This window comes from Marmota marmota, unplaced genomic scaffold (genome assembly GCF_001458135.2).
Source record: "Marmota marmota marmota unplaced genomic scaffold, marMar, whole genome shotgun sequence".
Lineage (NCBI taxonomy): Eukaryota > Metazoa > Chordata > Mammalia > Rodentia > Sciuridae > Marmota > Marmota marmota.
In genome coordinates this window covers 11,051,737-11,123,825 of record NW_025999983.1, presented here as the reverse complement: position 1 = coordinate 11,123,825, position 72,089 = coordinate 11,051,737, and the positions used below count along the sequence as shown (strand labels likewise).

Here is a 72,089-nt window from a genome sequence, read left to right as displayed (position 1 = left end):
GGTTCCAGAAACCTGGGGATGATAAAAACTTGATTATCTAAAATGGGATCCTGCAGAACCCTTCTGTGTTCTCCAATCTGAACTGTTTCCCCTACATGTGCTCATGCTACTTCCTGCTCTTTGTACCAGGCACCACAGCACATGTGGATGATGAGGAAGGAAGAGGTCACCTGTTTGCATCCCTCCCCTCCACACCTGGTTCCAGGTAGCATATCTTTAGGTTCCAATTTATTTTTCTCCATGTGTGGAACTGGTACCACTAATTCTGGTGGGATCAGCTTGGGGGTTGCCAACTGGGCAATCACCATGGCCATTATTTGTGGTATGCAAAATGGGTACAACCCCAGTGGAGACCAGTTCCAGAGGGCTTGGGAACCTGCCCTCTGGAGGGTTAGGTGGAGTGACAGTGACTCATGGAAATATTTAGAATAATGTTTAGGAATGTATTACCACTTTGGGGTTGGAGATTTTTAGTGAGATAATATATCGATCCTTGGCAGGTCTATTTTGACATTAGCATGCAGGGACCCAAATTGCAGATGATAAATAACTGGAAGAGATAGCTCATCAGTTGGATGGAAGAGTTAAAAATGAAAGAAAATAGTTTCCAGTTTATGATAAAAAGCCAAAACAAAAATGTGAAATTTATCCCAGAATAAATGTTATTCTCTGAATTCTGAAAAATCTATTTTATGAGTGCAGGTTGGAGGAGACAAAATGATTTATGTAAAAGAAGGCTTGTAAAGTTTAATTAATCATGAGCTCAATATCAGCCCGTAATATGACGTGGCTGCTGAGAAAACACAGGTGATGTTTCTTTTCTTTGAAATGCTCTGTCCTTGATGCTTTTCAAATTCCAAAACCAATACGTGCCTTGTTTAAAAAAGTGGAACCGAAATGAAAATTTAAAAGGATATGAAAAGGCCTTTCTCTGCTTCTAGTTTTTGGCTCCTTTTTGTCCCAACAAAGAATTATCCATCCAAAATGTTAACAGGAACAAAATCCCCAAACCTCACCTTATATTTACTTATTCACCCTATTTTTCTATATGCTGTGGTGTCCTGAAAATTATCTCCAAGAAATTTCTTCATACTGAAGTTTTCCCCTCTGTAAAATGGCAATACTAACAGCATCCACCTTGCAGAATCGTTATAACAATAACAAAATCAAACGTGAGGTATCTAGACCAGGGTGGAAGAAAATCAAGAGGGGCTGGGGTTGTGCCTCAGAGGCAAGAGCGCTTGCCTGGCACGTGTGAGGCACTGGATTCGATCCTCAGTTCCACATAAAAATAAGTAAATAAATAAATAAATAAGGTATTGTGCCCATCAACAGCTAAAAAAGGAGAGGGACCTTGGCTAGAGTAAGACTCTGCTAAACACCACAGCAGGAGGGAGCTGGCTGGCCTTCTGTCTTGGTGAGGACAGGAGTTTATGGAGCTTTAGCAAAAAAAGGGTGGCCAAACTTCAGAGAGCTTGGGAGCAGTTGCTCAGAAAGTTTGCCCAATGGGGGAGCAGTGGACTTGCAGACCAGCAGCTGTGAACTGGGCGATTCCTCTTAGCCGAAAGAGGAAGGGGCAGAGCCTAGGGTCGGTGTTACTCCAGGCCTGGGGGGAGTCTTCTTGTCCTTCAGGGCCTCCTGCCAATGTACTCCACAGAACTTGGTTGATGGTGCTCTGTTCTCAATCTCTATCAAAGTGCTTGCCAAAGCCACATGGGAAACAAGGAAAATAAAGAAAGATGACACCAATAAGAAGAGCAGAGCCTGTTTATTCAGAGTTTGCTATGGCAAGGGAGTGGGTCATGTCACTGTCTTCCTGATGAGGCTCCAAGGGAGGCATAGGAGGAGGAGGGCTCTGCAGTGGGACAGGGCAGCTCCAGCTGTGCCCACGTGGGAGGCCTTGGGCGCCAGGAAGCAGGAGGTGCAGGGTAAACTGCAAGCAGAGTGCGCCTGGTAACCGGTTAGGGTGGGTTTTAGCTTTTTCTGGCTGGTCTTCAGTTGGGAGTGGGGACAAAATTAGGGAAGTTGTCAATTGTTAATCAAGTCTTGGACATTGGGGCTGAGTGTTCCAGGTATTATTGTTTAGCTTCTTGGACTGTTGCTGAAGACAGCAGTCCGGTTCTCTGGGTGAATGCTGTTGATGAAGCGTTCCTTTCCTGGGAAGGTTGCTGCAGAGCGAGGCCAACCTTCTGCTGTTATGCATGCGGTGGTCCTTGTCAATTTATTCAGATTCATTCTCTCACTTTGAGGTTCCTCTGATTATCTCTTCCTTTGTAATTTTCTGTTTATTTCATCTGGTCTAGTGCAGAACCACTCCCTCCTTCCCCCCCCCAGAAAAGGCTCAGATTGCTCAGGTTTTCATTCAAGTTGATTGTTTCTAACATAAATTTTATGATGTGAGGGGCTAATGATTCTGATGCTCCAAAGTTCAGGTTCTTGAGTCTTATTAAAATTCAAAAGCTAAGGCTTGCACACTTATGTCTCCTTCTGTTGTCTGATGGTTCCCAGAGGCAATGACAAAGAAAAGGAAAGGGCAATAAGGGTAAGAACATTTAAAAATAAACAGCCCATAGCACATAGTACCTCAGACTCACCACATTTACCCGTGTGACATTGAGTTGCTCTCCCTGGAACCTCCAAACAACTTGGGAATGTTTGGAAGGATTATTGAAGAATAAGCTTTTGGAAATAAGATTTGAGTCAGAATCCAGCATGTGGTCTAGAAACACCTAGGATTAGGTCAAGGCAAAGTATCTTTTATTTATATTATACATTCATTGTGAAAGTAAATTTACCAAACTCAGCTATGAATTCACTTTCTTTTTAGGCAACTTGTCAGTACATACAGCTCAGTTTTCCAGTAGCTTGTGCAATTTGTTATAGATTTTTCAGTGCATAATTAATCAGGTCTAGTGTCTGTATGCTATCACTGAAAGGTAGCTCAAATGAATTTGCTTCAACATTGTACCGCTGTCATTTCTCAGTTTGTCTGAAGTTCACTTCTAGTCGCCATTTCCTTTGACAAGTTCCCTTTTGCATTCAGGTTTGATGTTTTTAATTTATGTTGAGAGGGCCTAAGTATGGTTTTAGCATATCTCCTTGATTTTCTTGTTTCAGAGTATAGCTAAATAAAATACAGAGTTCTTAATAAAATACAGTTCCAATAAGTTGAAACTTTTGTTGTATTTATTGCATATGACTTTGAATTGAACTTTTTTTTTTTTCTGTGCTGAGGATTGAATGCATGCTAGTCAAGTGCTCTACCACTGAGCTAAACCCCCAGCCCTGCAATATTTCTTAAGATATTTATAAATTAACTTTTGGACGATGTAAATTAAAATGTTTCAAGGTAAAAATATTAATATTATAGAACTACCTGATAAAAATAAACCACAGGGAGCAGCTATTAAAATATCCCTATCAAGCCTGCCCCAAGGAGATATTTTTGCAATAAATACATTTTGCATATGACATTTAAAGCAGTTGATTAAGGGAATGGAACGATTGAAAGTTAGCAGGGGTAGAAATAAGATTTTTATCCTGTGCTTTCTCTGCTTTTTCTTTATGATTGCTTAGGAGCTGCTGCACTAAGGTGGTTCATGAAGCTGCGGTTGTAATCCGCTGGGATGCTTGTATTTAAGGATTGCTGAGTTCTGCTTCCTTCATCCTAATGTCTCTTACTTGCAAAACTTGGGGAATATGAGAGATATTTTTATAGGTTTATATGAGTGTGGTTGTTTATGGAAGACTTATAATTTGACTAAAGAGGGTTATCTTGGAAAAAGGCATGGTCAGGTATGTCCTGCCACACTGAATACTAATATGCCTTTGGTAGAGGCACATTACACTTTTATTTCTGACTGTACATTGAATTATTTACACCTTCAAGGCAGCTGATTGAACTGCAGCATCAGTCAATTAGCAAATCAAAAATTTATATGATTCCAATTTAGCATGGAGTCCTTCTCTCTCTCTTTTTTTCTTTTTAGATTTTCACCCTGACAGTGACAAATTACTCCTCTGCTGGCTGAGATTGGAAATTAAAAGCATTTAGAGTTGCTCATGCATTTATGCTAATGAGAATTTCTGATATGATTTGCATGCAAAAGAGGACAATCTGAAAGCTCATCAGTTTTTCATGCTTCCGCATTTTGATGTAGCAGAATTTTTTTTTTCTGTTTTTCCGCGGAGCAAATTTTTTTTTTTTCTCCAGGAAACAATACTGAATGTGAACAAAAAGAGTTCTTTCAAGTCAGAAAGTTCTTCTTTTTACCCTCCAGATTCTTGTCAAATCCTGCGCCTGCACTTTCAGAACTGTAGCCCACGTTCATTAGCATTTTAGATGTTTATCAAAGGAAGGTTCCAGTATCTGCCAAGCAAGATTATAGCTCAGATTCATTTTCAATTCAGCAAGGGAGGGGGTGGAAAAAAGATCTGGGAACCGACAAGAGGAAGGACATGCACTCTGACAATGTTCTTCATTTAGAGCAAATTTGATTAATCACCAAAGGTGGCAGTTTTAACTTTCAAACATGGCTCTGACAAATTTTAGGAAGGGTCTTAGTATAAAAATCTTCCACTGATATTTGTATAAAAGAGAGCATTCAAAATGAACATAGAAAACTTGAGGGGAAAAAATGAGAAGAAACATATTACCTAGAAATTTTGAAAGGAATTTAATAATTTTCATAAATATGCATTTATTGAATCCTTGAGATAGCAAAGGGTGAATTGAAAGGATGAAAATACGTAATTTAAAAAATCATTATTATTAGAAATTCGTCTTCCCTCTTAGGGTTCTTCTCATCCGATTAAAAACTAAAAATTCTTACTATCAAAATGTAGTTGGTGACATGGAAAATTTTATTTAGCCAAAGTAAGTTTGCTTGTATTACTGTGAGTTGTCATTCGATGCAGTTCAGATCTATTTTGTACTAAGTACATGAAGACAATGCAGTGCACACCATAAATATACTATCTATCTACTCACATAAAAAGCCAAGAGTCTTTCAATGCACATAATCTTATTTACCCAAGGTGTTTTAGGGAGCAGTTCTTAGACTTGCCTTTTTATGCTGGAATTTACTCTGATGGTGAAAACCCTGGCATTTGATGTACCTGTTTGCATCTGGTGCTCCAAGCTGCTCTCACATGGAGCAATGTGTGCTAGCTGCTGAGGGCATTGCCTTGAGTCTGGGATCGCTTTGGATCACTTCCTTGTGGATCCCTTAGGACTGTGCTGTTACACCATTTTCTGCCCCACACCTCTTTCAGGAATCTTGGACTCCCATTCTACATTGTCACTGGATTGCAGATGTTTACTTCCAGTGACCCTGGATTTCTGCAAGTATAAAGAACACCTTAAGCCAGAATTCTATTTTGGGTGATGATACTTGGAGCAAAAGCCACTTCACTGCCAATCATATAAAGTATAGCACATAAATTTACAATGAGATTATAGCTATGTATTTTTAATACTATGGTTTTTATTGTTATTTTAGAGTGTAGTCCTACTTGTAACAAACAAATTTGCTGTAACACAGCCTGCTGTGTTATGCTGGCAGCAGCCTCATTAGCCTCACATTTATTGCATCCCTTGATTGCATCAAGAGGCCACATCAAGATTTCTTAATATTTATTAAGAAAAAGCAAATTTCTATACATAAGGTATTGGATTATAATATTTAAAAGTTCAATAGTTGTCAGATTTGCAATTGGGTTTTGTAAAATTCATTAAATTACTTGGTAATTAAAAAAAAAGAGGCCACATCAAGTGTTTGATTCATATATACACACCAATATGTTTGCACAACTGATGACGCATTTGTCAGAATGTATCCCTGATGTTAAGTGACATGTTACTGCACATATAGGAAGAATCAGCAGAGAACTTTCTCGCTGACATGCAGACCAGCAACAAGATGACTGTCTGCAGGACAGGAAGAGGGCCCTCTCCAGAAACCAAATTACCTGGCACCTTGATATTGGACTTCCCAGCCTCCAGAATTATAGGAAATGAATTTAATTTGTCTAACCCACCCAGGATATGGTGATTGTTATGGTAGCTTCAGCAGACTAACATATTAGCAAGGGAGACAAGAAATACAGTGAGCCTCTGTATTCATAGACTCTGCATCCATTGAGGCAACCAACTTCGGATAGAAAATATTCAAAAAGAGATTGAATTTGCACTGAATTTTTACAGACTTTTTTCTTATCATTTTCTAAGCAATGTGTTATAATAAGTATTCATTCACATTGTATTTGGCATTATAAATAATCTATAAATAATTTAAAGCATACAGATGGATGTGTGTAGGTATACCTAAATATTAGGCCCTTCTAGATCAAGGATTTGAACTTCTAAATGTCCTGGAACCCTTCTGCTACAGACACCAAGGGACAATTATGTTTGATTTCTAGACTTGGGTCTTAATGTTATTTGTTGTGATCTATGCTATGCTGCCTGCATATGGTCTAACATGACCATCTTATGAAATAAACTTTTGATCTGTTATCCTCCATGACCATTTGATTTAGTAAATCAATCTATCATTTTGTATGGAATTACATAAATGAATATTCAATGACAGATAATTCGTTTTGCTGTGGATCGGGTCATGTGCAATGTGGGAAGAGCTTGTGAGTTCCTAGGCTGTGTAACCCCCCTCCCACCTGCTCAACACAGATGCAGTATAGCCATTTGTCATCTTGGAGGTGAGCGATACAACATTCTACTCCAGGGCTGCAGGTCTTCACCCAATGGCTAACGGGGCAGAAAAACCGAAGGCAGACTTGGTGGGATAAAGAGGGCGGGCTGCAAAGGCTTGAGTTTTGAGAAACTGCAAAAAGAGACACTGAGAACCCCCTTAGTTAGAACTTCAATCCTGCTATGAAAACTATATTGGAATTTTCTTGGAAAATTCCTTTTTTAGATTATGTGTGCAAAGGCAAGGATTAACATCTTTTTCTTTACACAAAGGTGTGTGTTTTAAGGCTTTCTATGATAATACAATAACATCTGGTGCCATGTCTCCATCCTAGGTGGTTCATTTATCTTTTCATATCTAGGGAAGTGTAAATGGCACCCTGCTGTGAGCTGCGGGGGGGGGGGGGACTGCTGGAATGGAGTGGGAACAACCAGGAGGAGGCAATGGTGGGGACCCCAGGTGGTGCTGCAACTGCAGGAGCACTGTCCTGTCACAGAGGGACAGGAAGCGCTGAAGTTCTTATTCTGCTTTGCTTTGCCTTTGGCTGGCAGAAACTATCTTTTAAGTCCATTTCTGGTATAATTATTTGTTCCTGTGCCTCCTAATATTTGCATTCTTTTAGTTGTATTGCCTATTTGTTTTTCATTATATTTGACTTCTGATTCTTTCAAGGGGTGTCAATAAATCTAACTAATAATCACTAACATTTATTGCAAGCATATTAAATGTAAATGTTTAAGTGTTCAAGGTTGATGTGTTTTACAGTCCTATGAAGCAGAGTATTTTACAGATGAGGGGATACAGGCTTTGAAATCTCTTGCCCAAGGCACAGAGTTTCTGTACGTGGCAGAGCTGTGATTAACACAAGGGCTTGTCTGTCTCTGAAGTTCTCAGTACAGGGTTGGTGGCTGGGACATTCTGAGATATTATGACCTGAGGTATTCATTGTATTTTCAGCTCCAGAGAAGGATCAAGAACCCAGCTTTTGTAAAGAAATCAGTGGGCTGGATTCTATCTCTATGAGTAAATGCACTCAGGGGTGCTCATGGTGCATATTGTGTTGCCTTTTTTAGATGCTTCTTTGAGAGACCTATAACAAATAAAATGTTCAAATTAATGATGCAAACCAGGTTCTTTGACCCTTGCTTTATCAGTGCAGATTCTCATCTGGGCTAAGCCAAGCCCTCGCATCTGCACTAACGTTACTCAGAGAACACGTCTCTTGCATGGGAAAAGTCCCGTCCATCTTCCATTCTAATGGAATCGTCTGCAACAGAACAGCATAAGCTCATATTTACGCAAACCATTACCTGTGTCCAGCGGACTGTTCATTTACTGAAGGGTTTTGAATGTGCTTGTGTTAGAGAACCAGGCACACGATCCTGTTTCTTTAGAACACGTGCTTTGGGGGCGCAATTCTTCTTGCTTTGACAAATTACAATGATGATTTTGCCAGATGGAATATGGACTCCCCAAGGAAACATGGGGACCGCTAAGGACTCTGCAAAGGCAGCAAAACTTGTTCCACTTGGAATCAGAGGTGATAGTCAAAAGTCAAATAGAGGTTGTACCAACACCCTTTACACTTACAAAGCCCCCTTTACAAAGGAGTCCCAAGGCACAGTGCATTTAGACTTGTAAAAATGTCAGCGGTTAAGGACAACACAGAGCAGCAGCAAACATGACCTTTCGTGGAGCCCTGAATACTGACGGGAGAGTGGGAGGTGTGTGCTTTTTATGGGAAGTACATTATACTAGCCGCATTCTCTCGAACCTGCCATTGTTCCAAATGTGAAACTTTTATCCCGTGCCAATGGAGTTTTGTGTTGCTGTGTGATGGCAGGATCTGATCCTAATTCAGCAGCATGTCTGAGATTTTTGCTACATGAAATAAAATTGCTACCAGGCAGCTCTACTATGTGGACACTGTAAATTATGGCCGATCACTTTGCTCTTTTAAAACAAGACACAGCACAAATATTTTCATTCACACTGTAATAATCTTTCTAAAATTTGAGTGTTTTTCTATCTTGATTTTTTTTCTCAAAAAATGTTGTTCTTTAACAACTTTTAAAAAAATTCCACACCAATGATATTGATCATTAACAGTGTTCCTGTGGGTGTCAATGGACTCCTTTTTCTCTGCACTGTGTGTGTGTAAAACGTCGCTGATCTTTTATAGGCACAATGGTCCCGTATATTGGAGAGACCAGTGTTGTTGAGATTCTAATATTTCAGATTTGCAAATTCTAAAATTTCAGATTTTTAAAGCTACTTTATGGTTTTAAAAAATGTTGTAATTTTCTAAACAAGGCAACCCATAAAGTTTTACAATGTGTTGCACAAAATAACTTTATGCTACCTTTTAGATATTTTTCTTGAGTAGTTTTCTAATCTCTCTCGGGCTGAGACAAGGAAATGACATTCTAGGCCTTGGTCAGTAGGCAGTTCTAAGTAAATTATTCATTATTTGATATTGTCAATTTCTTCACCAATCATACCCCACCCCCATTTTTTTTTTTGGTGGCAATGATAGATGACAGAAGAACTCAGAGATGGTTTCTGGGTGACTTCATCCTCAGGTTCCACATTTTGTCTTAGAGGATTTCCTTTGACTCATGTTTATGATTCATGTTTTAGTCTCCAGAATTATGAAAGTAGATTCATTTTATCTCTAAGTATAAATCAGACTAATCGACAGTAGTTTCCAAATTACTCCAAATCCATCATAATCTGACTCTTGAAACATGAATATTCTTTTAATGGATTATAGATCTTCAAATTTTACCATAAAATTCATAAAATTTAGCAGTGGAAAAGATATGCTGAATTATCTATCTCTGTTTCTGATATATCACATGCGATCTTTGTAGCTAAGGACTTAAAATCATAGAAATTCATACTTTCTTTCTCTCAGCTGGCGGGAGACGCTTCTGAGACTGTGGTCTGCAGGTGGGGAGGGTAGTACCATGATGAGCTGACTTTGGATATGCTCCTCCTAAAGCTCAGGCAGAAGGAGCACTGGGTCCCTGGGGTATATACTCATGGCAGATGCCTGAAAGCAAAAGACCAAATGTGTGATCACATTTTAGGTCTCTGCTTATGTCATGTCACTCTTTTGCAGTTCACCAAAACAAGCCAAATGGCCAAGTCCAAAATCATTGGATAGGAAAGTAACACTCCCTATCATAAGACCATGATAAATGTTTGGCTGTATATCACCATCACAGGAGAGTGACAGTTTTGACCAACTAATCCATTTCTGGTTAAATTAGCTCTAGAAGATCATGTTATTTAAAAATGGTAATCTATCACAAACCCCAATGGGGATGTGGTATTATTACCATCATTTTATAAAGAAGGACCCTGGGACAGATAAGTCACTTGCTGAAGATTACCAGCTAAGGCATGGCGGAGCCTGTTGCAAACCATGAGTCGGACTCCAGAGCCCTGATGAACCTCCTACATGGACAGGACAGCTTACAACACCAGTCTGTCATGGAGAGCAAGCAAAAGCAAAAAGTAAGTAATGAGATAAAGTAAGAAAATGAGAATAACAAAAATTCCTCAGACTCCACTCTCATGCAACCTGGAGACAAATATTGCATTTTATTATAATTTATTATTTTCTACTAAAATAGACAGAGTTTATCAAAACTGACCAAAATTCATATACAAATCATAGGAGAGATGTGCTTCTGAAACCATGTTGGAATAAGTGAACTATCAGGTGACACAATGGTGGCAGATCTTAACTTTCAGGAAATACATATTTCCTGTAAATGAGGGAAGCATCACTCCACAACAATCCAATGTCACTCGCATAAAATAAAAAGCTTTACAACCTGGAAAGAACCACTAGGAAATCAGGCAGAAAGTGCATAAGGCAAAAATTCAGAATGTGATGAGATGAAAGATCTAAGAAAATACTAGAATAATTCTGGGCCAAGATTTACAAAAAGGAATTGTCATCCAACTGGTTCGAAGGTTCCTCAGGGGAGTCTGCAGGGGAGGAAGGACAGAGCACTCCTGGGAACACCCACTAGAAAACACTGCTGTGGCCAGATTAAAATGCTGAGATTTCACCATTAACGAAACCTCCTTGAGGGCTGAGAAAGCGCCACAGACTAGAAATACAGGAACTCAACGAAAAGACGATGAGCAAACAGGGAGAGCTGAAATGGGCATCTGGCAGAACCTAGGGGAAAATGCAAGTCACCCAAGGAGAACAGACCCCGTGGCCCTGCAGGCAGGAGCCCAGAGACTGGGGCCAAGGATGATGAGCAAAATGAAATAGGGAATTGGAAATTCCTTCAAAGAGATTAGAGAAGACATTCCAAAGGTCGTATAAGGTTAAGGAGTTGCAACACAGACATACACGGGATTGGAATTTGAAAAAGATAAGCAAGAAGAACGGAATGGAACAAATATTTAGAAATGTAATTCAAACATTTTGAAAAATACAAAAGTATATTATTATACTTTACAAATGTATTATACATATTTAATACATATTATATATAAATTATATAAAATATATAATTTAAACAAATGTATAATAAATATACATATAATAATATATATTTTATATACTACATATTTAAATTTTTTAATAGAGATTATTTATATATAAAATATATATGTAAATATATTGTGTTAAAGACACACCTGGATGGTCAACACTGTACGAAAGCCTAATAGTTATCGGTCTTTTAAAAAGAAAGAAGGAAATCTCTATACAACCAGGTTCCAAGAGGAAAGTGTTCAAGTTTTTCCACAATAACCTTTTATTCTGTACTTGAACAGCAGGAAAGCATCAGTTAGAATGCCTCAGTAATTGAATAATGTAGAGTAGAATTAAAAATGGAATACAATGGACTACACACTCTAGAAATAGATGCCAAATGCATGGGAAGTGAAGGAATTAGGACAGAGTAGCAGCATGAGCCAGTGTGTAAAGGTAGGTAATTCAACATAAGGAACAGTGACCACTGAGTTATCGTGGGAAAAAATGATATTCAACCCATACATCATATTTCTTTCCAGGATAAATTTTAAATGAATTAAATAGTAAAATGTGAAAATAAAACCATGAAAGTTATAGAAGAAAATATGGAATAATCCTTAAAAATGGAGTCAGCCTTTTTCATGATAACTCATAATTCAGAAGCTAAGAAGGGTTGATAATTCTGCATGAAAGCAAAGATACTGTGCATCATTGAAGCGGAGCATAAGGAAAGTCGAAATACAAATAAATAACAGGTAAGCTTTATTTTCAACTATGCAATAAATAAAGATCTTACATTGTATTAAAAAATGCCCAGAAAACAATATGAAAATGGGAAAGAGAGAAGAGCACACGGCACACAAAGCCATATTGATGTTCCTCAAGATGTTCACTCATCTCAATATTGGTAAAGAAACACAAATCAAACTACACCAAAGTGTCCCCACACCTGGGTGATCTAAATGCCTAAAGAGACTTTGAGGACCTGGCCACCTCATTCATTGCTTATTGAGAGTGTACTTTGTACGACTGCACAGGGGAATGATATCTTAAAATATTTACCATGTTACCTGTCTTTCCCCTTCTTCAGACTTCATTTTGGAGTATGGGTTTTCTTTTTATTTCATCATAAGCAGAGTGTTAGATTTTGTCAAATGCTTTTCTCAGCCTCTGTTCAGAATTCTCATGAGTTGCTCTTATACTTGGTTAGCAAATGAACTAAATTAATGAAGGTCAATGGATGGAATCATTCTTTTTGTCTCATTCAGGGGAGGGCCATGAGAATGGATACCCTGCCTGGTGATTTCAAAAATGAGAATTCAACATGGGGAATTGGTGACAATAGGTTAAGAGAGCTGAAAGAGATGGCTGGGGGTGCTAACCTAGTCCAGAAGACTCATGGTCTCTAGGGCTGCAGAGATCAGCAGAAGGGGCCATATTAATAGGCCACAGGACCTAAGAGCCTTGGGGACCAGAACCACAGGAGTTGGGACCCCAGGGGAGAGGCAGCAACTGCTGGAGATACCCTCTGTGGTGGGGAGTTTGGAGAGTCAACCATGAATTTTCTGTAAATTCTACTCTTCAATTTCCTTCTGGTACTTTCCACTGGCCAAACCCTATCAGAAGCTACTATGCCAAGGAGCAAGGAAACCATTTTTAGAGTCCTTCCATATGGAACAGAACAGGAAAGGGCAGACATGGATCTTTAGTCCATTGTTGAATGTATTCTGATTATTTGATTTGGGCTGAGCTGTGGTCTGTAGAGTAGTTTGAGGATCTTGCGTGTCTCTATGATCTGGAACGTGGGGATCATCTTTCTCTTGACCCATACTTATTAAATTTGTTAATTAAATTTTAAGTTTAAAAAAATGGCCCCCATATCCTTAATTAATCTCCTTTCTCCCATTTTTTTCTTGTTTTAAACTCATGTCTCCATTTTTTTCTTTCTGATTAGTTTGGCCAGAAATTGGCTTACTGTGTTATTCTTTTAAATTATAAAATAAAACTTTTAGTTTTATTGGTGAAGTCTGCTCTTTTGTTTGCCTTTCCACATAATTATTTTCTGATTTTATTATTATTTAATTCCTTTGAATTTAAGTTATTTTTTATTTTCCATCATCTTGAATGGAATGTTTATTTCATTTTTATCAGTTTAATTTGAGACCAATTTAATATGCATTAAGGGCTCATTTTGCTCTGAATAATGGTTAGTCAATAGCCCATGGATTCTGATAAGTATGACTTTCATTGTTATTTATTTCTCAGTTAATAAGAATTTTATTTTGCTTTCTTATTTTTATCATGTAAATTCTCAGCTTTTGAAATCTTTTCACATAAAGAAAAATGCTTACCTGCATGCCTACAGCCAAATTAAATATCAATTTGTGATTAAGTACAAAATTTTGCCAAAGTTTCGTTTCATTTTTTTCTTTTATCTTTTTAAAGAAATGAAACAGTAGATAAGGCTAAAACTCATTTTTGTTCACTCATCTTTTGATTCAGAGGATAATTCTATCACTCCATGTATTTTTGAAATAAGTTCATGAATCCAAAATCATGCTATTCTGTGTTTTAAACTTTCATAATTTTGTCATATAGCAAACTTTTTTTTTGCACATTTCACTTAATAGTAAATTGTAAATTTGGATCTGCATCATTCATTTTAACTGCTGTATGGTACTTCACTGGATGAGTAAACCACATATTTTTTTTAAACTTTGAGACAGATTGCTTTAAAATATTTCACAACATGCATAGCAATAAATATGCTTTTATATGTTTTCTTATGTAGCCATAGACATTTTCTAAGATAGTTCTTTAGAAATAAAATTTCTTGACAATAGAATATTTCTAGATTAAACTGTGTTGAATATTTCTAGATTTTCCTTAAAAATATTTATTGTTTTACACTTCCACCAGCAGTTCCTATTTTCTCTCACCAGTATTTGCTGTTTTCAGTTTAAATTTTACTAGCATATTTTTAATTTGTAACCAGGTTTCTTGCTCTATGAATTGTTTATTAATATACTTGCTAATTTTCTATCAATTCTTTGCCTTTTTCTTATTGATTTTCATGTATCCTTAATATCTTATATACTTAAGTGTTTTGTTAATAATATTAGTTACAAATCTTATAAGTGATTTTCTTTTCATTAGTCACCTTTCACAAATCCAAAATTTTAGTTTAATTTAAATCTCATTTAATAAGTTTTTCTTTATCGGGGATGCTTTCACATCTTACTTAAGAAATCATTTCTTACCCTAAAGCCATGAAGTTATACTGTTTTACATTTTATTTAAAGTGTTTATCTTCAAAGGGTGTACTTATTAAAAACACAGTGCATACTTTTGTCTTAATCCTTTTGTGAGCCATCAATCAACTTTTGACTTTTCTTGTATGATCTATCATTTGCCTCATTGGCATTTATTGACTTTTCCCTCTGATTTGGCATGTTTTCTCTGCCATATGCCAAGATCTTGTTTGTATGTGGATCTCTTTCTATGCTGTTTTCTGTACCCATAGGATTTTTGTTTATCCCTGTGCAAAATTCTCCCTGTTTCCATCTTTAGGATTATGGTAGGTCTTAATATCTAATGAAGCAAATCATTGTTGCCCTTGAAAATCACTCTGGATATTCTTTGTTTTTTTTTCTTCATATGAATTTTAGGATCAGTTTGTCAATATTCATGAATAATCTTTTTAGAGTTTTGATCAAAATTAATTTATAGATTAATCTTGGGAGAATCAGCAGCTTTTACATTATTCTTTCTGGATTTCTCTTCTAACTTACGTTTTCTATGTTGGCTTTCTAGAAAGTTTCACAACTTTTTCTATGACGATCTTTTGCTACATTTATTCCTAAATGTTTTAATGTTAGTGTTGCTGTGAATGTTACCTGTTGGGAGGTGAAAATGTGTCACTATGAACGGAGGAAAAGAGGAAAGCAGAATGTGTCATTACAGAAGGAAATGTGGGGTGTCACTAGATGGAACCTTTTAAAGCCAGGTAGCCATGGCTGTGGCAGTGTCTAAGTCCAAGGCAGGGTGAAGGGACATGTTTCTGTTTGACTCCAAACTCCTATCACTTCATTGAGGAGCTAATACCACTCACTTAGATCCAGAAGGGCAGGTGGTATTGCCACAGCATCTGCAGCCTGCTGGTTTGAATGTGTAGAGCAAGAGCTATTGCTAAATTGAGAAACTCCTTGGCCAAACCCAGACAGGGCCCAGGGCAGTCACGCTGGACATTTTATAACGCTGTAATAGTGGCTCCAATTTCTAAGATGGTAGAGATTGATTGTAAAGTAAGCATACAGATGGCTTTGACCTTAAAGTCCCAAGGAGCCCAGCTCCATACAAAAGTTCCAACTTCCCACAGGCAGTAATGTGGCTGATTATGAAGATGTGGGAAGTGGGAACAAAACTTGGATATTTTATACATAACATATTTCACTGCCTCTCAGAGGCATAAGAAGTTCAAAGGAATCTGCAAATTTGCCTTTATGCTTCTTTCTTCTCCATTTAAAGTAAAATTTCTATATTTTACACTGTTGACTCAGGCTTTATTGATATTCTTTTTGATGCCAAGGTATTCCTCTGCAGAAGATCTACAAAATGATGAGCTAAATGTGTATTCAAGTCCCCAGCATGATGGATATGGGACGAAGGCAATCTTGGTGACCAACAGTCTAACACTCGCCTGTGCTGCTATGGTTTGGTTGCGAGGTGTTCCCCAAAGCCTTTGTCAATGCAGGAATATTCAGAGGTGAACAGATGGAACTGTGTGAGGTGTGACCTCGTCAGTCCATCCTAGTTTGAATAGTCTGACTGGGAGGTAACTGCAGGCAGGTTGGTGTGGCAGGAGGGGGTGTGTCCCTGGGGGGGTGCCCTGGAAGGGTGCATCTTCCCTGCAGCCTCTTCCCTTTCCGGGCCCTCTGAGGGGAGCAGCTCTCCTCCACACACCCTCTGCTGTGATGTTCTGCCTCCCCTTGGCTTCACAGCAATGGAGTCAGTTGTCTATGGACTGAGACTCTGATACCAAGAGCCAACATAAACTTTTCCTCCTCTAAGTTGTTCTTGTTGGGTATTTTGGTCACAGCAATAAGAAACTTGACTGAAACACAGAGGCATACTCCCTTTCCCATATGCATTCTTACCAGTCTTTCTTTTGAAAATATGAACTTAGGGACTTAAATATTCTACTAGAGAGCCCTTTGGAAAGCTATTTAATGAATATTTATAGGAAATATTTGCCATTTGAGCTAGTATTTCCTTTTGGATTACCAATTCTGCGAGGGCCCCAAATTCATCTTTCCTGTGGTGGGTAAACCCACTTCATACTTAATTAGTGTTATGCATGAAGTAGATTCTTAATGTCACTTGATGCTCAAAGTCCATAATCAGTGGAGAAAGTTTTAGTCAACAGTTTTATGTCTCATTCTAAACCCCTGCTTATTCTACATCAGGCAACAGGTGAAGGAAAACACAGGATTGGAGTGAACGCCACCTGATCTTGAGAAGGTGCAAGTGTCGATGTTAAACAAAAGGAAAAATTCCCAACAGCTGCAGGTGCCCCCATTATGGGGATGTTGACATAGTTTTAATTTTCTTATCTCTGGCAAATGTTGCTATAAAGTTTGTGAGACAGATTCTCCCCCCCCCCCCCAGCCACTTTTTCCCCCCCAAAGGAATGTTTTGGGACCTACCGTAAAATCCACAGAGGATGAAACAGAATGAAAAGGTAGATATCAAAGTCTAGGGGCGGGCAATGTTGAGAAGTTTATTTTAAGAAAAATCAAAATGCACCGGCAGATGTGTGGAGGGAAGAGGGAAGGAGATGGAGGAGGAACAACCTTCACCTTCAGGACACTGGCGGGCCCTGAAATCAAGCAGACAGGCTTTGGAACAGCGCGTTGAAAGGGGAAGAAATTTTATTCAGATGTCGAACTGGTTCTTCTAATTTTTAAATTGAATTTATTTTTAAATTTACAGACAATAAAAGTCATTCTTTCTGGTGTGCATTCCTAAATTTCTATATACGCCAACAAAGTCCGCAGATCATTCCAGTCACCTAAGTAAAGTCAGCTGTGAATGAACACACACACACACACACACACACACACACACCCCGCAACTCCACACAATGTCATGGGATTTTCTGGCCCCCACACACAAAACACCAGAACAGTCATTGAATAGAGGACAATAGTGATCTTGTTAACATTCTAGAGATCTCCAAGGGCACAGTAAGATTGTCCCGCCCCAGAGACCTTCCCCATTGTCCCAGTGACAGCAATTTATATGCCTGCGGTGCCAGGCTTTGCACCCAGCTTCATTTGAATTACTGTTTTGATGACTTACACTTTAAGGTTTGCTGGGACTCCTTGTCACTAAGATTTGTACCACTGAGATAAATATTAGTGAGTCAAAATTCACTACCTCTTCAGTTAACTCCTTTATCGTGAAAGATATCCTACTAACGTGGAACAGGGTTAAGCCTTTGAGGGGGTGTGTGCTGATGTCAAACTGGGAGCTTGCATGGTGTCATTATCTTTTCATATGACCTGGCAGAGACATAAGCAAGAATATTGTCATGGTCTCGTTGGAAATTCCATGGTTAAGTTACTTTCAAATAAATAATGTAAAAGAAGGCAAACTTCTATGGGAGTATGATCTTAGAGACGGAATTAAAAGATTTAGGGAGGCAGAGGAGGAAATTCTGTCTATTTGTGCTCAGCACAAAGGCTTTAGGTAGCATGTAGTGGATATGTGAAAAGAGAAAAATATGTTCCATTGGTATTTATCCATTTAATTCCAAAATAAAATGGGAATTTTTATATAACCTGAAATAGTATACATATTTGTATTTCATTTCCCCTTTCTAACCTCAAGACATAATAAAGTGAGGTGGAGTGGGACTTCTTATAGCCTTTCATGTAGAAATTGACTCTTTAGTAGATTAGTAAGGATGCCACTTTTTAAAAACCTGCATAGCCCTGAAAACACTGTTGTCTGTTCAATATATATTAAATAATTTCAAAAACATCACTATTGAACTTTGAAATATTGTGTTATTTTACTAAGTACTGCCCTGGAGGATTTTTTGAAGAGAACATTATTTGTATTTATTTTCCAAATAATTCATTGTTTTAATATGGTGTGTCTATATATGGAATGGGATTTCCCACTCCACCCAGTTCACTGCCACATCTCTCTGAGACTCAGCTGGGACCAGCCTCAGGGATGAGTTCTCTCTCCAGCTGCCCATACTCTCCAGGGATAAGAAGAGTCACTTACAGCAACACTCCAGGAGGTTTTTGTCCAGTGAAGCTCCTCTGATTTCTTAGTGAGAGCCCCTGACTCTGTGATACTGCCTTGTAATTCTATTGACAACTTCCATGTGCATGCAAGAAGCTGATTTTCCCTGTATTGGGAGAAAGAGGCTCTAGCAGTCTGGATTCACCAGCTGTTGAACATATAGATTAGAATTAGACCTGAGTGAAAATTCGTGTGCAAGCCAACATCTTGCCTGCAGCTCTCTAATGAGCCCCTCTTGTATTGGTAAGCCTTGACCTCTAAAGCTCTCAAGTTTGTCCTGGTGCACTGTTTGTAGGAGACATGGAGGGAACTGTGAATTCAGGTTAACTCTCCTATAAACACCAGTGAGCTATAGGGGCAGCCCCAGCTAATTTCAGGAAGGCAACTAGGGAATACTGTGGCCGTCAGCACTGTCTTGTGTCTGCTTCTGTCTCAGAGATGGCTTCTGGGAATGCATTTAATCAATGTTTTATCCCCTATTACATGAATGGGGCCAAGGCTATGTGTTTCAATGAGATTTTGATTGCAAGCTCTCTTGAGGGGGTAATACAGTTATATTATACTTTTTATGCAGCAATACATGGTAAATGTTATACAAAAATAATTGGACACATGATTAATAGCTCGTAAATGTCCACTTAGCACAGGGTGGTACTTTGTAGGGAAGTGTCTATTTTCCATTGAGAATTGAGTTTAGGTCAGACATCACTGAACACAGGCAGGAGACTATATCTTCCTAAAACAAAGACAAAACACAATGTGGTCTTGAACCGTTAAGAAATGCTCAACCATAAACCTATGCTGTATTCCCCTCTGCTTTAGAAATTTTATCTTTATCCACATGCAAATGCTGTCAGTGATTGGCAGGATGGTACACATATTAACTTCAGCTTTTCCTATTTCTCAGACAGGATTTCATCAATAGCATCTGATAAATGTTCAGTGCCATGAGATCAGCTTTTATCCAGTTCACCCAGACTGCCTTGGCATAGTCACCAAAGATCTGCCGAATGGGTGAGTAAATCATCAAATGCCCAAATTCCTCATCAATATTGTCAGTCTTCGAACTGAACCTGCATTTGCTGGTGGATGAACATTTTTATGAGGGTAATGGGAAAATGTTTACAGCCATTGAAAATAAGTAAAGCCAATTGTCAACCAGATTACAGTGGGTTTTGAAATGAGCAACTGGGATTAGGACATGGATTGGCATGTAACTGTGAGATCTTGGTCCTAGGCAAGAGCTATCCTTTCCCATTTCTATTCCCTTTCAATAAACATCTCATGGATCAATTAAATCATTTCAAAATCTAGTTCTGACTCAAGAACCATGCTCAAATCTCTAAGTCTGGATCCACAGGGATGTGGCAACCTTATAAGCCACAGCAGTAGGTGCACAGGGAGAACAAGCTACCTTTGACTGGGTTGGGGGTACAAATTTAGAAGACAGCCATCTAATTAAGGAGGTATCCACTGAGCTTGTAGAGAAACCTACCTGAGCCCAGATTGCTGCTGTAAAAATTGAAGAAGGCTTTTAAACTTTTTCCTTCTTCATTTTTTTTTTAATCCAATCCAATTAGATTTCCTGGGAAAACCTACTGTCTGAAAATGTAAATATTAGTGGACTTTCATGATTTCAAACTAATGCAGAGTTATTGAAGAACATAACTGGTTGCTTAGCAGTGACTTCATTCCTACAGCATGCCTTTAGGGGTCTAAGGATCTTAAATGTCACCTACATTTGTTTCAAAGGTATGATGTACTGTTCAGCAAAAATACCCTAGCTGGGTCCAGATGCGGCAGCCTGTGATTAGAATATTTCATGTTCAAATCAAAAGCTGAAAGGCCAGTGACAGCAAGATCCCCACTGCAAGTTAATAGTGAAATCACTGAGAATTCCGGGTAAGCGTCAGTAGGTTGAAGGACAACAAAAATAAGAAAATCATTACAAACCACCAGCCCAAGAGTCCACAGACGCAGGTTATAGTCATCAAAGGAAGCCGCTGTGCTTCTGTTCAAGGTACGCTCTTGCCCTGAATCCTATGCAGAAAAATAAGCTTGTTGAAACACTTTTGGTGGAGAGGTAGTTGGCCACATTGGAAGATATAGGATTGCAGGGTGGTGTGCCCCAGAGAAGCAGGCCCAATTTCTGTAAGTATATATAATATGAAAAGTCATATGTAAATTCGTAATATACATTTATAGATACAAAAAGCTGATTTTTCTCTGAGCATCTTCATTGAATCGTAGAATTTATGGCAAGAACAGATTTTCAGCCCAGAGAGAATAGCTGTCTCATATGTATAGTCATAAGCCACACATTTACATTGTGATCAATACCAGACTGTGTATGATGGCGGTCCAATGAGGTTAAAATGGAACTGAAAGATCCCTCCTCTGGTGACTCTGAAGCCGACGCTGAAGCCTTCGTGTCACTAGTGCAGCACTATAGTATCGTACCCATGTATTTGTGGTGATACTGGTATAAACAAACTTACTGTACTCTTCCAGCCACATAGAAGTATAGCAATGCAATTATGTGCAGAACATAACATTTGATAATGACAGTAAGTGGTCAATTAGTGGTTTATGTATTTACTATGCTATACATTTTATTGTTATGTTGGTATAACAAAGAGTTACTTCCACTTATAAACAAAGTTTACAATCTGCCTTGTTATGCCAGCAGCATCCTCAAACATCTCATGTCTACTTTATCAAGAGACCAAGTCCAGTGACTGGTCTATACCTTCTGGGTTTGTGTAAGTAGATTCTATGAGGTTTATGCAACAACAAAATAATCTAATGATACATTTCTCAGAATATATTCCTGTTTTTAAGCACCACATAACTGTATATATATGAGAGAAAAATAGAGGAATTCATGCTATGGAATTGGTGTGGATTATAGGGGCTGGTAAGCCTGAAATATGTAGGGAAGCTGGCAGGCAGGAAATTCAGATAAGAGTTGACATTGCATACTTAAAGTTGAATTCCTTCTTCTTTGGGAAACCTTTATCTTTGCTTTTTAGTCCTTCCACTGATTGAACAAGACCTACTCATGTTATGGAGCATAACTTTTACTTAAAGTCTACTGATACACATGTTAGTTACACCTAGCAACATCTGGACTGGTGTTTGAGCTAATATCTGGACACAACAGCCTATGTAAGCTGACATATAAACTCAACCTTCAGGGTAGGCTTCTCCAGGTTTGCCAGAAGGCCATACTTTAAGAGACAGTCTTGGTGAACTCAATCCCTCATTCTTCCAGGGTTAGAAACCTGATTCCATCAACACCTTCAGAGAAATTCTGCTCCCAGGACTGACAGTTAACTGGAATGCCAGTTCATAAACTTGCAGTACACGTGTCATGGCTATTAAAATATTTACATTGGCATGCCCAGCACATCTTCTCTACATAGACACATCTACTTAAAAGCCAAATGGTAACTTTCATAAAGACTATGATTGTAGTGCTGTTATTAAAATCATATAAAAATATATAATAAATTATCTGCATTCAAAAAAAAAAAAAAAGAAAAGAAAGAAAGAAAGCCAAATTGTTATCAGAAGTTTGCTATGATGGAACAGAGGATGCCTTGTTTAGCAAAATAAGCCAGACACAGTGAGATGAGTGGCGCATGTTCTCTCTTGCATGGGGAAACTAAAAAACAAAAAGGAAAAAAAAAACCCTGAAAGTAGAGGAGCGACTACCAGGAGCTGGGAGAGTCCCAGGGTGGAGGATGAGGCTGGAAGAGAAGGGGAGGATACGATCAATGTGTGCTGCATGCGTATGGAAAAAGCAGAGTGCAGTTAATATGTGTTAATAAAAAAGGAAGAACAGGACTGGGGTGAAGACTACCTGTACAGAAAAATATCCATTTTGATTACATAAATGATTTAGGCATTATTTTAGCCAGGTATAAAATATGGGATCAAAACTTGTTCCCACTTTTTTATTTGTCTTCAAGTAAAGTATTTTTTTTAAGTTTGCTAAGTGAAGAAGAAATGAAGACAGTAAATTACATATTGCAGATGTGTGATGGCACAAGGTTAAGTTGACACCTTCATCTCCACAAGAGGAATCTTGCTGCCAGGGAGTTGGAATGATGCTAGGTGCTTCTCACTTTCCCTGAGTGGTCACAGATCCACCAAAAGCCCTCTTCTTCAAGCTTACAATGCAAGCACTTACCCTTTTGATGGACACTTTCATATGTTAAAATATTTAATCATTTTAAACTGTTTTACTTGTAGTTATTCTGTTTCTCCCTATATTTTTTCTCAGACATTTTTAAAATTTAAAAAAATTTTATTGGTGTATTATATACATAAAGGTGGATTCACTGTTACCTAGTTGTACGCGTAGAGGATATAGCAGTATACTTTGGCCATTATCACTCCCTGATCCCCCTTCCTCGGAGATCAGTACTATTCCCTACTCACTATGCTTTTGCTGCTGGTATCACTTGCCAGTGACAGCAATGTTTCCTAAGGAACAGAGAAAGAGATGGGTGGAGAGTGTGTAAATGCTAAATTTGAAGTTCAGGATACACCCCAAGGAAGGAGGATTAATATTGGCTTTGGATGGGTTTTATATTCAGAGCTTTGTTACCAACTCCCTTATATGTAAAATGAAGATAATGAATTTAACATGTGTGTTATTTTAAGAATTAAAATAATTCAGATAAAGCAACTAACAAATACAGACTGGCATTGAGGAGGTGACTCAGAACCAATAATTCTCTGAGTTTGCTCCTTCTCACCCCACCCTGCCCTAGGATGTGAATGCATTTGAAGGTGGAGAAGGAGGGTGATGTTCATCTTTCCTCTAGAGCCACGGTGCATATCCTTGGCAGAGTTAGACCACGAGACCTCCATCGTAGTTGTGGTACATTCTAAACAAGGCTCCATGAGCAAATAAATGACAGTTTCAAGTGATGCTCTAATGTGTCTCTGAGCAGAGGTCAACACAAGCTGAGCAGGCCTGTGTCTGAAGTGGACACCTGGTCTGATGAAGAATGTAGAGGCAGATGGTCAGCCATGAAGGATGTCATAAAAAAAAAAAAAATTCCTTCTTTCAGTGAAGTACAGACAATGAGAATTGCTGCTTCCCAAATCCTGCTGTTGTCTTTGCCTTCCATGTTTGAGGCTCTGCGCTATGAATGAGGATGCTAGCGAATGTACACTTACAAGTAACTTCTGTGAGTGGGACGAAATGATAAGACCTAAGAAGTGGAGGCTGCAGTCTGGTTTATGCACATTTTAGCTGTCCAGCCTCCGCCTCCTGACTTCATCCTCTGAATTTCAGCTTCCTCCTGTTCATAACCACCTTCAGGGCTGTTCTAAGGATCACATAAGGAAAGGCCCCTAGTTGGGTGCTCTTTAAATGTTCATCATTCAAATATTCGAGTCTTAGTTATTACCGTAATTAAATAACTTTGTAATTGAAAATTTTTATGTACAATATTCTTTGCATTTCTGTATTACCTGTCATTTGAGATCATAAACTTCTCATGAAAGTTAATGAATAGTATAAGTATTACATATGAATATATTTAAAAAATGTTTTTTAGAAAAATACCGAGTTAGACTACCTGCAAGTTTCTTTAATTCGACTGGTGCCATACATTTCATATTGTAGGGTACAAAATTTTAACATATGTTTAATCGTTGTGCCTTCATTTACTGAGGTTAGGTTATTTTAAATCAAAACCCATAAAGAACAAGATTATACCCTGAACAAAGAGACAAAGGGAAGCTAGCATGATAAATACAAATTCTTACTTGACCTGGAAGTTGGTTTAAATTCTCATTTCTTAGCCAGAAGAGACAGTAGTTACCAGGTTTGCAATATTTTCCCCAATTTTTCCGAATTTAATCCTGACTGTAGTGGCCAGATTTCAGATTTAGTTTTGCTCAGGCATTTGCTACAGTGGTGGGCAGAAGCCTTGGGAGAGTGATTTTTGAGGAAAGACCTGGAAGAACCAAGAGGGTGAGGGATCCTGGCTAATGTGTGGGAGCAGAGGCCCAGGAAGGGAGGCCCTGAGGTGGGGCAGGTCCAAGAAAAGTGACCGAGTGCCAAGTGCAGAGCAGAGCCTGGGTCACACCAGCAGAAAGCAAAAGGGACATCTGGTGGCTAGGTAAAGCCATAGGCTCGCATCTGCCGATCTTGCGGATGAGGTTCCCTTTATGTAGAGTTCCTTCCTGTTCCAGTCTGTTCACACTTTAGGAACTGACTCAAATTCTGCCCCCACTGCCCTGTCCCTCCTCTGGGTTGTCATAGCCGAGTGTGTGTGTCCCAGTGTGTACAGACTATCCAGCTAGTATCGTAGTTCCACATGACCTGTTGTCTAGAATTTTACTGCTCATAAAGCATTTCCAAGGATGTGATTCTCTTTGGTGGTCAAAACTCACAGGTGACTATCCTGTGGTCCTTGATGGGCAGACGAGGACAGAGTTTCAAGTGGTTGGGCAGTAGCTGAGGGCCAGAGGTGGAACATGGGGTTCTGTCCCAGCTAGGGTCATCTCAGGACCTCCACCCTTAGCTACTCTCTCTCACTCCCCTGCTGGTTGTCATTAGGCTGAGGACAAAGGCTGCATCCCTCTCTTTTTCCTCCCTTCTTTCCTGTTCTCTGCTTTCTGAAGCAGACCCTGCCAGGCCTCCACTTAGGTCCCCAGGCCAATGTCCTTTGGCCTCAAATGGTCTACTGTGAATCCTCTCCCAATATTCTCCAGCTGTTGTAGCAGCTTTGCCCCAAAGAGGGGAGACAGGAGAGCCTGGGAGTTCTAGGCCACTGGGGATGGTCCTTAGCCAGTGGCTCAGGGCGATGCTTTACACCCCAGCACCCCGCCCTTGGCGGGGGGTGAGACTTTGTCTATGGTGTCCGTTTGCTGTTCCTTCCTTGTCTTGTCCCCTGAGCCACACTGTCCCAGTCCCACCCCAGGAGCATTTCCATAAAAAATCACTTGCACATGTGTCCTCCTCCTTGAAATTGCCATTTCCACCCTTGGACTTAGAATGCTTAGCCCCAAACTCTTTCCCCACCCCCACAGCTTGGCACAATGTTGCTTCATACAGTAGATCGATAAGTGTTCATTGAATGAAAATTGGCTGCGGAACCACCATACAGCAGATCATCAATAAACTGATGTATGCCATCATTTGTTTGTGCAACAGACATGACTATGGGCTGTCTCCTGTTTATTTATTATTCCTCTGCATTCATAAAAACAAGCATGACTCTTCTCATCAGTTACAAGAGGGCGAGTCTATTTTTAACCTAAGGGTTTTATCACCTTGGAGTTGTTTTTCTCTCTCATATAAATTGTGAAAATATGTTAGGTTTCTCAGAGTCACCAAAAGCTGGTTAGCACATTTAATTAATATATGATTTTTATAGTTAACTTGCAAAAATAGTGCATATAGTATTTTTAACTTGAAGTAGAAGTCTCCTATTGCTAATGAAGTAGAAAACTCAGTTGTTGTTTTTTAAAGGAATAAAAAGGTTTGTTGTGGCTATCGATTTAAAGAAAATACAGACTTCTGAGTGAAGGATTCATTTAATATTAAGTAATCTAGATTTATGAAGTGAGACTCAAATAATGAAAAGAGAACTTTTAAATAAAATGATCTGCATTTTTCAGGAAACTTCATTCTCTTTGAATCAAACCCCACATGCGTGCACAGGTGTGCATACAAGCATGCAGGTACACAACGCAGAATGCGCTAAGGCAAATGTTTTTCCAATTATGAAAGCTATGTGCTCCAGTGTCCTTACAGCTGGGCCTTCCCACCCTCTTCTCAGCCTGCTCAACCAGGTGAGAGCTTTCTCTCCTGGCCTCCCTGGGCCCACAGCATGCCCTCCAGGTCATTCTTCGCACCTCCCAGTGAGCTTCCTGAAAGAGTCTGAGACAGGTTTAAATGCCGCACCCATATTCAAAGACCTTTGAACATTGGAATTGCTCATGGATCTTTAAATCTTCATCCATTTAATTTTTTTTCCTGATTGTAAATATTTGTGCTCTTGTAGAAAAAGAAATTCCAGAAGCATTAGTAGATAATAATAAAATTATTCAAGATCCAATCACACAGAGATGATCATTCTTAATAATTTAGGATAATACCTTTCACCATTTTCCATATATATTTAATATATATATATACACAAAATACATTTAATTATTGGGGGATTATTTTTTTAAATAAAAATAATCCTTACTGTAGAAATAACTTATCAGCAGACTTTTCTGATTTTATATATCATTAGACTTTGCCACTGATTTATTCTGCAAAGACATAACTTTTATATGTTATTCTATAGCCCATCATATCGCTATATCATAATTTATCTAATCCTTTCCATATCAAAGGACTTTTATACTGCTTCCAATATTTTCTTCTTATAAAAGTTACGTCATAAATAATGAAAAGTTTATATCATAAATCATGCTGTAATAAACATCCTTGTAATGTGAATATAGTCTTAGAAGTAAATGAATGTAATTGTAGAGATACGTTGTGTTTGGAAACCCTGCTCTGAGACGTTGCTCAACGTGCTGAAATCTTAACAATTTGTTATTCACATGCACATATTTTTATTTTATGTAATTATGTATATTACTAAAACAGCATCTATACATACATGTGTATGTATTAAGTTTAATATTTTTCGATCCAACAAATATCCATGATTCCAAAATAGCCTTAAGAAAAAATTACCAATACCTAAGACCCTTGTATGTTCCCCTCTGTTCACCCCAAAGATAATCATTACCTTAAAATTTGTATGAATTGGTGCTTGTTTTTTATAGCTTACAAGCATGTGCATACTAAATATGCTGTTTAATTTTGCCTGCTTTGGTACTTTGGTACACACGAAACAATGCTGTATGGACTGTGGCTTTTTGTTTCTTTTTTGCAAAATTTTTTTCTTTCAAAACTTCTCCATGCTGGTGCATGATGCTGTAGGCCACTCACCTTCATTGCTTTTCATTACTTCTTCAGCAAAATTTGGAATGCTGTATATTATGTTCTTACAAACAATGCTGCCACACATGCTGCCCTTTGTGGTTTTAGCCTGGTGTATATATTCAGTTTTTTCCTTCTAGGGAAATAATTCATAGTGGAATGTTAGGACGTTCTTATATGCTCATGTGCCGCTTTATTTAGCAATACCAAATTGCTTTTCAAAGTGATCATACTAATTAATAATCCTTTCAGGAATGTATAAGAATTTCCATCTTGGCCACACAGTCTCATCAAAGTATTCAATTTTCGCCAACCTAATGAATTGAAGTGGTACTTTATTGTGATTTCAATTTGCATACATTGATGGAGGGAAGAAAATATAATTCTCCTCTTTAACGCTCAGAGGTTCATCCTTGGGATGGTCTCCTGTAACAAAAGTCAGATTAACAAGAGAAAAAGCAGCCAGTCTACGGTTGCTCGTGGTGCACATGACACGGGAGAAACCTCAGTTCAAAATTCACTTGAAGCGGTGGCTTAGTGTCTGGATTACACACTTTCTTCAGTGAAGAACAATATATTTTAAAGACGTGATAGGATGAAGGAAAATAGTCCAAGGCTTCCTAGGGTGGGAAAATTGTGTGAAGCCAGCTCCTGTTTTCTCTGTGCCATCTCTGAGCTGGTGAAGTTTGTGAGGGTGAATTTATACTCTCTCTTTCAGAGGGAAAAGGGAGGAATAGAAAGACCTTTTGTCATCATAAATCTGAGTACTGCTTTTGGCACAAAGGGGAAGGCGGAGAGCCCCTGTGCATCAATGCTCCTTCCCCTTCTGCGGAGGCACACCTGGTTTTCTTCATTGATACTCATGTTTCCCCTTCTGGATCCCTGCGCTTCCAAGGTCTTTCAATTGTGTTCATTTCCTTATTGGTTCACATAAGACCTTTATATGTTCTGAGTAATAAATATTTGTTACATTTTTTCGCAAATATCTTCTGGTTTATGGCTTGCCTTTTACTTTTTCTATGTGTTTTGTTTTGTTTTGTCTTTATGTGCTTTTTCTGAACAGGAAAATCTTGATTTTAATAGAATTCTAATACAAGTGAGTCCCTGTGCTGGTTCTATAGGGTTTAAAGAATCTTTCTCTACTCCAAGATTATAAATATATCTTCCTAGAGCATCTTTTGAAAATATTACTGTTTTGATCGTTACATTTAAGTCTTTAATCCACCTAGCCTTTATTTTTGTGAGTGTGGTGAGGAAGGGATCCACTGACATTGCCCTTGTGGATGTGAAGTTTTCCCAGTGGAGGTGACTGTGCAAGCCCCCTCCTCTTCATCATCTCGGGTTCTACTTCTACCTGCTGTACTTGCTTTTGCTGTCATTTTCCCATCCTTGCATGGCCTGTCTTTCTAATCTCATAATCAATCTTGCTATCTGCTTGGACAAGTTGCATTTTCTTGGCTGGACCAAGAAAATTTTTAAATCACATCATCAAGTTTTACACACACACACACACACACACACACCTGCTCACACAACAAGAAAAACCCTATAGTATTTTTATTAGAATTGCTTGAATGTGTTCAGCAATTTCAGAAAAACTGACTCTATTCCTATTTGGGTTCATCTGCTTTTATATTTTAATAAGGTTTTCCTTTCCATTTAAGGTTCTTATACATGTTTTGGTTAGACTTACTCTCAGGTGGCCTATATCATTTTGATGCTATAGTACATTTTATCATTATTTAAAAGTCCCTTTCCATTTATTATGTATGTTTATTGATCTTACAACTGGAAAACTTAAATTTTCTTATTAATTCTATTATTGTAGACTATGTTGGAGCTTTTTCATAGGTAACCATACTATCTATAAATAATACTACCAGTTTTTCAGAATTTCTTTTAAATTTAATCTTCATTTTATAATTGCTTAAGACATATACAGAGATCCAAGGATGAATCTCTAAAACAAAGAGTTATTTGAAGAAATTTTATGTCCTTCTGTCCATATGTATCTCATCCTTGGGTATATTATAACATTGTACATTTGCTTTTCTATATCTTGCATTTTGCTCTTAACAGATATCCTGGGGATTACTCTAAAGCAGTATATAAAGTGTTCTTATTAATACCTGTATAATATTCCATCGTGTGTATGTACCACAGGGTATTAAGTTCCTATGGGTGTATATTTGAATTATTTCTTCTTTTTCTTTATGATTGCTTTAGTTCATAGCCTTCTGTCAAAACTTTAGTATTTTGCAAGTGTGTTTTGAGGACTGTTTCTTGGAGTGATGTTGCTAAATTAAAACCGTGCATGGGCAATTTTGTTTGATATGGTCAAATCCTCTTCTACAGGACTTGTATTATTCTGCATCCTCACCAGCAATATATGAGAAGGCCTGTCTCCCCACAGGCTCCCCAACAGAACATTTTATCAGGGCTTGGATTTTGCCAGCCCAACATATGAAAAATAATGTTTCAAAGTAGTTGGAATTTGCATTTCTTATGACATGAAAAATGAAGCGACATTTTTTCTTTGTCTTGGGAGCTTTACAGTTTCATGATACTATTTCAAGGTATCTTTCTTTTTATTCATTCTGTTTGGGTTTCACTGGGGTTTCTGAATTTGAGAATTGTCTTTCAGCAATTCTGGAATTTTCTTAGCTGCTATGTATTTGAATTTTGCTTTTCTATTATTTTCATCTTTTTCCTCTTGTAAAGAAGAATATGTTTTGGACTTTCTTATTTTACCCATTTTACTGGAGCTCCTTTTTAGACTTTATAACACTTTGACTTAGTGCTGTGTTCTAGCTATTTCTCCTTCTCCCAGTGTGTTTTTTTCTCTGACCAGCACAGTCTAATATACTATTTAAGTTTTTCATTGAGTTTCTGATTTCACTGATCATATTTATTACTTTTGGATGTTCTTTTCTTTATATAATATTTCTCTGGTCAAGATTGATGGTCTCATAGGGGCAGAAAGGGGTGATCTCATTCTGCCCACCAGAAAAGGTCATGACTGACGTCTGTGTAACAATAGAAAGGTTATTAAGAGAAAAGCATAACAAATTCATTTTATCATAGTTTTATGTGACATGGAGCCCTTCACTGAAGATCCAAAGATTCAGGGTGAACTCCATTTTAATGCTTAGGTTTCCGAATGTGGGTAAACATATAGGACAAAAAGGGGCCAACTGAATGTAAACAGAGTGGGTGGGGAAAACCAGAAAACCTGTGGTTCAGAGTCTTCTTAACCCTTCTGGGCAGCACTGTTGTCTTTGAGGACCCCTTTCTGGGATGGAGATAATAAGACCTGCAGTTAAACAAACTAGTCCAGATAATTTCTTTATGGCCAGCTCTTATACAGAAAGGAGATGATGGTGGGTGGGTGAGAGTAATATTTTTAAGTTTTATGGCTGGTTTGGAGGAAAAGAGGTTTTGTTTTCTATGGCTGGTCGCAGGAGAATGAGATGCGGGAGAGCAGGTGAAAGTCAAAGAGAAATTTGCTTCTGAAGAATTGTGAGACATTCACTTTGGGATGTCTTTTCCTGAGCCCCACCATTTTCCCCTTCTGTAACTATACTGTCAAGACCCGCTTGTATTCTTTTCAACAGTCTGCTTCTGATAATTCCAGTATCTGCTGCCTGGTGGATCAGTTCTGTAGGATGTTTTCTGCTGATTCTTCATCATGATGAAGCGCTCCCTTGTGCGTGCCCGCTCGCATACGCATGCGCACAATTTGGTTACGCAATGAAGACTCTTCGGAACTTGTGTACAAAATGTTTTGAAAATTGGATTTAAAGAGTTTTGCAATAGAAATGATCTACACATATGTTGTCAGGTACCTGGATATCACCACCTTAAAATAAAATTTTGGTTTCCATTTTTCAGGCCACAAAAGTAATTTAAATTCTAGCCTCAAACGTAAGGGTATAGTTTGGGCACTCTTAGGGAGCTAGTGTTCTTTATGTCTGCCCTGTCCTGAGCTAATTATGGAGCTGGCCAACTTTCTTGTGGGTTGTTTTCCTGCCATTGTCCATTGACAGTATCACTTTGAGGAGAGCTAGATTTAGATAGCTTTTGATCCAGACCTCACTCCTAGATTTTGCTCTTGTCCCCTGTGCTAATGTAACCTACCAACCATGGGCAAATTTCTCTGGCTTTTCCTAAGCTTGCTTCTCTCTGTGCAGTCACCCTTCATTTTCCAGTTGTCTATGACTAGCTTAAGCTTGTTTTCAAAGAGTCTTTTAAATTTGTGTATCTTTATTAAAGAATAATATGCATACAAAGAGCGCATGCGCGCGCGCGCGCGCGCGCGCGCGCACACACACACACACACACACACACACACACTCACACAGGTTCTAAGGACATAATGTGGTACATATGTACGAATTCAGCACCCCCTTGTCAGTGCCAGAGAAGAGGTAGACCATGACCTATAAAGGCTCCTTCTGCACTTCCCTTAGCCATCCTGAGCTAGGATGCAGCAACAGCCCCCAGGCATGGCAGCCACAGCAACCTTGACCTCACCTCCACAGAGGAGTGGAGTGGAGCCCCATTCAAGAACATCCAGGCTGAGTCCTTCCATTTACACAGAGCGGCAAGCAAACAAAAGAATTGCTTCTTATGCTCTGATCACTGTTTTTTGATGATCTGAATTTGGAGCACAGTCTCTGCACACATGGTTAGCTATTGGCTGAAAGTAGACTCCTGGTCTTACATTTTGAGATACAAAAGTGGTAAATATCACATAGCCAAATCTACTGTTTATTTTTTTCCTCTGTGTTATTTATCCCATTTTCTTTTGAACAAGATCAGATAGCTGTGTCTCTGCAACGTCTTCTAGGTTTCTTGTAAATAAACTTTCTGAGGTTTGTTTTGGCTTAGTTCATGTACTGTGACTTTCAGTTAATTGATTGTTCCAGAACAGTTTATTTATATGGTCTTTCTGGGTTACATTATCCTCTTGGTTTTATTGTTTGTTCAGGCATCAGTACACTACTCTATTCTTGAACTATTTGATTACCATTACTTTGTACTATGTGCTTTTAAATATACGTTAAGGCAAGTGTCATCTTATTATTCCCTTTTACTTTAGAAAATTTCTTCAGCTATTTCTAACATTCAGGTTTGTTGGTTTGTTTTTTAAGTGAGCATTAGCACACTAGAACTACCCCAGAATTCCATTAGGGTAGAAGTGTATACTTCTATAAGTAGATTTGAGTAGATTTTAAATATCCAGCTACCAAATAAAAGAACATGGATCACCTTTCCATTTATAAAAAATATCCTTTAATGTCTTTCATGGGTTGATGCACCCATTATGGTACGCATTTTCTGGGCATTTATTATTATGAATAGGCTCTACTTTTTCATTCTATGTTCTAACATGTAATTGTCAGCCTATAGAATAATTATTAATTTTTGAATATATTTGATTCATTTTCAGCAGCCCAATTGAATTATTTTATGTTGGTTCTAAAAGTTTTCATTTGATTCTATTGCATTTTCTTTTTTTCTTTCTTTTGCTTTTCTTTCTTTTTTGTAGTAATAGGGATTGAACTCTTATATATTCTAAATAAACAAAAGTAATGTGCATATAATGACAATTCTCTCTCTTTTATGATAAGTTATTGCCTCTTTCTTATGTCCAAGCACATTGGCTAGACCAATGAAAAACAATCCTAGCACTAGTAGATGCCTGTCTTCTCTTTTTAATGAGAATATAAATAGTGTTGCTATAATTTCCTAGACAAGCATCTAAATTTAACTGGTTATCAACTTCTTTCTGGCAGTCTTTATATATAACAACGTTCCCATTTTTGTATGTTGAATTGTGGCCAGATGGAAAACATTTTTAATTTCTTTTTTTTTAGTGGGATAAATGATTGGCATATTTTATGAACCATATATATCTGAAATGTATTTCTGTTGTTTCCACCTATAAACATAGACAAAATATTCGAATTTTGACTGAATATAACATTCTTGAGCCTTTAAATTTTGCTTTCAAAACTCTATTATTTCTCCATTTTTCTAACACAGTAATGCAGAGATGGTTGAAGCATGCCTAATTTGGACAAATAATAGCCTTTCTAAATTTTATTAGTTGTCTGGATATTGGAAGCCTATTGCTACGGTTTGACTGGGGCCCCTCCAAAATTCCTGTGACATTTCATTGCCAACTTGACAGGACTGAAAGTTGATCTCCTCTTTAAGAGGTGATCAGGTCTTGAGGGCTCCACATCCTCAATGGATTAGTGCCCTTGTTGAAGGGATGGGTTAATTATCTAGAAGCAGAGCTCTTTCTCCTGTGCCCTGTTCTGCTGTGGGCCTTTCTCTCTCACCATCTGACACCCTGGTAACAGGTGCATGGTGCAGCGTGCACTGGGGAGGCCCTGACCAGAAGCAGCCCGTTGAGATTGGACTTCCCAACCTCCAGAATGGTAAGAAATCCACTTCTTTTCTTTATAAATTTCCCATTTTGTGGTATTCTGTAACAACAGTAGAAATTGGTCTGATATTTCTTCCTTAATTCTTTTTCCACATTACCTCTGAGATTGGGGTTATTTGATTTTTATCTGGAGTATAGTGAATTATTTCAGTCTTGTGCTAACGTGTTTATTTGACTAACAAAAAATTATTTTAATTATATCAGGCTTTCTTGTCTATTCTACTTGTTCCATACTCCTCAGAAACAAGTATAATTCTGAGATATAATTTTGATTCTGTGCAATTTTATCTATTATTTCTTATATTGTCTTTCCTCTCTCTGGTCTTATTTCTTTGTCCTTTTCTCTGTTTCAGATCTGGAGAAGTTTTGAAACTTATTCAACATCACTAATTCAGTTTTCTGTAGATTGATCTTTCTCTTTGCTGTCTAATTTGAATATAAATGCTGTAAATCCCACAACAATTTGCTCCATAATAATGCTAATTCTCCTATAACAATTGACTCCCTCTTCTCCACAGCTGAATTCTCAATCACAGCAAATTAGTTTGCCTTCTTGGGGGGACTGATGCAGGGCAGGGAAGGCAAGGCCAGGAAGGAAATAAGAGATTTCTTGGAAATACAGAGGGAGAAAGAAGGTTCCCTGTTATCAGGATAGTCTGAGTTCAGATTCACTGAATTGGGCAAATAAAACAAGAATCATCCACTGAGTAGACTTCTGGACTTGCTACCACTGTCCTGGAAAATCCCAGGCAGCCACAGCACCCATGGTTGTGCCTCAACATTGAAGTGGAGTTGAGTAGATGTCATCACCGTGTGGGGCCATGTAATGGTCTATAAAACATGGATTTAGTTTGTGCAGTTTGGACCTTTGCAATAACACAACTCTACATGTTACCAAATTAAATTTGGAAGGGGTGGATTTTACTGTGCTACTATGCACTATTAGTTTCATATTTTTTTTTATCATGATTAAAGTATTTGTGCAGGAATCATAATAGTGTCCTGAAGATAAGTGTGCAAATATCCCACATTTTAATTGCTGGTTTTATAGGTCTGTCCACATTACCCATTCATTACTCAGCAGTGCAGGGAAGGGCTGTTTTTCTTTTGGAAATCTGACCTCTAAAAGAGCATCTGCTCTTGCGATTTGAAGACACAACCATATTTCCTCCTTTGTGTGGATGCTGGTCCAACCTCAATCCATGTTATATCTCTAGAATCTCTAGAATGTGCCTATTCTCCATGTGAAGGTGAATCTCTCCCCTCTCACTGGGGCTTACATCAATGATGCTGCTCTTTGATCTGAGATTTGTGGATGTGTCTGCATCATACATCCTAGACCTGTGTGCATCTTCTCCCACCTGTCTTTTAAAGTTCAACAGATACTTCTACAAAGAAACCAGTGGGTCATGGCCAACATTTACCAAGAATCTACTCTGTGCCAGATGCTGGCAACCTTTCATTATTCTATTTCATCATCACATCCACACTAAGAGGAAGGTCCTAATATTAGTCCTATTAGGCACATTAAGAAGCAGGATTATGGGAGACATATATAACTTCTTCAAGATTACAAGACTCACCAATGGCACAACCAAGCCTGAAACCCAGGTCTGTCTGACACGCAAGTCTGTGTTCTTCTTGACCTGAATCTAAGACTATCTCCAGCCTTCTTTGACCCTTAGGCATGGGGCAAATTCATGGAAGAAGATGTCTGAGTACCATGTTAGAATAAATTTCTTAAAAGTTATGCAGTTAGAATGACACTCTAAACCTAATTTGTAAGTATATTAGCTGAGACAGTAAAAAGTGAACTTTCATGTTCAAATGAAACAACTATGTTTATAAGCATAGCATATCTGCCTATATGTAAAAGAGATGTTTTCTTCTGATAACTGCCTTAAGTTGTACAACTTTTTCCCTCTTCTCTAGACCCTAGTAAACTTATTTTAAAAAAACAAAACTGGATAGACTATGGGAAAGAGGGACAAAGAATTTGGTACCACATTGTCACTGTGATCTGAGTGTTTGTCCACCCCGTTCCGAAATCTATAGGCTGAAATCCAACCCTTTGAGGTGATGACATTACAAGGTGATTAGGTCATAAGGGTGGATCCCTATGAATGGGATTAGTGCCCTTATAAAAGGGGTACAAGTGAGACTCCTTGCTCTTTCCACCATGTAAGGACATAGCAAGAGGGTGCCAAGAACCAGGAAACAGGTCTCACTAGGCATCAAATTTGCCTTGATCTTGGAATCTCTATCCTCCAGAACTGTGGTAAATAAATTTACTGTGTTTATTTATAAGCTACCCAGTTGATGTTATCTTATTGTAGTAACTGACTGGACTGGCAAACTATTTTTCTAAGTGGTATCTTAATTATCTTACCATCTCTCACATTTTCTTGATTTGGGATTATTGAGAAATTGACATCGACCCTCTCTACCCATCCTTTCTCATTAATGGCCAATAATGTATTTTGTCAGTATTTGTTACCAGAAGACAGAACAGGGCAGTTAAGATGTAAAGTTTCATGTGAAACTCATTCTTATAAAATAAAACATATCTCAAATATCACCTTATATATATTTCTATAATCTTATGAACTAATATTTTTGCTTTTAAAGTTGATCATCAAATCTCTGATCTATTGAATCGAAGTAATTAAACATAGTGGAAAGTAAGAGAAATCAGAGAGAGGCTGGGAGGGAAGTGTGGAATGAATTCCAAATCCCTCTTAGCAATGACAGGTTGAAGGGAGGGCTTCACTCTGCCTAGAGAGAGCTGCAGTCAAGACAGGGGTGCTGGCTCTGCAGCTTGTCTCCTCCTTAAATTCTAACCAGCTTGTCACACACACAGTACCCCACTCCCCAAGCACACACCTGTGCTAATGTGCTAGTGGCCTGGGAAGGATGAGAGGAAATGTAAAACAAAGGAACAGCAGGACAAAACCAAAGGCTCGCTACTGCACTCCCTCCACAGAAAGCCTGGTCCTCACACCCTGCTTCCCCGGAGTCCTGTCAACACACGTGAGACCTGCCCTTTCTCAGAAGTGGAGGGGCAAGCTATGGAACGGGGTGGGAATGGGGTATGTAGGTGGAACAGCTCAGAGCTCCCTTCTGTTTTATGCAGGCCCTTGACAAATTAGATGAGGCCCACCCAGCCACTGGTGAGGGGGGAATCTTCTTTACTCAGCTCATTGCTTCCAAGGCCAATTTCTTCTGAAAACATTCTCACAGAATTACCCAGAAATAATGTTTCACCAGCTACCTGGGTATCCCTTAGCCCAGTCAAGTTGGACAATAAAATTCACCATCACTGGTCTAGCCCTGGTCCACTTGGTGCCCATCTGCTCTTCTTCAAACCCCATTCAGTCTCCAAATAAAGATAATGACAAGGCAATGGTTCTGCCTAACATAATATATTTATATCACATATAAAAGCTCAGATCCTGGGCATCTGACTATAGTGTCTGTCCTACGTGGTTGCTTGGTGTTGTGTGGTAAGACAGAGGATCCTGAACAGTTTTCTTAACCCCACTCTATTGACTTTATTTTATTGGGAATTCCTCCCAGATTGTGGCTCCAGGTTTTCCTGTGCAGGTTTCTGCAGTACTTTGAGACAATAAACTTTGCAGTATACTTGTGGCTTTTTCAGGATGAGGTGGGAGAAAGTTTCTAAGCAGATGCCAGTTTTACTCCAATGAGTACTCGTTGTAGATGATTCAATGAATGTGTGAAAAAATCCTTAGGAAAATGCTTCCAATTTCTTTACCTAAAGCCCATCATTAACAGGGTGTATTGAATTCATCAGTATCCAGTTAGAATAGCAAGAGATGGGTTTTAAGCTACATTAGGTTCTCTGTTTCTCAAACAGTTCCACTTTATCAGATGCTCTGTGTGCAAGTAGAAATATCAAGTTGTGCGTGTGCGTGTGTGTGAGTGTTTGTGTGTGTGTGTGTGAGAGAGAGAGCACATGCACACACATGTGTGGGTGCCCTTGTAGCCTCTGACTCCAAGACTTATGATAAATGATTCTACCCTCCTTCCATAATTTGGACTGTTCAGTAGTTTGGCATCCCTCTCCAATATTTTTTTTTTTTTTTTTTTGCTGATAATTTTCTTTCCTTTATTTTTTTTCAGTTTCTATTACTCTACAGATTTCAACTCCTGAAATTTTATACCTGAAGCCTTGCCATGAAATATTCAAAAGATGCTATATTTCATAGTGCTGAATAAGCAGTTTGTTTATCCTCCCTTGGCAAGAATGCAGCATAACTTTGTTTCTGGAAAAGGGGCTTATATGGGGTGGTTAAAAATTCCATTTTGATAATATGTCTATGATATACTGCCCAGTATTCATAGAAAGCTATTAAATTGCAGATTATACCAAAATACTTCAGCAAGTGACTTCTGTTTCTATTTTGCTCAGATGAAGACTTTTAGCCACGAACTTTCTATTGTTCTGCAAAATGACTCTATTTTCCTGGCCTTGTTTCTTTTTCTGCCTTTTCACGGGGAAAGGACAAATATTCCTTCCTTCACGCAAACTACTCTCCTGGGACTCTGTGTTCCTGGTACCTGCTGTCTTCCTCTGAGACCTCACTCTCTTTCTCATCCTCCTTCCAGGATTTTAAAGCCTCTCTTCCTGCCCATTTCTCTCTTTCTTCACATACACTCCTCTCTGCTTAGGAATTTTTTTTTTTTTTTGGTAACTTGACTCTTTTGCTTACTCTACCTTATCCAAATAAGCTCTCTTAATTTTTAAAAGATCATTAAATTTCAACTGAGTTTTTACAACTTAGTCTAACCTGTAATACTGAATATGCATTTAAATTTGGCAACAATCTCTTAATTGATAATTAGGGGCTTTTTCGTATTCCTCTTTTGTTCTACCACTTGCAACTACCAAGCATTTCTTCTTAAACTTCACATTTTTTTTTTTTTGGTACCAGGTATTGAACTCAGGAGCACTTGGCCACCGAGCCACATCCCCAGGCCTCTTTTGTGTTTTATTTAGAGACAGGATCTCACTGAATTGCTTAGTGCCTTGCTTTTGCTGAGGCTGGCTTTGAATTCGCAGTCCTCCTGCCTCAGCCTCCTGAACCTCTGGGATTACAGGCATGTACCACTGCGCCCGGCTTTTAAATTCTCCATTTTAATTCCATATTGCTTTGTGTTCATTTTCTTCTCAATTCTTGCAATTTTTAGATTTTCTCTTAGTGATTTCACTCACTTCCAAGGTTTTACTTTTTAGAATTCCCCACCCTTCTTGGTATGAATTATCATATATTCAGATATATGTAATTCATATATCTAATTCATTCATGTGTATATATATATATATATATATATATATATATAAAATTCATATATATATACAGTCTCCCAGTATCTACTGGTCTTCAATCCAGAATTTCTTTTTCTTATTTAATTGTTTTACCTGAACTCAAAAAAGGAAAGAAACACACACCACACCAAACCAAATAAACAAAGCAAGACAAACATGCAAACAAAAATCTAGGCAGAGCAAAACATAAGCAAACAAAACACATGCCCTGCATAACTCCACCGAATGTGTTGCCCTTTTTCCAAAACCTGTTTCTCCACGTCAGCTCATGTCTTGATCCTGAGGCTGGTGCTACCTTCTGTCTCTTTAGCTAGATGTGGCCAAGTCATTTCCAGCTCCTCCGTCCCTCCCAGGTCCCCCAGTCCAGCAGGCACAAGGCAGGACAGGAAGGTGGAATAAGCTATAGGATAACTGGGCCCAGTCATAATCATCAAGGCTTTGTGTATAACTGTGATAAAAATATTGATCAGGAATTATTGAACTATTGATTGGGAAATCCAATGCAAAATGAACATGTGGGCTCCCTGTTAAAAAATCATTAAAATTTGGTGAAAAGAGAGCATGAAACCCAAGGCTGGTACATGGAAACACAGTGCCCCGTGTGGCTCCCAGATCACATCTCCTGGGGCTGGCTCTGCTGTTCGTCTTCCCTGTCTGCTCAGCGCGGAGGCTCATGTGCTCTCTAAAGCACCGTCTTTTGCCCTGAAGTTGGGTGATACCTACTGGCTGCTGAATCTCTGCCTTTCTTCCTCACCATCTTGCTGGTGCCGACTTGATGGTGATTGTTTCTTATCCATATCCCATCATTCCTCAGTCCATCCCACTTAGATTGTCACCTCTAACCATTGTTCATGAACCAAAGCCCAAGTTTAGATTTTATTTGCACATCAACATTGCCTTCCACCCTTATTGCATGGGTTAGTCTGCTAAGGCTACCCAAGTTAAATGTCACAGCCCTGGGGTGTAAAACACCAAAATGCTCTTCTCTTAGTTGGGGAGTCTGGAAGCCCACATCAAGGTGAGGGCAGGTTGATTTCTCCTGAGGTCTCTCATTTCCTGATTTAGCACATGGCTGTCTTCTTCCTGTGCCCACCCTTGGTCTGTCCTTACTCTGCACCCTGATGTCTCTTCCTCTTCTTCTTTTTGAATCATGTCATTTAACCTTAGTAACCTCTCCTGTCTTGCCCAGCATCCTGGGTCCAGCTGAATTGATACATGAAGATGACCAGTCTCACTGGGAGTCGGGGCTTCAGTCGGTTGTTGGGGAAGAGTAGATGTCACAGTTCAGACGTAGCATTTGCTATTCCTTACGTGATTTTAAGAGTATGGAGAGAAAGCTCTGTGTGAACATAGCACATTGCAGACACTGCGGCGCCCTGGAAGGCTGGAGGGTGAGTGTGTGCTTCCTGCTGTCACACTCCCTAAGCAGGTCTTACCAGTGCCCTCTATGCCTTTGCTCCTGTTGGGTCCCAGGCATAAACCCAGCCTCATTCTGTCTGGTGATGCCCTCTCCTCTATGCCTCTGACTGGCCCAGTCTCTGCTTCACACTTCCACATTGAAGACTCCCCTCTCTATGCATTTGTTGGCAAGGTCTCCTCCTGAACTATGATCTCTCTCTCCTCTGAATCTGAAAAACACCCAGGGTCCTCCCACCCCTTTAGACCATCTAGGACCTCATCTCCTCCTTCCATCCCTTTCCACCCCAGGAGTTTAAGAGATCCTGGAGGAAGGATGTTGTGGCTAGGTCTGTGCCTCTCACGTGGAACGTGCCTACCCAGCCTGGTGATGCTGTGTGTGTGGCTACAGTGTGAAGGCTTTGCATCCAAGGCTGGCCTGAGATTGGAGCTTTCAACAGACTCCCAGACACTGTGGACACCAAAGCTTTGAATTGCAAGATGCTAGATTTCTTTGTCAATAGCTATCCCCTTGCCTACTCAGCCTACCTTCATGAACAGGAAGCATGCAGGTATTTTACAGTGAACTATCCCTTCTTGATTAGCCTCTTCTTAACCTCTGTGTGTTAACCTAGGATGCTGGACAGGGCAGAGAGCACTCTGTTTTCTGGGTCAAAGGCAGAAAGGTATCATTTACCCAGACATTTTTTGTGGCAGTGTGTTCTTTGTTGGGGGACCACCGGGTGACGCATATGGAGAAGCACGAATTCCAATCAATTAAAGTTCAATTTTCCTCCACAACATGAAACTTTGCAGGCCTCTGCTTTCAAGAAGAGGCTAAACACATGCTGCTGTGGGCTGGAGAGAACAAGAAGGGAGCTCGTTGTGTTTATTATTTGAACACGCAGGGCATTTACTTCATGTGAAATTATTTATTTCTTAGAATTTACTTTATTCTAGAAGAAAAATATAAATGTCTTCAGGGGATTTTATTTTGAGAAGCCTATTCTTTTACTCTTGTCCTTCTCACTTTAGACATAAGATAACTTTGGATGCATTAAATTCTAATGAATAAGAACATATTTTAAAGCCCTTTCTTTGTATTTTATTCAGTGGCCGACTGTAGTTTTCTACAAAATGCTTTCTAAATTCGGTTTCTTATCATGAATTCCATCCAGAATAAAATATACACTGGCCCTGGAGCACACCAGCTGTTTATGTATCAGCCAATATATCTCACGGAGAGTTCTGCATGATCCATAGGCGATCATTTAAAAAAATAAAAATAAAAACTCAACTCAACATCAAGTATTTAGAGCTGCTCAGTTAGAAGAAAAGGCAGGAAAGAAGAAAAGAAGGCAGCTTATTAATTAGCTCCTTTTGCTTTGAACTGTGAATTTTTATGCTGTTTTCAAGGCTTCTATTTTTACATATAATATTTCAGAGTATATTCTTGCATGTTTTAGAGTCAAATGGAGAAAAAGGGGGTCCAAAAGAGTGATCTTTAAAAGTTAAATTCATTTATAACATTTTTTTTTGGTAATAGATTCTGGGAGCTGAAGAACAACAGGTCTCAAAGTCACCACCCTTTTCAAACAATGGGCAAAGGGTGAAGAGGTGTACACAACAACACACAAGCCTTTGTCCAAAAGGGAACCTGTTTCTAGAGGTGCTGCCATGAGGGAATTCTTATAGTGACGTCCCTAGCCTGCCTTCTCATGTGCTGATGTCAAAGTAGGTGTTAACCACTCCTTAGGCATGCTGTCCGCCATCTTGACATCCATCCAATCAGGTACGCACCAAAAATCCACCCCAAATCTGCTAGGTGGTGCTAGTCCAAGGATAATGGGTTTGTGACCATGCCTGGAGCTTCATGTTACACAGCCTAAAGACACGGAAGGCAAAGTCAAGCATGACATCACTAACAGATCCATTTTTCAGTGCCACAATGAAGACCAGCCATCATCTGCAGACTGTAGCTCTTTCTTGATCACAGAGTTTCAGTCACACTCTTTGCCAGAACCTGAAGGACACAGAGGGTTTGTTTATCCAGCTCTCAACCTCGCCAACTGCTAGAAAGTCAATTCCGCTAATTATTGGCAGGAGTGGGATCCAATGACAGCCTTACCATTCTCACTGCCAATGAAGACAGTTGGCTCAGTGTGACATTTCCCTGGTACATGATCCTGTGTGGTGATAGAAGTCTTTTCAGCCTTATTATGGGAACCTCATACTGTCTTTTGACTGATTTTAAGAGTCTTGAGGGCTCAGTTCTCTGCAGATAGAAGTGCCTATTTAAAAGCCTTGTAATTGAATGATTGATTGATTGATTCCTTTATTTATTCATCCATCTCTCCATTCATCAAAGGTTTATTGAATGTGCATTATGTGACAGAACTATGCAGGGGACATGCAGCCCAGAGGCTCACAGTTGAGAGAGTAAGACAGACTAGTAACATGAAGATTACAGGTGCAGAGAGCAAATGTTGGAACTCCTCAAGGAGAGACTCCTACATCATCAAGGGAATAGGGTTTGTATAATAAGTTGATATCAGCCACACCCCCTAAGGGAGCACCAGGAAGATTGTGTCTGTGGATTACAAGTGGAGGACTTGGGGTGAACAGTTGGGAGTAGAGATAGGAGAAAAAAGTCATTACCGAAAACATGGTAAGATTCATTGGGACCAGATATTACAAGGTCTTATCTGCCAAGCCAAGGAGTTTAGACTTGACTCTCATGGACATAAAATGGAAGGATTTTTGTCAAGAAGGAACTCTCTGTACCAATATAGCGCAGAAGTGGAGTGGCATAGCATTATGCCCCTACCCTCATTTGAAAGAGACTTTGAAGTACATCCAAGACTGTATTACCCATTCCTGGTCCCCAAAAAGAAGAGGACAGGGCTCTTGTAGAACTGGAGAGGAGAACGCTGCCCCTTTCCACCCAGATTCTTCACTGTTTTCCTGGTGACTGGCTCCGTCCAAAGGCCCAAGTGGCTGTAAGTGATAGTCCTAGTCTGTAAAGATGCAATTTTTAAGAGAAGTTCAAGAGAGTTTTCTCACCAGCTGTCAGATCTCTTTCTGGGTCCTTGAGAAGAACTACATAAAACTCTGATCCAATCAACTTCAGCATTAAGAGAGGCTTTATTGAATTTTTCTGGGAAGTGAAGCTTACTCAATAGCTTCAAGAGCCCAAATGTATAATGTGGTATTAGAGAGCTGGTGAATACAAGAATGAGGTGTTGATGATTTGCTTTTGCTTTATTATTTTTCAAAAATACATTTATTTTTTAGTTGTAGTTAGACACAATAGCTTTACTTCACTTATTTATTTTTAGGTGGTGCTGAGGATGGAAGCCCAGATCTTGATTTTGCTTTTTAATATACAAAATGTGACAGAGTTGTGGTCAAGGTTCTACAGCACCATTAGACAGAATCTTAACCTATGCAGGCTAGGTATCGCCATTGCCTCTGAATGTAGACCCCCGGTTGTCGTCTCCATTGAGTGGAAATCACGCTTAGGATTGGTGCATGCTTCAGCCTTGATTTTCAACTCATAGTGAGGTCAGCTGCATTAGAATTATAATTCTTTACAATGGAGATTCACCGATGTTGCCCCTAACCTGCTGGACCAGAATTTCTGTAGGGGAGCCTAGGAATCTATATTTTAACAAGTTCTGCTGTCTAGTGACTTTTATTGTTAGGCTATTTGAGAACCACTGTACAACTGTTCCTATTGATTTTAAACTATGGTCTACAGCGTTAAATACAGTCATGCCTCACACAATGACATTTGATTGATGACAGACTGCATATCTGATAGTGGTCACCTAGATCAGGTTGCCTCGTGACTTCATGGCCATCTTAGTTCATGTTAAGTACACCCTGTGGATGTTCAGGCAACAAAATCCCTGAAGGACACCTTTCTCATATTCCCTTTGCTAAACACTCCACAACCACATTTTTCTGATATTTTGTGAACCTCTTTGTTCTCTAGGCTTTCATGTTGAGTCACCATCTTTAAAATCATGTTATACCCAAAGGCACTATCAGAGAAAATGATCACTCATCCCTGTGTACTTATTAATAAATTGTTGGAATTTATTCCTGGAAATCCTCATGTATATTTTGTTGATAACTAAGGTACATGTGGTAATCTGATAATCATTTAGCATGCAGAGAATATGAAATTGAAAGTTCTTTTAAACCAGAAGGTCAAAAAGGATCCTGTGAGTCATCTCTGATGGAAGGCCTACTCGTCTGGATGTGGCACAACAATCCAAAGAGTGCTGGCAGTTACCAGAGCTGGAAAAGGCAGGAACTGGAATGGATTCTCCCTCAGAGCCTGCAGAGAGAGATGGCTTGCCAACACCTTGATTTCAGCCCAGTGAAACTGATCAGAGACATGTCACCTCCAGATCAATAAGCGTATACGTTTCTATTGCTGCAAACCATAAGGCTTGTGGTAATTTGTTACGGCAGCCATAGGAAACTTACATCCCTGAGAACATTATTTTCTGGCTGGACATATTTTTAGAGATGGTATTTCCACCAAAGGAGGAAATATAAACTCAACTTCATTTGCAACAGAGTTTAATAGTATTGTGCGATTACCCCCGATGCATAGAAGAAGAAGGTCTCTCACATTTTTAATCGAGGGAAAAAAAGCAATACATAAAGAGTTAATCATTTACTGATTATCAAAAAAAAAAAAATGGAATCCTTTAGAGTGAACCCTGGGAATCACCTCTAGTCCTAGTAGCCCCTTACATTGCTACTCTGTGCTTGACAGGACTCTGACTTACAGAGGGTCATTTGAAGGAGAATGCAGAAGTCACCCCTAACTTACTGGTATTAAACCATTTTATCAGTAACTAAAGACATGTTTCCTCAAACCATAGGATGACAGGCTTTCTTGGAGAGCTCTATACCCAGAAATTTGGATGAAGAACATAAATGCAAATTCAGAGACACAGTTTGATTTTACTGGGAGAAAATTCTGCAAGGGTGTCTCATATCCTGCACGTAGTGAGAACAAGGTATGAACTGATTTTGTTCAGGACTATATTTTTCAAGTCTGTTTGATTAACAAACAATCTCAGAAGATAGAGATAGTATCTTCTTCCAGAGCCAGGCAGGTTTATTTACAATTTTAGTGGAGTATTTCCCTTGGAATAAAAGGCAAGTATGTTTATTGTCCATTATAAAAATATCTGTGTTCCAAAATCTCTGGGTCCTTCTTCTGTAATGTGACCCACAATGCCCAAGCAGTAACTGGGCTACTGTACCTATCTTGTAGAAATGAGGGTGTTATGGTTTGGATGGGAGGTGCCCCTCAAAAACTCCTATGTCAATGCAGGAATGTTTGGAAGTGAAATGAATGGATTGTAAAAGCTGTAACCTAATCAGTCCATCCTAGATTGAATGGACTAACCCGGGGTAATTGTAGGCAGGTGGGGCATGGCTGGGGGAGGGGGTCACTGGGTGGAAGTCCTAGGAAGGTTCATCTTGCTGCGATCCTTTCCCCTTCCTCTGTCTCTGCCTCACTGCTGTGAGTGGAATAGCTTTCCTCCACCTGCCCTTCTTACCTGATGTTCTGCCTCACGTTGAGCCCAGAGGAATGGACTTGACTGACCATGAGCTAAACCTTTGAACTGTGAGCTAAAATAAACTTTTTTCTCATCTAAGTTGTTCTTGTGAGGTGCTTTGGCCACGACAATGGAAACTGGAGAACACAGAGGACTTGGGGGATTGCTGTGGAAGCTGACACTGGCTGCTGCAACCAAGTTCTTTGCTTTTGGAATGGAGTTTTATTTCGCTTCTTTCATCACTCATGAAGTTGTGGCAAAATAATTGTTACCTTGAAAACATGATTAAATCTTAGACCCTTAAAACTTCTTTACAGTGTGGCTTTAGGAAAAGAAAACACATTTTCATTCATGATTGATAGAGTACTTCCTCTTGAATTTGTGAATAAGCAGTGTTTATCTCATTTGTATAACTCACAATTCTATTTTTCTGGGACCCATTAATCCCTCTTAAAGGAATTACTGTTAGAAACATCTAATAGTCTGCTTATCTAACTTCTCTAATACATTTATAACCATACATATACATTGAACTAGCTTCTCTACTACATCCATCAGCATATATATTTAATATACTATAAACTTATTAAAGTTATAGGTAATAGTATTAATAACACTTCTAATTACACTTCTCTCATGATTAAGTCAACATGTGGAATATTGGATTTACCAAAAGGATAATCCTCTATCTTCCATAAAATCTAGACATTATTGTTAGCAGTGTTTCTGGTCAAAAATTTAGCCTCAAGTAAGTTATAAAAATTTATTAAAAATGAAAGTCAATAAGGAAAATCTAGGAATTTCAATTATAAGCAGTTTCTAAGAAAATTGTTCTTTAAATCCCACAGAAATCCAATCTACTAGGGAAGGCAACAGCAAATACCACATCCTTAGTTACATCAGCAAAGTCCCTTTTGTCATGTCAGATGATGTTCACAGACTGTCACAAGTAGGGCACGGAAACCTTTGTGGGGTCGTTATTTTGCCTACCACAGTCCTTCCCTTGTGCCCCACAGATTAACATCCATCCAAAATGCAAACCATTTCACCTCATTGCAGGGTCCATGATGGTCAAAGCCTATCATGCATCAAGTCAGAAATCTAATCTAAATTGCCACAGCTCAGAAGTCCCTGATCTCATCATCTAAGTCAACTGAGTTCTGTTCAGGTGAGGCTCTGGGTGCTTTCTCCTGGGGGGCACAGTTCCTCTTCACCTGTGATCGATGGAATGGAAGAAAAAGTCTCTCTCCCAAAATACAACCGTGGACAGGTGGAGGATAATGATGTGGACATTCAGACTCATTAAAGGAGAAGCAAAAGGCAAGGCGTTACCAGACTCCAAAAACTTAGAAATGCAACTGGGAAACCCCCATGAGGGCTCAAGGCTTGAGATTGGTCCCCTGTGGTGCAAGGCTCTGCCCCTCTGGGATCAGCTTCATCCTTTGGGTTCTTGGTTCTCCCCTCAGAAAGGTGTGTTTCTTAAGTTTTTCATATTTTTTTATTGTCCAAATTTCCTTCTGGTATTTATTTCTAATGTCATTCCAATGTGATGGTAGGATGAACACACATGTATAAAATGGAATTTGTTTGAAAAATAACGATGCAAAGGAGGGAGCAAAGCTGGGCAGCCACACAGCTTTGTTCAATAGTATGCAGAACCTGTGTTGCTGTCTAGCTCTGCCCCTTTCTGTCTCTGCTTATTTTTCAAACAAATTACATTTTATACACAAGGGCTCATAGCACAGCTTTGTGAATACTGTGTCCTTAAGTCAGGCAGAAGAAAAGAGTTAAAGTGAAAATAGGTTTTGGGTTGTCTTTCTTTACTCGTGTGCCCACCTTCACTGTTCTTTATCGTTTCTTTTGTGTGTGTTCTAATTACTCTACACTCCCCTTTCAGATTGAAGGATTCTGTTATTTCTTGTGGGGCGCGTCTGCCAGTGATAAATCCTCCCAGGTTTTGGTTATCTGGGAACGCCTTAGTTTCCCTTTCACACTTGAAGGAGAACTGTGCTGTGTACAGAATAGTTGGTGGAACACCCTCGCCTCTCAGCACGTTGAACATCTATGTCCACTGCCTCTGGCCACCACTGTTTCTGATGAGAAATCTCCTGAGTGTGAAGGGACATTTTCCTCTTGTTATTTTTAATGTTTTTATCTCTGTTTTTGGCAGAGGTTTGAGAGCGTGGATTTTTTTTTCTAGTTTATCCTACTTGGAATATACTACGTTTATCAGATGCCCTGATTCATATTTTTTACATCAAATTTTACAAGTTTTGGTCTTTGTTTCTTGAGATAGTCTTTCTGTATTTTCTGCCTCTTATTAGAATTTTCAACTTTAGACTTTTTTAGTTGGAATGTTTGTTTGATATTTCTGTCTTTTCAATGATGTCCTTTACTTGGTAAAATAAACTTCTCAGACTTCCCTTTAATTTTTTTAGACATTTTTCTTTAATTCTTTAGCCATAATTTTATTAACTGGTTTGAAGCCTTTGTTTAGTAAATTCAATATTTATACATTCCCAGGGATATGTTTTTATTGACCAGACTTTTTCCTGTTTCTGTGTCATACTTTCCTATTTCTTTACGCTCTTAGAAATTTTTTGTTGAGAATTGAATTTGTATTCATTTGATTTTGTTGAAACTGAATTATATTACATTCCAAGTTCTATAATATAACAAGTTCAGAATTCCAATCATCTTCCACCCACCTCCATTCTGTAAATTTTTGTTGGTTTTATGACTTTTTTGCTTAATAAATTTCCTGGACTGAGTCTGTTTACTCTATACCTTTGTCATTTACAGCTGTGGATGTCTCTGTTTGATTAGTCTTGTGATGAGATAATATACGGAGTCAATAAGTCTGCCCCAGACTTTGAGGAGTTGACAAATCTGCTTGGCTTCCACTTCCTGTTTCCACAGAGCCTCATGGTCAGTCAGAGATGAGTGGTCAGCACTTTCACAACTCATTACTGGCCTATGCATAGTCCTATGTGTGTGCCTGGCCTTTACCTTTCCAGGAAAATGTTGGAGTGTTTTGTTTTTGTTTTTGTTTTTTTATTGCAATATTGGAGATTGATTTGCTGAGGTTTTTCAAAGTTCTCTCTGAACATCTCATTTCCTATTTTTTTTTCTGGGTATTTGATCAATTTTTTTTATTGGTTCCAACTGGAACCACTACCTTGGGCAGCTGTGATGTTAAACAATTGCTGCTAATTGTTCTCTACAAATGCTTGCTAAACTGCAAGCATTTATTGTCAAGAGCAATAAAGACAAGTTCTGAAAATGAACTTTCAGTGGAGCTAACGTTTATGTCAAATAGAAACAGTCCTCCGAGTATGAAGTTGGGAAAATCCAAACCTGTTCTGTCCTCACCCAATGAGGTTGGGCTGCTGGCTTTCACAGCTCTCATGGTTGAGCTGTTAGTTCCCAAGACTATCTCAGATCCAGTGGGAAAGGACAGGGGTAAAATGTGTTAAAACACCATGGCACCTGCTGTTCCTACTGATATTCAGCTGTTTTCCTTGAATAACACTCCTTGGATTTTTGCAAGCCTTTGGTTAATTCCAGCATTCTGAAAAATCAAACTTGGACCATTTTTGCAGGTGTTCTTGCTTTAATGGAGGAATGAATCTTCAGAGGTCCTTATTCCATCATTCTGAAAGTGCTACTTTTTCTGCCTTACTGAGTTCTTCTCATCATGTAGGTCAGACATATGATATCAATCATGTGTGGAAAATTCTAATCTTTCCTGTATCTCCCAAAATACCGTGGTTGGTGACACTGTGCTTGTTAATTGCCTTCTTCTTATCTGTCTCTGTCATAAAGTCCTGGATGCAGGGATCATGTCCTGATCACTATTGAATCCTCAGTACTTAGATGCCTGACACATTGGAAACCACTATTGTTGAATGAAAGAATCTCTTTGACTTAATTTTAAAACGCACATGCTGAAATAATCAATTAGATATTTTACCAATATAATTTTGGTTATCTCTTTCAGTCTGATGTCTTTAGGTTGATTTATTTAGAATATATTTCATATTTTTACAGAGGGCAGATATCCTTCACAATAAGATAAATATTTGCTTATCTTTCGAGACTTAATAGAAAATTTACTTGGCCTTAGAGATTTTCAATTTTTTTCCCTTTTTTTCTGTCTTCTCTCTTATGTCTACCCTGATACAGGAATTGCCAAGATCAGACATAAAGGGGAACAGTGACATAAAGACAGTCTTAGTAGTGTGTGCAGAAGAGGAAAAGGGAAAATCATTCTCCCTTCTCCCTCAGTGATGAAGGGGTGGCGTTTATAGGCTGATTGCATGAATATGAGTTTCATGATTTTTTTTTAATTCTAGCACCAGCAGCAGGGTTCCTTCTGCAGAAATCCTTGATTGAGGAGCTAAAGGCAATGAGAAATAAGTGTAGCTGCTAATTAGACACTTTGAACGAGCAGAGTGGGAAAACGAGCCACAGAGAACAGCACGCCTGCCTATACTCTCTGAATCTGACAATCCAAATTTTTAAACTGCAAAGGCAATACACATACTGTTATTCTCTCTGGACATTTTGATTTGGAAGTCTTGTCAGGCCGGTGAAAATATTGGATAAATCAAGTAAAAAAATGAATCACCAAAACATCCCCTTATTTTTAAGTGAAGTAAAAAGTATTGACAAAAGATCTGGAGGTTGAGTTTGATGTCTAGTGTAGTTTCCCGTTACATGTAACAAATTCATAAAAAGAATGGTATTGACATTTTAATTAACAGCGTTCTTTCTCTATCATGCTCTTCTTTGTCACCCAAAAGGTTGCCAACTATTAACAACCTAAGAGCACAATAACATATTCTGATACTGCGTAATTCAATCACTTTGGAGGCGACCGTGTGACTATCTGATGATCTTTGTTCTATTTCACTCGACTGCAAATGTGGTCAAACTGCATTTATACCTGACATGCTTAAAATTCTCTGGTTTGTAACACTGTCTCGGTACAGGCAGAGCAGCAATCAAGTCCCGGCATTAAGAGGTAAAAGTACATGAATGTTCTCTTCTGCAGGCCATCCAGCCAGAAAAATAGCCTGCACCACTAACAGGGAGCACAATGGCTACCACAAGCTGAAATTAGGTCTCCAACACAGGAGTTCTTTATGTTAGTTACACTGGAAAATCTTACTAGTGATTCATTTCTTTTTATTTGCCATGCAAATTGAAAACATAATTAGGACCTAACTTCCTCTATGTTAATATCATATGACTCTGATTTGTAGGATTTTAGTTTCAGAACAATTGATACGATCATGTTAGAGAACTTGCTTTCCAAATCAACCTCTTTCTTTTCTTTTTCCTTAATATTGATTGACAGATTTGCTCCAAGTAATTTATTTGCTCACTTAGGGGACATATTTGGTGTAGTAACATCATGGTTCAGAATTGACCTAGATTTTATGTTGGGTCCAGACACATTTCCTGAAGAAAAAAAAAATTTCTGAAAAATGCAAATTTAGGTGTAAAGCTTTTCCTATCTTGGCTATGAGGGACAATAAATTATCATGTTGAATACATTTTTAGTTCAATCTTCAATCTAGTGGAACAGTGTCCCATTGTGTTCCAAGAGTGGCTTGGCATGCACATTAGCTGAAGAAGACCAACAGGAAAATACAGGGGAAATTTCTACTGCTCTTTCTTCCAAGAACAAATGAGGGAGACTTTGTCCTTCATGTTCTACCTCAGCTGTCCTGTTGAGAACCTGTGGCTTGACCAGCCATTTGCAAAATATCAGCCTGGGCCAAAGCATGGTAATTCCCAGGACCACACCAATAGCAGTGGCTTGCAGCTGTCCAATACCTCTCTCCTGTATGAATGTCTGGGTCCTTCTGTGTCCTGTGCAACTGGGTTCCAGCCTCAGCACTTGCTCAGGTTGTTAGGACCAAACAAAACAGTGACCAAGGCATCAAGCTGATTGTCACTAACATGACCTTCATAGACTTGCACTATGAAATTACAAAGTGGAGCCGAAAGAGCAATGAAACTATCCTCCAGCTTTCTGGTTGATAAGGTGATTCCAACCAGAAGTTAGCTACTTCTTAAGAGATCCAGGACCTGAAGAAATTTCCCTTCTGCTGTGTTATTCAAGACAAAGGAGCTCAAAATGCCCTCCAAGCTGTGACCTGTAAAGATGACATTTAAACCTGAAGTCCTGGCATGACATACCTAACCCAAAGTCATCATTTGCAAATGACCTCTTGACTGCACTGTGAAAAAATTCCAGAAAAAGGAACTCTTCACCCCAAATTTAATTCACTTTCTATAAGATGGATTCCAATTTTCACAGCACGTTGTTATCTATTTCAAAAAACCTGGGGCATGCATATTCTCTTCATTAAAATGTTTAAGGATTAAAATGAGTTTTCTGTGTTTTATTTATTATTATCTTTAAAAGTTGCAAGCATTAATGTTGTATCGTACAATTTCTAATTTTAATCATGGATTTATTAAATAAAAGCTTATAAAGTATATTACTCAGTTTTCATATCCATCAATTACTTTGTGTGATCAAAGCTTCTGATCTTATAAAACAGGCTATGGGCATCATAACCCTCAACAATTGATGGTTCTTCTGAAAACATTGAAATTTAGACTATGCAGCTGTGGAATTGTGAAACTGGAATATGAGTTCTTAAAGCCCTGGAAGACTTTACATGTCTCATTCAGCTACTTAATTCCAGGGCAGAACATAAAAAACTCTGGAGAGTAAAAGGAATTCAGTGTATGGACAGATAGAGATAAGATGGAAGAATTACCTAGCTCAGACAGTCCAAGGCAGAACAACCTTTGATAAGAATGCTTCATTAAAAATCCTGAAATCCCAGCCAGGGGGAAACATTTCTCTGAGAGGAAGAACACATAAAATTCGAGTGAGAAAACCTAATTTTGAGATGTGGTCATGAATCTTTGCCTCCTCTATGTCATCGACTTTCTTCTCTTACCTGCGTGGGTACTTATGAGCTGCCCCCAGCCCCTTTCCCCCTCCTTCTCTTTGCTTCCCATAACCTGGCAGTGCCTTGGTTGAGTAGAGAGTAGACTGGTCAAGTCCAAGGTAAGCATATGTTCACCACATAGTGCAATGAAATGAAGACGGAACTTGAAATGAGAGCAGTGGTTGTGCTGCAGCTTGCAATCTGTGTGACCTTAGAAAGGTCTCTTGCATTCTCCAAGCTTCACTTCTCCTAGAAGCCGGATATGCTGCACAGGAACATTGTGGAGCACCAACGAAATAATATATGTCAGAGTGTTGCATAAACCATAAATGAGCATTATCTGAGGCAGCTATAACTATTTCTGTTTTATGTTTGAGTGTTGTCTTTTATTATAATTGCTCTTATAGTTTTCATATTCCTCCTGTAAGAATGTAAACATCTCATGGGGTAGGCACTGTCCCTTATTCATCACAGAAAACCATTTAGTAGTTTGTGCAGAGTGAAAGCAATGGTTCTTTAAACCGAAATAGCCACATGAAATAATAATAAAACAGTTTCAGGTCAACAAATTGTAAGTTCAGGAAGGCGGCCAAAGCATTCCCGGAGCAATCCCCGGAACCCCAGCTGCAGAAGTGACTTATATACTAAGATTCACCCTTTCTTAGGATTCTCATCTGCATATTCAGCATACTCACCTTCCCCTTTTTTTTCTTAGAACATTCCATGTGGTTCTCAAGGGCTGGCGTGCCTTATATATCCAGACGCAGGTCCTCTTCTAGCACATTCTGTCTTCCTGCAACAATACTATATCATACTTATAATAGCATTGATTTCGGTTCCTTTTTAAAGTTCCAAACTTATTGTAGTCTGCTCAGACCATTTTTAAGAAGAAATATGTCATTACTTCTGATATTTCTGACTTCTTTGAAAATGCACTGCATTCATCTTGTTTTGTGCTGTGGAAGAAAATATAGATTTTGTATTTCCTGTTGCTAATTTACTATATTATCCATTTGCAGGCAATCTGATTTTCAAAGTTGGAATTTTTAGGAACAGTTTCAAAGACAAAGAAAATAGAAATAGCTAAGAAAACCCCGTGCTGCTCCTGACCAGGGTTACCATAACAGAACGGATATATGAGGGTAAGGCTTAACACACCTCAGCTTCCAAACTCATAAAATTCCAATATCTCTGGGTGCTCCAGCTGGTGAGCACTGAGCAGACAAGGGGTTAAGCAAGCTTTCTATTTTATGGGCCCTTAAATCCTAAGTGATGTTCGGTGTTGCACATTACGAGGGCAGCCATGAAAGGGTATATATAACATTTTTTTTTTTTTTTTACTCTTCACATCACCTAAGTAAGATTTTTGAAAGCTTGGTAACATCCCAGGAGCAAGAAAAGCATAAAAGCATTCACCAGACACAGAAGGTGGAGTAGATACATTAAGATCAGCCACCACTTTAGAAAATATATGTGCACACACATGCACACAGGTGCACACAAAGGAGAAGGTTTTAGGCTGGCGTTTATAAAACCAATGTGAGCTGCAGAATATTTAAAAGTTTTTTTTTTAATGTCAGGGTTTCAATATAACCTGGGAACATTATAAAATATGGAAATACCCACTGAAGTTGTATTTACAAAAATATAGTGTAGTCATCACTTCTTGGTTCAGAAAGATTATGTGGCTAGATCTAAGTCTTCTGTTTGGTTTTGCTTTAAAGTAAAATTTTAAGTTCTAAATCTTGCAAAATTCCTCAAGATCATGCAGTTTATATGTTTTACTGATATTCGTTTTATTATTTGTTCTTTGTAATTCATGTTAATTTATACTTACTGAAGTAATAATCTATGTAGAGTACTTTGACATTCTGCATTTGGAAGCATTACTTTATGGACTGAAAGATTATAATAGGATACAAGTGTAAAGGAATGAAATTCACACGTACATTTGTGAGTAATTCAAAGTGCTCCCTCTTTTGTTTTATAAAAGGAATTTGACAATCCAGTGTTCAGAAATATTTAAAGCATGGCAAGAATAGTAAAATTCATCATCTTTTAAATATGAGAGATCATATATACATATCATGAGTACACATATCCAATTTTTTAAGTAATTGAAACAGGTATAAATCAGACCTAAAGCTCATGAAAAATATCTTGGTGCAGGTTGATCTGTGTTAGATTTTGTGTCACTAAAACACACTATTTTAACTAAGTGGCTTGAGCTATCCTCCATTATTGAGCAAAGAAGGTACAAGAACAATATTGTCTCAGACTCAAGTTTGTGAAAACTGACTACAAAAATAATCAGGCTCTTACAGATGGATCATAATATTGCATAGCATATAGGATTGTAAAGTATAGTTACAAATCACTTAGCACAATTCTTAGTAAAAGTCCCAAGCACTTTATAAAGTCATCAGTTTTTATTGATTTGCCTACTGGTAAAATGAAGACAATGTCTATCTTTCAGTGGTTTTCATAAGATTTATGATATGTGTGATCTGCTTTCATGCGTCTGTTAGAATGACTGCATTTTGTTTTCTTTTACCTTTAAGTCACTAATGTGATGTATTACATTAATAGATTTGTTTATCTTAACCCTTTTTTCCTGGCAAAAGTTCAATTTTAGGCATGTTGCATTAACTTTGCTACCCAGGTTGTTTCAATTTGGTTCATTCAGAATATTTGCAGCTGTATTTATGAGAGAAAGCAGTCTTAATTTTTCTTTCTAATGTTGTTTGTTTTGGTATTATAGTATTTGATAACATATATTGGGAAGTTTTAGGCTGGCTTTTATGAAACACTAATTGAGCTCTAGAATATTTGAGCTCAATATATGAAAAAGCTTATTTAAAAATGGAATTATTTTTCATTCGTGTAGTAAACTCATTTTAACTAATTGTTCAAGTTCTTTATTATATAAGTTTAGACTTTTTAATTTCTTCTTGAGACAGCTTTACCAAATTTATTTTTCTAAAAAGTCATTAATTTTCTCTCACTTTTCAAATGCATTGGCACAAATAAAAAAGGTGACAAAAAGGTGACACTTCAGGAAGCTGTCAAGAGAAATAAATGAAATGACAGGTACTGTATTTACAGCTCTTAGAGTGAGCCTAAGCTATCCAAGAGTCAGTGAATGCTAGCTGTCACTACAGTGCTGTTGCTATTACCTTTTAAATCTGCTGTTTGTAGGCATGTGCATTCTTCACAGCTAATATTCACACACCCCCTTCTTCATATTACTTTGTCCCAACTTTCTTTTTCTTATTTGAATTGACCAGAGATTTCTTAACTTTTGTTATTTTTTTTAAAACTACTTTTTCTTGTATTGTTGATTTTTTCTACTGTATTATATGTTTCTGAGTAATTAATTTTTACATTTTTTGAAAATTCTTTCTACTTCTTTACCTATTTTAGCTCACTGAATTTAATATTTTTGTCTTTTCTAAATATATATATTTTAATGAGTATCTTTTCCTCTAAGAATACTATTTGTTATATTCAATTCATTTGTTTTCCATTTTCTTGAGAATAAAAATACATGGTAAAATTAAAACTATATATGGATCCTAAAAAATAGCACAAACACTACACACACACACACACACACACACACACACACGAGACAGAAAGAATGAAAACCATAAGGCAATAGAATAATATCTTCAAAATGTGAAAGAAGAATAACTTGTCAACTTAGGCTATAAAACTTTCTGTTATTTTTATATGGGATTTATTCTTTCTGACAACTCTTAAGATGCTTTCTTTATGTTTTGTCTTCCATTATATTCTTTTATGTGAATGCAGCTAGGTTATAGTTATTTTTTATTCTTCCTACTTGGTTTGTATGGTACCTAATGAATAATATATGCTATGTCTTTCATCAATTATATAAAAAAAAACCTCAGCTAATTTTTGTCTTTGAACAATACTTTGCTTCCATTTCTCTGTTCTTTTTTTCTGTAATTCCGAGTAAAGATGTTTAAAACTCCTCATTATTTATAACTTTTAATCTTTCTTTCCCAATTTACATCTTGGTTGTCTCTCTGGGCTGTTATGTTCTCAGTAATTCCTTCAGATCTATCTTCCAGTTCCTTAATTATCTCTTCAGCAGGATCTAATCTGGTCTAAAAATTAATTGATGTTTTAACCTCAATGTTTATATTTACATAACAAATCACACATTTCATTATATTTTTTTCTTTTAATGCTGTACTTTCAATTGTATAATATTCCCACTTATGTTATTATTTGGATTTTATCTTTTCATTTTTGGAAGCTTTATGGGTTATTTTTTTGATCTCATGGGTTCAATTTATGGTTTCTTCCTCTTTTGTCATATTTTAATTGTATCTTATATTTCTTAAGACATATTGCATATGTGCTCTTTTGTTCTGTATCTGATAATTTCAATATTTAATGTCTTTTCGGGTTTGAGTTGGGTGTTATTTCTCCTGATTCTTGTTTATGTGCTTTTGTCTTTCATGTGTGTTATAGTTTAAAAAAATAATATCCTGTTTTCATTAGACCTTTATGGGGATTATTTAATTATTGTTATGAATTCTTGAAAATTATGTAAAGCTCGTCTTGAGGGTGCATTTCCCCAGTAGGCTTTCTATCTATTTTGTATTTGTTTTGGCAAAGTGTCTGGGGCATCATTGGCCCCAAGTCATTTTGAACTATTTCTTCAGTTCCTGGTTTTTAATTTCAACAGTCAGGAAGGTTGGTTAATACCTTCTGGGGTCAATGGACCAGCAAAAGGATTGAGGGAGGGATCAGTTGGACTCATATCCAAAACCTAGCTATGTCATATTAAACTACTTTGCAAAAAGTATTGGGATTTCAGATTTTTTTTAAATATTTTTACCACAATAATTGTTGCAATGCTATCCTAAAATTTTCTATCTTTTTATTTTTCATTCTTTCTACTCATATTATCAGTCTGATTCCTAAGAGAAGAATAACATCAGAGCCTTGCAGGAAAATATCTAGTAAAATGTTTAGCTACTTTCCTGAGACATATGACTCTAAGAGACCTTCCTCCTCCCCAAGGGCAGCACAGCTTCTTCTCTTGCAGTGCCAGTACTAGTTACTGATCATCCATTAATAATGCCCTTCTCCAGCTCCAGTGGATTGCTGTTTAGTTATTTATTTAAAATAAATATTCATACTCTTTCTTTCCAGCTAAACTATGAGATCCCACAGTCAGGAACCATGTCTTTATTGTTGAATATCTTTAGTTGTCTTAGGGAGTTTGCTAATTGATTGGTGCCGTTCACCTTGCTCATCATTCTTTGAGTGCCCACATCAGTACCTACCTGACTTCACATGGTTCTGATACTTATCTTTCTAATTTTAATCTTTCTTCCTGTGGGCTGCCTCTACTTCTGTAACCCCAATTCTTATTTTTCCAATCCTCATCTACTAACTTCATCTTCAACTTCTCCACTTTCAGAACTATAAGGCAACAAGTACTTTAGTTATAAAACTCCATCAAATTTATCCTAAAAGGGGCAGGGAAACAGCCCAATGAGCATCACCGCAGAGGAGCCAATCAGCTAGATGTTGCTGGGGCCGCTGTGAGCCAATCATCAGCCGGCAGCTGGAAGTTTGCTGGCAGCTGGAAGTTTGCTGGGGCCCCTTCGGCTGTGGCTCTCAACATCTCCCCCTCTCTGTTTAAACAACAAGCATGTGGCTTAGGGACCGTGCCTGCCTTAGGTTGTCCAATAGTACATATGGTCCTTAGGTTGGTACCATTGCAATTGGATCTTACCCGTCACTGACTACCGGTCCAGTATACAGCCACACCTGTGGAGAGGTCTTTGTACCAGCGGGGGGGTGAGGTTCTTTGCCTCACCTCTGTTGGCCCCCAAATTTTAGCTGGACGATCATGACAAGCAGAAGGGAGGAAGATACACCAAGCCAATTGACGGCTCCTTTTGGAAAAATTGTACCACCAATGACATCATCAGCAAAAATACCCCAACACTACCACAAGTCGCTGCACCAACAGATAGTTCACAATGCATACAGATAAAACTGTAAAGTGCTGCAAGCAGGCTTGTAGTAGCATTACCACCAAAAATATGAATATCCAATTGTTCACAAAGGTACATTACAAATGTATTCACCTGAGGCAGAAGGCCAATGAAAAACACTATCGACTACACAGAGCACTAGATGCTGGAGAAGCTTGTGTGGGAGAGAGAGGCTTGTGGAAAGCCGGTGGTGGCAGTTGAGGCTCTGAGGGTTTTTCCTGAGAGGCTGTTTTGTTTGGCGTGTGTGGTTCTAAAAATAAAGTTAGTTTCTTTTGACAAGTGGCTCCTGATTGTGCCCAGCCAGACTGCGGCAATTTACTAAATATTTTTTTCATTCTAAATTTTCATTAGTCCTGACTTTATCCCTTGGAATCAAACAGGTGAACCAATGCTTTTCTTTTAATACAAAATCATGCAAAGAAAATAGAAAGGACTCCCTTAAACCAGGCACCAAACTTGAGTGCTGTATTTACTAATGACATTGCCTTTCTATTCCTGCAGCCTTGTGGCCTATCTTACCTCCCCAAGTGCAGGCTTTACCCTCACCAAACCCAAGGTCCTGCCCCTAAATGTCCACACATGTGGTGAGCTTTAATCAGTGGAGTTGCTGGTGTAGCACAGAATGGAGAGCCCCCTTTGACTCCTGTGTCTTTTACTGGGTTGCTTTGTATCCCAGTCTCAGCAAACCGAAGCGTTACCTTCCTCTTCTTCTCACACCTTAGCTCACGGGTGGCCTGGTAACCTCATTCTCTTTGGGTGTTTCTTGTTGGCAATTCTCCCTGATGTTGCCTATCTCCCTTACTTATGCTGGGATTTGGATCGCCCCAGGGCTTGTTCCATACCTAAATGCCATGGTTCTCTAAATTTACTTGGTTCTGTGACTCTCATCATATTCCAGTAGGTTGCTGCCCATTACAGATGGCTTATCACCAAGCACCTTAGTAAAACTTTTAGAATAGCCAAGGAAGTAAAGATGCAGTAGATAGAGTACATGGAGAGAGAGAACGTTCCTCTGCTTTGAGATCTTGAGTTGACATTGTCAATATTGCTGTGCTTTGGACAATAGAGATGGACAAATTTGTAATGGGAGATATGGCTGGGTTATAAGAAACCCTATAATCAGAAACATCAACTTTTGGGGACATATATTTTAGACACATAATAGTATCATTTAACAAAAATATCAATTAATGCCCCCACTACCTCCATAAGCTTCATGTATCTTTAATATGTTCCCTCATTTTATTTGTCTGAATTATATGTAGGATACAGTAAGTGAGCTGTACAGTATAATAAAAGCTATAATAATGCTACTAAAATTGCTTTTATGCGGTGTCATGATTGGCCAATAAGTTATAAAAATCCCATTTTAATCTTTTGATCTCTAAAGAAAACTGTAGAACCCAGTTTTCTCCTTTTCTCTGATTCAAAGGATTCCTAAAAAACATCACTTCTGAATTCCTGCTGTTTAATACAGTGGGGTTAGGGCAGCGGAAATGAAAATGCATAGGAATATACTTTCTACATATAGTTTTTGACAGGATTGGAGCACTATCAAAGCGAAATCTATAGTTTAATACTTACTATTACATAGAAAACCACAACACTAAACTTTTTAAGGATGAAGAAAGATATTAAAATCAATATTAAGCACCAGAAAGTATTAGTCCCAAGAAAATGTCAGATGAAAAACCTCTGGAGATCAATATTAGAGAACAAAAATTTCAGATACTTTCACTGTGATATTGCTGCTAAAAAGAAATTTGCACTAGTGACATTCACAATATGCAAGATTCTCATTAAAGGAACTTCAGCTTCATAAGTACTTGTTACAGAATTGGATCATTTTCCAAACCTTCTTTGGGTTTTACTCATCTAGGAGATTCTGATGCATCAGGCTAGGGTACAGGAACAGTAAAAGGTATGCTGGGCAGTAGTGGCACATAGCAGAGTGGGGGATGGCAGGTTTGGGTGTTTGTATTAATTGATGACATTGCTATTGCGTCACCAAAGGAAACAAGTTGAGAAGCATAATTTTATCCTATTGGAATGATTTTCCCCTGTAGAATAAAATTATATTTCCTTCTAAATTCTTAGAATGCTACCTAATGTCCCACTTCTTATCCAGAAGTAGAATCAGCACTCAAATATTAAGTTAGATAAGAAATTCAGCTTTGATGTTTTCATTTTGGGTTGGGACCCCATTAAAGAACCTTTTGCATTGGAAAATGTTTCCAAATGTCACCATGTTTTGTGTATTACTACACAAAACAACTCTCAATACCTCTAAACAGTGATGAGTAAGCTCACAAAGTAGATCCTCCATGAAATGTTGTCCCTGATTTTGTTGGTTTGGCAAATCAATATTCAAAGTCATGTTGATAATTCCTTTATGATAACTCATTTATTATCCATCTTTCAGAAGGCTTGGAGAAGCACCTGTTATCATTGCTTAGCCACAAGGTCAAGTGAGGCTACTCAACCTCTTTGATCCGTTTCCTAATTTGTATGATGTACATAATACCTGCACAGGATCTTTCATGGTCTGGAATGATGAAATAAAATGAGAATGTAAAAAGTGCTTTCAAAACCTGAAAAATCCTATGCAAACATAAAGATGTCATTCCATTTGGAACCCATAGTGATAAAAATACACTTGCATAACTTGGTGCCACTGGTGACAGAGGCAGCAAGGAGAATTCATTCTTCATCAAGGTCCAGATCCTCCTTAGGGATTAGACAGCAACAGGGAGGCTTAAGCCCCGATGTGGACACTGCAGAGATGAATTTTATCAGTGCCAGATCTGTCTCCTCTCCATGTGCATTGTGAGTCGAGGACCTCATTTGCCTGAAAACTGCTCTTGCTGATAGTAGCAGAAAAGATGCTCTGGCCCTTTGACTCTCAGAATCATTTGACAAATGAATCCAGAATAGCCCCTTCTAACCTATCAAGAGATAAATGCAATATCATTTGAATATGCAAAATTGGGTGGAAAGTCCTCCTTAAACACATTTTCACATCATGTTGAAAGAGGTTCATAATTTGACGAGGATGTGTGAATCTAGATTCTGATATAAATAAAGCAATTTGCAGCCAACGTTATAAAAACTAGAGCTTTACTTCACCCATTTGAAAACTGTCCTTTGTCTTTCCCCATCTCTATAATTAACTAGTTCCTATTCATTAAACAATGAAACAGACAATTAAATAGTAATAATAGTGCTTTAATTATGAAGGTATTGTTATCTGCATAGAATGTGGGAAGGGAGATCACATTAGCTGTGTTGGAAACGTTTGCTTGTCTGCTTTTGAAATGCAGAAGAATAAAAGTTCATCATCTCAGGGCCTCTAATGGAAAAATAGGACAGAATCTTCACCCCTAGAAGACCATTTCTGATAAACAGGAGTCTCATTTATTAATGGGATAAACATCGATCAAGACGTGTGAATTCTGAACAAGCATCCTCAGTGTTCCTTCAAGAGGCATTCCTCCTGGTGCTAAGAACCATCAGCGAGTATTTTTAGATGCAAGGATACATGATTAACATGAAAGTCCTGTGCTTGATGACTTTCAGAGTTTGTTAAGCATCATAATACTGGAGTTAAATCCAATTTAAACTACTCTTTAACTTGCCTTCCTTTTTATCCCTTTGGGTTGAGTGTGATTTTTATCCTAGAGTTGGCTCTAGTGTTCTTATTTTATGTTTTGATACAACTGAATAAATCATCATGTCTCTAGTTATAACAAAAACAAGCTGCATTACCAAAATAGGTTTTGTCCCTATAATTGATAACAATTCTCCACATTTGGGGTTTTGTTTCTTAGGAAAGAGTTTCAGATACAGAGAATTTTCTTTTTGATCATTGCAAAATCCTCTTTTACTCAGTAAAATCCTAGGCTGTGGGCAGCTATGGGAATTAGAAATCCATATTTTCTGATTAAATATAAACTTAGGGTTTATTAAATGTTACATATTTGTCAACAAGAGAGGTAATAATGTGTGGCATTACATCTGGATTTGAATGTAGGCTTTGTCATCTAGAAGCTCTGTGGCCTTGGAAAATGACTCCTTTGAACATTCGTTTCCCCATGTGAAAAATGGGGCTGCAATTGTAGGCTTTGAGGTTTAAATGGTCATTCTAAACACTTAGCGTGGCTCCAGGCTTAGTGTGCTTAAGAGCTTCACTTGTAATTATCAGATTACATTTCTTTGGCTTTGTGTTCCGCAGTATCAGTGTGCTCCTTGATAGCCAGTGTGAACCACTGAATCTTCCCCTCTCCCCAGAAGTTGTAAATAATTAGTTATGTTTTGTTTCATTTTTTTTTCTTCTTCTTCTTTTTTTTTTTGGTATTGTATATTGAACTTGGAGGTCCTCAACCACTGAACCACATCCCCCAGCCCTTTATTTATTTTTTATTTTGAGATCAGGCCTTGCTAAGTTGCTGAGGCTGGTCTCAAACTTGCAATCCTCCTGCCTCAGCCTTCTGAATTGTGGGGATTATAGGCAGGTACCACTGTGCCCAGCTGTTTTACTGTTTTCTTAAACAGGTACACTTGTACTTTTGCACATTTTTCCTGTGTGAAAACTTCACAGGAACTTAGCTGCGGGCACCTGATTCATGGGTCTGAGAGCTGGCTCTGGATTCCTGGTATCCAGCTCCTGGTCTTATTATTTTCAAAGCACAGCTCTTCTTTCCTGAACTGGAAGACATTTGCTTTTATCAGTGAGATATTAAAAATCATTTAAAGTAAAAATCTTGAAGATTACAATTTGACAGATTCCCTTGGGAGTTCTGGTCCATTTCAGATTGCTCCTACAGGTAATAATGATACCATTTTCAGGCTCTTTAGATGTTGATGATAAATAATAAGTTGATGGCAGAATATTAGTTGGAAAGTGGTTAAAAATCTGAACCAGAGAATATTTGACATAAAACCCAAATATCAGAAAGAATTAACTGGAATGTGTGAAATTCTAATTTATAAGGCAATTGCAGGGAAGGTACAATCACAACTCAATGCATGTTTAGAAGTCTGGATTACATCTTTTTTCCTCTGCATATACAATGTATCTTTCCTTAGTGGCCCCTCAGGCTAATGTTGGCTGTGAGGCTCTTATGAGAGCATATGGCAAACAGATAATTCTGTCTTTTAATCCAAGAAATAATGCTTCTTCATAAGTAAACATGAAGTCTCCCTTTCTTCTGGAATGGAGGAGAACAGATCCCAGAAACGGTAACAGCCGTGACCCCAGGATCTTATAAAGTGACCCTATGGCTGAGGGACGAGGTGCTTTCTCCATGAGAGTATCCATCAAGTTTCCTGTTGGATCTGAGTAACATATTGATGTTCAGTGTCACACAGATCACCCAAAGCTCAACAATTTACTTATGCTTTTTTCTGAGTCTTACCAATGAAGAATTGTTTTGGTCAATTTAATAATCAATTTTTTTTTTGCCAAGGTCATATTGTATTTCATTAATTCACTGCCTAGTATCTTCTTTTGTTAATTAGTGAGCTCATGAAATCAGAGAGAATTAATATCCTTATCTTTATCCACACAGTATTCCTAAGTGATTTTCAATGTTATGTAGCCACAGCTACTCAATTTTATTCCAACCTATATTCCAGACTTCACATAAGCACCATTTTGTATTGGATTACAATCACATAATTATCAATTCATTAGCACAAATGTTTTTTGAGGACCTACTTTAAGGTCATTTTCAGGGAAGATTCTGTCATGAATAAAACACAGACTTGTCCTCAGTTGCTTGATTCTCTACTCAGGTAAAGATACATTACCTTGTGAGGTAAGTAGAATAAAAAAATTTACCTTTCTATGACAGATTCTGTGCTAAGTGTCTTATGCACATTATCTCATTTATTCCCTCAAATATGTGATGTGCTAGGTATGACTGTACCCATTTCATAGTTAAAGAAACTGAGACAAGAGAAGTTAGACAACTTGCCAAGGTTCAGGTAGCTGGGGAACTGCAGGAGTAACTTTGAAGTCATTTTGACTTCCAGCAATATATTGCTCCTATGTAAATACAGGGCTATCATTCAAGAAGGAAGACTTCAAATGCTGTAGGAGAGCAAAATCAGTTCTCATGAGATTCCAGAGAGGGAAATTTCAGAGAGATTACCTGGAACTCCAAAGATCAGGGAAATTTCACAGATGTGGTGGCACTCATTCAGAATCCTGAAGGATAGGTAGTTTGTGTCATCTTGGAATAAAAAAGCATTCAAGGATATGGGATAGATGGGACATTGGGGTAAAGGGAGAGACACCGCTGGGAAAAGTGACAGTCAAGTTGGGCAGAAGCATGGAGCCAATGGATAGCAGGAGGAGAAGAGGGTGAAGAAGTAGGTTGTGAGAAATTGACAGGAGTATTTGATAAAGGGATTTGGACTTAATTTGAGGCACAGTAGAGAGCTCTAGAAGGTTTTCAAAGAAAATCATATTATCCCAGCTGTGTTTCTTTCTGGCAGATTAATCTAGGGGTGTTTGGGAGCTGGAGTGGCCAGTTGGTCAGAACTGGAAGGTGTGATAGACAAAAGTGAGATGTGTCTTCAAGGTTCTTGCAAAATTGAGATGACTGCAAGATTTTGGGTGACATTCTAAAATGTCCACAGTAAGAGATCTTAACTTTCTCTTGGTTCTCTTATTTTATGGGTCCTTAGTTTTGGAGGAGGGAAGATGTCATTACTTGCTTTGGTAGAAGTTGAAGTTGAGGTGCTCATTGAATGTCCAAGTGGAGATTTCCCAGAGGCAGTGGGAACGTTGGGTAAAGAACTGGATATATAGATGGGGAAGTCACCTGCCTCCAGGCAGAGTTACCATGAGAGAGATGGTAGAAACCTGAGGGAGAAATTCCGGAGAGGAGTACCAAGACAAGAGTTCAAGGACTGCTTAGTTTTGAGAGCAGGAAGAAGAGAGGGGGAGGGGACAGGAAGAGAGAGGAGGGGAGGCCTGGGTGCTACTCATGCACAGCCTCCATGGAGCTGACCTTTGGCTTGCACACCAGGAAGCCCAGACTCGTTTGCTCAAGATCTGACAGTGGTGTGGTAGTGACAGAGCGGGAAATGGACTCTGAGGCTCCTGACTTGGAAGTCTGTACTTTTTCCTAGGCCAGAAGTCATCCAGCTCTCTGTCAAGGGCCCAGTCGTAAACACCTCAGGCTTTGAAGGCCCTCTGGTCTCTGTCATACCTACTGAATCCTGCTCTGGTGGGAGAAAGCAGGCCAAGATCATCGGGAGTGGCCATGGCCAAGCCCCAGGAAACTAACTTTTGGACACTGAAACTTGAATTTTCGCTTAAAAGGAGTGCAACAACAAGAAGCTGGGGGGTTTGGCCTGTGGGCTGTGGGCCTTCAGAGGAGATGGGTGGGAAGAGGTCAGAAAACTACAGGTGCGCACCATGACTGCTGACTTGAATCTTTATCTCATCACGAGGGAGGGCACACAGTTTGTTTTAAAGTCTGTCTTGTTCAGATCCTGGAGTCCACAACGACAAATCAGCACGAATTCAGACCTGCTTCTTAAGGACGGGAATTTAGTCATCCTCCTAGAATCAGGGTTTAGGGGTTGCTCCCAGGCGCAACTTGGTCAGTTTCATTCCCTCCTGCCTTTCATATCCTTCTCTCCTCTTTGTAGATCCCTGGGGAAGGTGTACTCACCCTTCACATCTGAACTCCAGGTACATGAGCTCCATTTTAACCTTGGTTCTGGTATTGCAATCAGGCTGCTGGTGACACATGCTACAACCCCTCTTCTCCTTAGGAATGAAACTCTAACACAGGAGACAAGGAAAGATCGTTCTCTTCCCAATCCTCATTGAGAATTACTATCTCAGGTTTTGTTCTTATTTGAAAACCAAGTATGAGACACCAATAATGAAGTTTCTGAGAAAGAAATCAGGAAAATAATTCTGTTCACAGTAGTCTCAAAAATAAATAAATTAAATACCTGGGAATAAATCTAACCAAAGAGATGGAAACCCTCTTTGGATATCATAGAACACTGAAGAGAGAAATTGACCTTAAGATAGAAAGGACTTCTGTGTTCTTAGGCAGAACTAATATTGTCAAAATGGGGGCTGGGGTTGTGGCTCAACGGTAGAGTGCTCGCCTAGCACATTTGAGGCCCTGGGTTCAATCCTCAGCACCACATAAAAATAAATAAAATAAATATAAAAAAAAATTATTTAAAAAATAATATTTCAAAATGGCCATGTTACCAAGAGTGATCTAAAGATTCAATGCAATCCCCATCAAAATACCAATGACATTCTTCACATAACTAAAGAAAAACAGTCCTAAATTCATGTAGAAGAATGGAGACAGAGAATAGCTAAAGCAATCCTGTTCAATAAGAGCAATGCTGGAGGCATCATAATACCTGATCTCAAAATTATACAATGGAGCTACAGTAACAAAACCAGCATGGTATTGGCATAAAACGAGACATGAAGTGGGAGAACTTTTGTATATTCGGTCTTTCACCTCTAACTCAGGTCCCCATGTAATTACATTTGATTTGTTGAATGCCTGTTGTTGGGATCTAAGTTCCTGTTATACATACATATACAGACCCAAAGCTGCTCTATGTTTTTGAAAATATATGCTTTCTTCTGATTTTTAGTGCTGTTTTATCTTTTTCCTTCTCCTCTTCCTGGCAATGCAATTTCTCTTAATAATTTTGAGGAGGTTTATTTATTAGGAAAGACACGATTGAGAAAGAAAGAAAAAGAGTTTTGTTGTTGTTGTTTGTTAACTGGACGCCAATCTGTAGAGGGAGAAGTAGATTTTACCATCTTCACGGCCCATGTAGTCCATCAATATTTCTTCAAAGGTCCAGCATTTTGAGAAGTTCAGGCAAAGGTTTCAAAGGCAGGATGGGCAAAACTCATATAAGGATTTAGGCAAGCGCGCACTGCATGGGCTGCGACCTGCCTGTTAGGTCCACTGTCCCCCTGGAAGCATCTTCAGGGGCCATCTCTCCGTTGTCCCACTCCCCGCCACTGCAGGGCCCTGAAACTCCAGCTGCAGAGGCAGACAGTGATGAGATGGTACCTGTGGGAAGAGCTGGTGTCTCTGCTGCCACTAACTAATGGGAAGGAGAGCTCAGGGCGCTTCACTGGCCACCGTCCTTACACTTCCCAAATTGTCACTATTTATTTATTTATTTATTTATCTTTAATTTGTTCTACTTAGTTATACATGACAACAGGATGTGTTTCAATTCACTGTACACAAACAGAGCACAACATTTCAATTATACTGGTTATACATGCTGTAGAGTCGCACCATTAGTGCAATCATCTATGTACCTAGGGTAAGGAGGTCCGTCTCATCCACTGTCTTTCCTGCCCCATGCCCCCTCCAGTCCCCACCCACTCTTTTGTTCTATCCAAAGTTCCTCCATTCTTCTCAACTCCCCGCCCTGCCCTCTGTTTCTGGATTAGCATCCACTAATCACATTTGGCCTTTGGTTTTTTTTGGGTTTGGCTTACTTCATTTAGGATGATATTCTCCTCGAGTTGGAGAATATCATGCTAAGCGGAGTAAGCCAATTTGCTTGGCTCAAAAAATGGGGGGGCAATATTAAACTCATTCTGAACTGGTAAACAGCATCAAGAACAGAAGTGAAGCTGATGTGGGACATTTGGAAATCAAACCCAAAGATGAGCTTCTGATTGAAGCTGGTTTCAAATCATTGCTTTGAAACAATAGGAATAACTACTCCCTTGTACTAAGGACTTGGTACATCCCAGGCCCTGTACTGGTCCTTCACAGACATTCCTTCATTTAATGTCCATACTTTACATGGATGATTATTGTCCTTCTTTGGTAGACACTGAAACCCAGGGAGATTATTTACCTTGGCAGGAATCGAACCTGGGTGTGACTGGCCCCCAAATGTATACTGACCCTAAACACATCAGACTGAGAGAACCCCCTATTTTGGTAACCTTGACTTCAGATCAGCTTCATGTTTTTGACCTCTGTGACCTTTGTGAATCTTCAGGGAGTTCTAATTAGGAGGGAAAAGCAACTTCCTTGCAGGACATAACAAAATCAAGCAAGAGGAGCAGTCCTAAGAGTATCTTTTCCAGTTTGAACAGTTTCACTTGGGAGGGGAGCTGGGCAGAGCTCAGGTAGGGGTGACCCAGAGGTGACCCAGAGGTGACCTTGCTCCTGGAACTGAACAGGCTTATCCCTGGTGAAACAGATTGGAGACGATGGGAGCAACCACAGGGCAGCCTGGTTGCCTAGGAAGGTGTTAATTCTTCCTACCCAGGAACATGTACATAGGAGGGGAGCCGATTCCAACAGTTATCGGGATCTTGGATGACATGTTGTATGAAATTCTCAAAGTGGGACCCTTACATACATAATTTATCTCTGTAATTAAAAAGGCTAATTTTAAAAACAATACAGATGCAACACATAATGGTGTGATTTCTTGTCACAAAACAAATTATTACCTTGATAATGTAATACTATAATTTACATTGCTGCAAAATACAGTACTTTCACGAATTGCAAGATAAATGTTGTCTAATTATTTTCCTCCTAGTTCTCTCTCTCTTTACTTGCTTTGCTCGTGAGATGATAAGAATCCAGTTGTCAGTGATGGGTTGAGTCTCTTGTCAGCATTTGTGCAAGCGAGGACAAAATCCAGGAAGGTCCTTTGGCTTGGTCCCATTGGATAAGCAAAGCAAATGCCATCACATGCTTCAATATGAATGGGCATGTTGCAGAAAGTCTCCAGGGGGGCTGTGTTTTGTGTGTGTACATTTCTTGCAAATTCTTCAAGTATTCTGCAGGCGAGAGCAAGGGCCTACTGTTATGGGGGTACTTTAGCCATAAATGACCATTATATTTCTGAGCAGCCCCTTCAATTCCCCTTCTTCCCTCCTGGTTACAGCACCATAATTCTCGGCCGGGAAGGGAGTGTAAATAGCTCTCCCACCGCTGATGCCACTTAGCTGGCTGCAAATTGATGTGGATGGCTCTTTAGCCGTGGAGACTGTGTCTTTCACCTTCACAGCGCTGGCGTTCATTGGCCTGCGGCTTCAAGCCTGAGATAAATCCTTAACTAGAGCTGCGCGCTATGCATTGCAACACATCAGAACTCACCCAGCAGACGGAAATTTCAAACATTTTGGAAATTTACACCTTGTCACTCTCTGAGGGCAATGATTTCAAGAAATTATGCCATCTCTACCCACCTTTGCATACTAAGGCTAAAAACCCAGAGCCATTTCTAACTCCAGCTAAAGTGCTGAAGGTCAGAGGAGTCAAGATGAGCCAGGGCTGTGTGCATGTTTCCCATTATTATGCTAATCATATGCATGGTCTTTCTGCACTTACACATCCATTTTCAGGGCCAAAAAAAAGTAGCTCGGTGTTTTAAACAATGCTAAGATTGTAATAAAACCGTGAAAAATGACTGCAAATCTCAAGTAGAGACTCACGCTTTGCCCTTGGCTTGTGACATTTGTGAGAAAGAAGTAAAGGTAAAAGCTAGAGCGTGGTATCTGAAGTCTAACTTTTTGTTTGATTTGCTTTCTGACTTTGGTATTGGTATCTTAACACACGAACAGCCTGTTTTCCACTGTGAGGTCTCTTGTGATTTGGGTGAATGTTTGGAAAGAAGTTTTGGGCTCTATATTGGCACATTTTCTATGAACCTATCTCGTGCCTTTGACAGTGACACTATTTATGAAGTTATCCTATTTTTTGAGACTCCAAACCAATCATGGATTTCCCATCCCATGTTCTGAAAATAGTTACCAGGAAATTAGCTTTCCTTTTCTGGATTAAAAAACACTCCAATTAATTTAACCCCTTCTTATCCTTTCAATTGTGTAATATGTTAATAATTTTAAATTTCTTTTGCTAAACTCTAGAGGTTAATTTAACTGAAAGACATTTATTCAGTGGGGAGTTACTGACTACGATTTTTTTTGACTCACCGTGGTACAAAAGTAATACACATTCAGTAGAAACCACACTGTGCATTTTATATTTGGAACCTTTTCTGGGCTAACATTTGCAAGCACAGCTCCCAGTCAGCCTGGTGATCGTGAGGAGAACCACCCATACTCTATGGTGCACTATGTTGTGAAGCTGTTAGGTTTGGTGGGTTGGGTAGACAGATGCTCTTCCATGTACAGTCGGGGGAGGTCCCAATAAACTCATGCTAAATTTATAAACCAAACATGCATTCAATATGCTAAACTACCAAACATCATAGTTAAAACAACATGGTACGGTCAGCCCTCTGCATTTATGGGTTCCGTATGGATTCAACCAAATCAGACAAGAAATATTTGGGAAAAATATATTACTTCTATACTGAACACATGTAGACATTTTTCTTGTTATTATTCCGTAAACAACACAGTATGACATCGACTTACATATTATTTATGAGGTATTAGGTATTGTAAGTAGTCTAGAGATGATTTAAATGCACATAGGAGGAGGTGCATATGTTATATGCAAATATTGCACCATTTTATATGAAGGTCTCGGGATCTGGGGTGTGGCTCAGTGGAGGAGCACTGGCCTGGCATGCATGCGGCTCTGGGTTTGATCCCCAGTACTATAAAATGAAAAAAAAAAAGCAGAACAAAACTTTTAAATAAGGGACTTGCATGTCCGTGGGTTTTGGTGGATACCCAGGACAGCATGCTGCAGAGCACTGGTTGTTTCCCCCGAGGACTGCAAGGCTGGGTGGGGGCTGCTGCTCACTGC

The 72,089-nt window shown here is 38.7% G+C and overlaps 1 long non-coding RNA gene across 1 annotated transcript; it reads right to left on the bottom strand.

The window, feature by feature from the left end:
- Positions 1-47,323: 47,323 nt before the first annotated feature.
- On the bottom strand, positions 47,324-67,019 carry LOC125617643. Its single transcript, XR_007348729.1, has 4 exons — positions 67,009-67,019; positions 66,622-66,626; positions 54,193-54,207; positions 47,324-47,482 (listed from the first exon to the last, which is right to left on the bottom strand). It is a non-coding gene; the product is annotated as an uncharacterized LOC125617643 (long non-coding RNA).
- Between the last annotated feature and the right edge of the window lie 5,070 nt (positions 67,020-72,089).